General features: G+C 41.6%; 4 protein-coding genes across 7 annotated transcripts; all 4 read right to left on the reverse strand.

Moving 5' to 3' along the window:
* Positions 1 to 12,192: 12,192 nt before the first annotated feature.
* Positions 12,193 to 20,257, reverse strand: LOC106602760 (CD209 antigen-like protein C). Its single transcript, XM_014195601.3, has 6 exons — positions 19,866 to 20,257; positions 19,027 to 19,128; positions 18,832 to 18,903; positions 16,294 to 16,418; positions 16,097 to 16,197; positions 12,193 to 15,764 (listed from the first exon to the last, which is right to left on the reverse strand). The coding sequence occupies exons 1-6, from the start codon at positions 19,966 to 19,968 to the stop codon at positions 15,602 to 15,604; spliced, it is 666 nt and encodes a 221-aa protein (XP_014051076.3). The 5' UTR covers positions 19,969 to 20,257; the 3' UTR covers positions 12,193 to 15,601.
* A 3,374-nt stretch (positions 20,258 to 23,631) lies between these two features.
* LOC106602759 (uncharacterized) lies at positions 23,632 to 27,382 on the reverse strand. Of its 2 annotated transcripts, none has more exons than XM_014195599.3 (6): positions 27,057 to 27,382; positions 26,338 to 26,439; positions 26,077 to 26,193; positions 24,450 to 24,574; positions 24,254 to 24,354; positions 23,632 to 23,935 (listed from the first exon to the last, which is right to left on the reverse strand). In XM_014195599.3, exons 1-6 carry the CDS (start codon positions 27,157 to 27,159, stop codon positions 23,764 to 23,766), a joined length of 720 nt encoding a protein of 239 aa, XP_014051074.3. In that variant the 5' UTR covers positions 27,160 to 27,382; the 3' UTR covers positions 23,632 to 23,763. The 2 variants fall into 2 exon arrangements, with proteins under 2 accessions (XP_014051074.3, XP_014051075.3); XM_014195600.3 differs by having other exon boundaries at positions 26,077 to 26,190; positions 27,057 to 27,325.
* A 9,080-nt stretch (positions 27,383 to 36,462) lies between these two features.
* LOC123742436 (C-type lectin domain family 4 member E) lies at positions 36,463 to 40,522 on the reverse strand. 2 transcript variants are annotated; one of them, XM_045716770.2, is made up of 6 exons: positions 40,140 to 40,522; positions 39,422 to 39,523; positions 39,161 to 39,274; positions 37,972 to 38,096; positions 37,776 to 37,876; positions 36,463 to 37,455 (listed from the first exon to the last, which is right to left on the reverse strand). In XM_045716770.2, exons 1-6 carry the CDS (start codon positions 40,240 to 40,242, stop codon positions 37,284 to 37,286), a joined length of 717 nt encoding a protein of 238 aa, XP_045572726.1. In that variant the 5' UTR covers positions 40,243 to 40,522; the 3' UTR covers positions 36,463 to 37,283. The 2 variants fall into 2 exon arrangements, with proteins under 2 accessions (XP_045572726.1, XP_045572725.1); XM_045716769.2 differs by having other exon boundaries at positions 39,161 to 39,277.
* A 6,673-nt stretch (positions 40,523 to 47,195) lies between these two features.
* On the reverse strand, positions 47,196 to 51,473 carry LOC106602711 (C-type lectin domain family 4 member E). 2 transcript variants are annotated; one of them, XM_014195511.3, is made up of 6 exons: positions 51,128 to 51,473; positions 50,899 to 51,000; positions 50,728 to 50,817; positions 48,716 to 48,840; positions 48,518 to 48,618; positions 47,196 to 48,197 (listed from the first exon to the last, which is right to left on the reverse strand). In XM_014195511.3, exons 1-6 carry the CDS (start codon positions 51,309 to 51,311, stop codon positions 48,026 to 48,028), a joined length of 774 nt encoding a protein of 257 aa, XP_014050986.2. In that variant the 5' UTR covers positions 51,312 to 51,473; the 3' UTR covers positions 47,196 to 48,025. The 2 variants fall into 2 exon arrangements, with proteins under 2 accessions (XP_014050986.2, XP_045572727.1); XM_045716771.2 differs by lacking the exon at positions 50,899 to 51,000.
* Between the last annotated feature and the right edge of the window lie 20,275 nt (positions 51,474 to 71,748).

Consider the following 71,748-nt stretch of genomic DNA (forward strand, 5'->3'; position numbering starts at 1 on the left):
CACGCGCACACACACACATAATCACACACACACATATTCTCTCTTTCTCTCTTTTTCGCACACGTGGACACACACATAATCTCTCTCTCTCTCTCTCTCAGAAACACACACTCAGGACCACCTCAGACCCTCTCAGAACCGCTCAGCAATGACCTAGCGATGAAGTTAATAATTGAGGACTTAAGTGGATTTTATGTCATAATGCATAGTATACACACTGGTTGTTTCTCTAATGGCACCCTATTCCCTATTTACAGCACTACCTTTGACCAGGGCTCATAGGGTCTTGGTCAAAAGTATTACACTACACGATATAGGGTATACAGTACCATTTGGGATGCACTCAGTCTCTGTCAGGTTTAGGAGGCTAGTGTGTGAGTGAACCAGCAGACCAATTAGCAGGTTTTGGAGGGGACATTTACTTTTTAAGTATATGTTGAGAAAGTTGTAATATGGAAATGTTTTCATATTTGTTGAGAATTTTTTTTTTTTCTGGTCTTAAAACCTGTTGGGGATAGGGGGCAGTATTGAGAATTTTGAAAAAAATATGTGGCCATTTTTAACTGCCTCCTACACCAACTCAGAAGCTAGGATATGCATATTATTAACAGATTTGGATAGAAAACACTCTCAATTTTCTAAAACTGTTTGAATGGTGTCTGTAAGTATAACAGAACTCATATGGCAGTCAAAACCCTGAGACAAATTCTGACAGGAAGTGGATACCTGATGTGTTGAATTACTTTTAAGCCTATGCCATTGAAACACACAGGGACGTATTAATCATTGAGGACTTCCTACGCCATCCACTAGATGTCACCAGTCTTTACAAAGTGGTTTGAGTCTTCTACTGTGAAAACTGACCGAACAAGAGACTTGGAACGTTGGTCATAAGCGGATGGCCGATACGACTCTGGTGCGCGAGTGCATGTTTGGGTACTCTCATTCCAATACGTTTTAAAAGAGAATGCAATCGTCTGCCTTTAATATTATTGAAGTTCTGATTGAAAAAGCCCCTAATGATTTATGCTATACAACGTTTGACATGTTTGAATGAACGTAAATATTTTTTTTCCCTCTTTGATGAAGACAAGTCCGGCGGGCGTCGTTCATGTTTTTGAGTAGCCTACAGGATGCGCTAACAACAAGGAGCTTTTTGGACATAAATTATGAGCTTTTTCGAACAAAACTACATTTGTTATGGACCTGGGATTCCTGGAAGTGTCTTCTAATGAAGATAATCAAAGGTAAGGGATTATTTACATAGTATTTTTGATTTTAGATCTCTCCAACATGGCGCTTAGTCTGTATCGCAAAGCCTATTTTTCTGGGCGCAGTACTCAGATTATTGCAAAGTGTGATTTCTCAGTAAAGTTATTTTTAAATCTGGCAATGCGGTTAAGTTCAAGAGATGTTAATCTACAATTCTTTGAATGACAATATAATATTTTACCAATGTTTTCGAATAGTAATTATTTAATTTGTTGTGCTGATTGACTGGTTACATTGGAGGGAAAATATTTCCTCAACATCAACGCCATAGTAAAACGTTGTTTTTGGATATAAATATGAACTTGATAGAACAAAAAATGCATGTATTGTCTAACATAATGTCCTAGGAGTGTCATCTGATGAAGATTGTCAAAGGTTAGTGCATAATTTTAGCTGGTTTTCTGCTTTTGGTGATGCCTGTCTTTGCATTGACAAAACATTACACACAGCTATTTTCAATGTACTGTCCTAACATAATCTAACTTTATGCTTTCGCCGTAAAGCCTTTTTGAAATCGGACAACGTGGTTAGATTAAGGAGATGTTTATCTTTCAAAGGGTTTAAGATAGTTGTATGTTTGAGAAATTTGAATTATGACATTTAATTGTTTTCAAATTTGGCGCCCTTGATATTTCACCTGCTGTTGATAGGGTGTACCAGGGGTGGGACGCTCCCAGACAGGTTAACTCGTACTTTTACCTGGGGCCATATGTACAGTTCAGGTGTCTCAGACTAGTGTTGATCTAGGATCAGTTTGGTCTTTTTGATCACAATGAATAAGATTACACAGACAGAGAGGAACTTATTCTGGATCAGCACACACTCTGAGACGAGTGACACAGACAGCACCTGATCTATTGTGCTTCACCGTATGTGGACGCCATGTGGCTTTTTGACAACCCAAGATTTATTCACCTTTCCCAACTTAGTCAAGTGTGTTGTTTACATCGACTTCCATAATGAGAAGCATCTTTAACAATAAAGGCTTGACAGTGTTGGCTAATAACTTACTCCATATGTCTGCTCTGCTGTCACACACACACACACACCGTGTCACGGTAATGAGATGCAGACAGAGGCTTGTTGGAATTCTAATTGGAATTCATATAGGAAGAGGCAGGACTAAAGTGTACCGTAGCATATGGTGCACAGGACACACAGAACTCACAGTGGGGACAATGTAAAGCAACCAGCAGGTAGCCGCCACAGGGAGGAGGGACACAGCGGGATGGAGAAAGAAAGGGTGGGGTGTGTGTGTGTGTGTGTGTGTGTGTGTGTGTGTGTGTGTGTGTGTGTGTGTGTGTGTGTGTGTGTGTGTGTGTGTGTGTGTGTGTGTGTGTGCATGCTGCATTTAGCAATGCCGCAACAAACTTTGTGTTTGGATCCAACTCCAGACTTGGTACATAGTACTATTTCTTCATTTACTCTGGGCACTTCCCGGTCTGTCTGCCTCCTTGGTTAGATTTGTATCGACACCATATTTCGTTATTAATTGAGATAACATCCTTATTGTGGGTCCAGGCCAGGCCAGGCAACCTTCCCAGACTGCACCTTCAGTTTCTTTGAGTGTGTTCCAAATTGAATCCTATTACCTATGTAGTGCACCGCTTTTGACCAGTACCTTACATATGAAATATGGTGACTTTTGTGAAACACACTTTGTCTTACTCCATATTCATTCTCCAGCCACATTCTCCTGCTACACTGACTCAACTTAAGTTCCTTTTCTAGTGGAGTGGGACACACACACACACACACACACACACACACTCTCTTACCTCTCCCTGTCCTCCCCATCATCCCACTAAATCATAACCAGGCCGCGTTGTTTCCACTGTCCTCTGTTTCAGTAGGCCTTAATAGAGTGTCGCGCGGCTGATTTACGGTGCTTTCGTGCCAGCGGTAATAGACCGCAGCCTTCACTGGGAGTTAATGGATGCTAGTGTTTTACTGGCACTGGACCACACAACTCAGACCCACTGGGAGATCCAAAATGGCATCTAAGGGAGGAAGTGGTGTCACTCACTGTATTATCAGGCCTACTTGGAGATCCAAAATAGTGATGAAAAGAGGAAGTGGGGCCACCTAAAACTATACTGAACAAATATATAAACGCAACATGCAACAATTTCTATTATTTTCATTGAGTTACAGTTGATATAAAGAAATCAGTCAATTTAAAAAAATAAATTAGGCCCTAATTTATGGATTTCACATGACTGGGGAGCCAGGCCCAGCCAATCAGAATGAGTCTCTCCCCACAAAAAGGCTTTATTACAGACTCGTCAGTTTCATCAGCTGTCCAGGTGGCTGGTCTCAGACGATCCTGCAGGTAAAGAAGCCGGATGTTGAGGTCCTGGGCTGGCGTGGTAACATGTGGTCTGCGTTTGTGAGGCTGTTTGGACGTACTGCCAAATTCTCTAAAACAACGTTCAATTCACTGACAACAGCTCTGATGGACATTCCTGCAGTCAGCATGCCAATTTGCACGCTCCCTAAAAATTTTAGACATCTGTGGCATTGTGTTGTCTGACAAAACTGCACATTTTAGAGTGGCCTTTAATTGTCCCCAGCACAAGATGTACCTGTGTAATGATCATGCTGTTTAAGCAGCTTCTTGGTATGCCACACCTGTCAGGTGGATGGATTATCTTGGCAAAGGAGAAATGCTTACTAACATTGACGTAAACAAATTTGAGCACAACATTTAAGAGAAATAGGCTTTTTGCGCGTCTGAAAAATGTCTGGGTTCTTTAATTTCAGCTCATGAAACACGGGACCAACGCTTTACATATTGCGTTTATATTTTTATTCAGTATATATGCCCAGTATCCCTATCATCAGTCCTTTTATCCCAAGTGCGGACTGTTGATGGACATTATTGTTTACACCTATCCAATGCTTTTAAATGAGTGAGGACAAGTGTCTGTTCTGTACAAAGGGTCCTGACACACTGGGCTATTTGCATCACAACCGATGATACGTAAGTACAACGCAGGACTTAGCTTATTATCACAACCTGTCATCGACCGAATGTTGAACCACACCGTCAGATGAATTAAATAAGCAATCTGGGATTCCAAAAACAACGTCATTTATAAATTCTGTTCTTCCTGAATGGATGTACCAATCCAAGGTTGCCCCTTTTTAACGACCTCTTGATGGATCAGTGCAGTAAAGCAGGGCCAACATCCGCCATCATCACCATGGGGAAAACCAGAATCCTAACACCTATTAGTGCCTGCACTGTGGATGAAGATATCACATTCACACTGTGTGTGCTGGAGCGAGATGAAAACATTCTGTACGGATCTCCACGCACACACACACGCGCGCACACACACGCAGACAGGCGCACACGCGCGCACGCATGTACGCACGTGCGCACACACACACACACACACACACACACACACACACACACACACACACACACACCACACACACACACACACACACACACACACACACACACACACACACACACACACACACACAGGAGCACACACGGAGACAGACACACTCACACCAAAGACTGCCTCCTCTCATCCCTGACAACCTTTAGTGGAAACATGCTGGGTAGGGAGAGAGCAAAGGAGAGGAGGGAGGGAGGAAATTAGAGAGAAGGGGAAAGAGAATAGGAGGTTTGTGGAGGGGAGATGGGTTAGAGACAGAGACAGAGAAATGCAGAGAGAGAGAAAGAGAGAGAACTAACTGTAATGGAATGCCAGCTGCCTCTCAGCCTGCTGGTTTCATAAATTTGTCATGCATATATACATGTATGCGCTGTATCACCATCGGAGATGAGATGAGTGTGTGTGTGGACCGTGTGTGTGTGGTCAATCAGGGTCAGACAGGTCGTTTCCTCCCACTGATTCGGCCCATAGTAGGCAGCGAGCCACACACTCCATCTCCCTCAGAGATTGTCTTGTCATGTCCAGCATGTGTATGTGTGTGTCCAGCTATGCCCCTGAGTCTAACCCACAGTCAGCCAGTACCAATGTCAGTGAAGTCAAATACGAAGACGACTTATCATATTCACAGTACACTGTGGGCAGCCGCGGCTCACGTGGGAGAAAATACACATGTTTATTCTGTCCATTGTTATCTAGGTATTATCTGAGGTCAAAAAGTTTTGTCCAGCATGAGTAACAGTGACCTTTGCTCCATATCTGTGTTTTACACTATGTAAAACAATCTTATGAAGTTGTAGAATGATATTAGCATGTATTGTCATGGGTAAATATCCTACCAATCCAATGACCGACCTTCCGCTATTATTATTATGTGCACCGGCAAACATTTCCCATCATTTTCTTTCCAAAGTAGACAATAAAGCTTCTAGGATTTCTTTCTAAAGTAGACAATAAAACTTCTAGGATTGTAGCTGCAACACCTTTTGGGGGTTGCCTCAAGGAGAGGCAACTGAACTATGGGACAGTGTATTTATCTTAGACTCCAAAATGGCACCCTATTCCCTATAATGCACTACTTTTGACCAGGGCCCATAGTGAATAGTGTCACTGCATCCTGGGAGTGCATTTATAGCAGTTTTTAGCATTGCAACCTCTTCCCCAGACGTTTTCTATCTTCCTATAGAGATCCATCCTCGTTTGTTTAAGTCCGTTTTGTTGGTTGGAGAAAAGAATAGAGAGCCTAGCAAATCTGTCTTTATGAGTAATGTCATTCATCCCCCTCACATTTATGCTGATCAACTTAAGATAAATCAAAACGCTTTATACAATGCGTCCCCGTTGGTTTGATCATGGAAAAACACTGTTTATCATTCATTTGTTTTATGCAACTCCCAAATGGCATCCTATTCCCTATGTAGTGCACTGCTTTTGACCAGCCCCCCCCCCCCCCCCTCTCTCTTTTACGCTGCTGCTACTCTCTGTTTATTATCTATGCATAGTCACTTTAACTCTACCTACATGTAAATATTACCTCAATTACCTCGTCTAACCAGTGCCCCCGCACATTGACTCTGTACCGGTACCCCCTGTATATAGCCTCTCTATTGTTATTTTACTGCTACTCTTTAATTATTTGTTACTTTAATTATATTTTTTTACTTATCTATTAATTACTTAACACTTATTTTTCTTAAGACTGCACTATTGGTTAAGGGCTTGTAAGTAAGCTTTTCACTGTAAGGTCTACCTACACCTGTTGTATTCGGCACATGTGACAAATACAATGAGATTTGATTTGATTTGATATACACTTCCTTGTGTTAAAGATAATATGAGGTGTTATTGCATAACATTGAAAGTGTTAATTTCCTAATATTGACAAAGTGTAACAGTGTCACCAATAAGCACACCCAAAAGTGTGGGCCCTTATAGACACTGTCCCAGTGTTAAATGTAATGTTTTGATTTAACACTAGAGAATTTGCTTTGTGGGAATATATAGGGAAGACCTCCGAAAATCTATTTATTTAAAGGTTTTGTGGGATTCGTAGAAGGAAACCTCACCACTCTTTGTATAGTACACAGTGACAGTACCCATATAATGCATGAGTCTGTGAGAGACTCAAGGCTGTGAGTGCAGGATCTTAGAAGGCTAGCTGTCAGCTAGCATAGCATCGTAGTCTGTCCTTCAGCTTTTATAAGGCTGGGCTCTTTTAGATATACTGCAGCAACAACATAAACAACCAGAGGCAATAGGAACAGGTCTAAGTCCCAATTGTCACCCTGTTCACTTTTTATCGCACTACTTTTGACCAGGGCCCCTTTTCTTTGGGACAAAGACCATTGAAATGGCTGACCTAGCCATTACCAAGCAAAGGGGTTGTCTTCACAGACAGTTCTTGTTGTACAAGTCGTTTTTTCAATGGAATATTTAAGTATAGCATATGGCATTTTTTTTTATATGAATGGATGACATTGTTATTCATAAGTTCAACACCACAGAAGGAGGAGGACAATGTGTTGTTGATGGGACTACTGCCGTTACATAAAAACAGTAGTGACGAATGAAAATCAACAGACAAAGGTGGCTGAAGCAAGAGAAGCTCACAAATGCTATTTTGTGTGTGTGTGTGTGTGTGTGTTTGTGTCTGTATGGGAGGGGAGGGGGGGTTTGAATGAATCAGGGGGGGGGGGGGTAGAACGACAAAAGACATCCTCTCAGTGTCACGTCCGTCATAAGAATGAGACCAAGGTGCAGCGTGGTAAGCGTACATCTTACTTTTAATAGATGAACACCAAACAAAACAAAGAAAAATACAAAACGAACGTAAAGTTCTGCAGGCTTCACAGTAGCTATACAAAAACAAGATCCCACAAAAACCCAGTGGGAAAAGGCTGCCTAAATATGATCCCCAATCAGAGAAAATGAAAGACAGCTGCCTCTGATTGGGAACCATATCAGGCCAACATAGAAAAATATAATCTAGAATGCCCACCCAAATCACACCCTGACCTAACCAAATAGAGAAATAAAAAGTCTCTACAGTCAGGGCGTGACACTCAGTGACAGATGATAGGGGATGCAGTGTCATCAATTGAAGTTAGCTGTCTCCCTTGGGCACACATCGCTAACTTAAAAAAATGGTGGGTTAAGGATGCCAGCAATTTATTGATAGGTAAATACCCTTCGGGAACGCATAGTCTGAGTCTGAGTCCCAAACTACACCCTATTCCCTATATACTGCACTACTTTTGACCAGACCCTTATGGGCCTTGGTCAAAAGTAGCGCACTACATAGGGAAACAGGGTGGCATTTGGGACGAACTAAGAGTTGAAACAGTTTCATGGAAGGGGTTCAGCAGGGGACCCAGCCAATTGTGCATTGTCAGAATTCCTTTGTTTAGGATCCATCGCACCAAACAATAGTGTCGCGTGTGTGCATGGGTGTGTGTGTTTGTGTGAAAGAGTTTGCCTCTGAAAACTGTAGTTTGTGCCACACAAAGCCCAACTGAACAACAACAATTTCTTACAAAGAACATTTTTGAAACTTTTCCCTGACAAACCTCAATGAAAAGTCTGTCTTGTGTGGTAGGACTGTGTAATGTTGTACGCTCCAAAGTTATTTTCCTTCACAATGATTCTCCTCACTTCAACCTAAAACGTTTCGCATAACACTTTGTATTCTCTGATCGGAGCAAGATAAAGAAAGTGGTTATGGTCCAATTGTAATCAGACAACATTATGAGACGGGATTAGAAAGCTTCTTAACTTTGAGCCATATCGAAATATAATTCCCATTAAAGCTTTTAATCATGTCTTCCTCTACAACAGCAGGGAGCATCACAGAGCCAGGTGAGTATTAGAAACAAGTGTTTTATGGGCGTGTGTGTGTGTGTGTGTGTGTGTGTGTATGTGTGTGTGTGTGTGTGTGTGTGTGTGTGTGTGTGTGTGTGTGTGTGTGTGTGTGTGTGTGTGTGTGTGTGTGTGTGTGTGTGTGTGTGTGTGTGTGCGCTTTTGTTTAAGAACCACATTCCATTCTGCTGAGATGTTCATTTTTCCAGAGGCGTAGTGGGCTATGAATGAATAAACATCTGGAAGCTAATTAATATACAGTGGTTGTACATGACCAGATTCCTTGTTCGCAGGTGATTATTTAACGTCTATCTAAATACTGACGTCTTAATACTATTTTGGATGAATAAAATTGATACATTTATATTACTGATGTGCATATTCTATTTGATTATGGATCATCAAAATGTAATAGAATCATTCATATTACTTCATATTTTTTAATGAGTCCACTGATAGATAATAACCAATGCATCAGATTTAACTAACAATGACAGCTATTTGATTATGGATTAATTTGATTTCTTCTCACTAATTGTGGATCATCAAAATGGAATCACTCCTATTACGTACTATATGCTGAGAGAGAGAGAGAGAGGGAGTGTAACGGCTCTCGTTGGTGGTAGGAAGAGTAGACGAAAGCGCAGCGTGGAAAGTGTTCATGATTCATTTATTCAAGAAACACTAAAACAAAATAACTACAGCAACAAAACGAAAGTGAACAGTTCTGTCAGGCACAGACACTAAACAGAAAACAAGATCCCATTAAACCCGAAAGGAAAATGACAACTTGTATATGATCCCCAATCAGAGACAACGATAGACAGCTGCCTCTGATTGGGAACCACACTCGGCCAAAAACAAAGAAATAGAAAACATAGACTTTCCCACCCGAGTCACACCCTGACCTAACCAAACATAGAGAATAATAAGGATCTCTAAGGTCAGGGCGTGACAGGGAAAGACAGAAAAGGCCATGTGTGTGTTTACTATTAATTATATGCACGGTAACTGTGTTGATAGCTCGTTATTGGTTTAATTTCTTCAGAAAGTGGGAAAGTATGTAAATGAGAATTTGCAGGGAATGTTCTTTGTCAGTGCACAACCCACATAATATATTGTATGCAAAAGCTAATATTTGCTAATGGTACAGTATGTATTTTTACATATAGTATTGTCAGTTGATGGCGGTAACCTCAAGGTTAGAGAGGCGGCCTGGTAGCTGGAGGGTTGTGGGTGTCAATATGTGCTAATGTGTGCTACTTACCTCAATTTTTGCTTCCAGAATGTGTTGTATGTTTTGCTGCATGTCAAGTTGGGTACTGTACCAGCAAAATAGAGAAAATGTCTGTGCAAATAGACCAATAAATGTTGTATGTATTTTTAGTTACTGTACTGTCTGAACAAGGCAGTTAACCCACTGTTCCCTGCGTGCCGTGGATGTTGATTATGACAGCCCCCACGCACCTCTCTGATTCAGAGGGGTTGGGTTAAATGCAGAAGACACATTTCAGTTGAATGCTTTTCGTTGTAGAACTGACTAGGTATCCCCGCTTTCCTTATACATCATACACAGTATTTGTTTTTATGTTTATGGGAGACATTCGATTGATGTATAAGTGTGTTCCGTTTAATGTACAAGTCCAAAGAAATGTATTCAAAGCTTGTTTGGCTTGTTTAACTTTGGGAATCATATCTGCATCCCAAATGGCCCCCTATTCGCTATATAGTGCACAACTTTAGAACAGAGCCCTATGTGCCCTGGTCAAAAGTAGTGCACTATATATGGAATAGGGGGGCATTTGGGAAACAGCCAGGTAGTGATGATGAAACAGACAGAAACAATTAAGTTGTTCCTCATGTTTTTAGTGCTGCCATGTGGAAAATTAGCCACGGTCTCTGAGTAAAAGCCAGAGCTGTAGTAATGGCGGTTTGGCGGTGTAACGATGTGAGCTGAGAGTCAGGAAGCAAGTTCAGGGAGTGAGTGTTTTAATAAATAAACACACCATAATACAAAATAAGAAACACGAACAACATACAGACATGACACAGCCAGGCTCCAGGAAAGACAGAAACTCAGTGTTATCAGCAGTGTAAGAGAGGCTAAACCCGAGGGATTCAAAAGAGTCCTTGTGGGCGTTTTCCTTGTTTGTGGCTGTTTCCTGACACGTAGTAGTTGAAGGTAATCAGGGAAGTGATGGAGTCCAGGTGAGTCTGATGACGCGCAGGTTTGCGCGTAACGATGGTGACAGGTGCGCGCCATAACGAGCAGCCTGGTGACCTAGTGGGAGCACACGTGACAGGCCGTTTCCCTCGGCTCTGTGGGAATGATTCTATTGTTTTCTCAATAAAAAATGTCTTTGTTGCTACGAAGAAGTTTCATAAACAAATGAAGCTTCAATGTGCAAAAGGAAAAACATTGAAAACTCTGAGACTTTTCTTTAAATGACAGATAGATTGATAGTTTGAGTGCTTTTATTTAACTGTGTTTTAGAGATGAGAATCTCCCAATGGAGGACTTGAGATGTATAAATCATTAATGACCCTCCATCTTCATTTTGCTCCCTCCCTTTCTGTCTTTTTCTTTCCCTTTTCTCCATCCCACCCTGTGTTCTCTCATTCTTAACAGCTCTGGGAAAATGCCTCTGCCTGTGTCTGTCTGTTGGCCTCTCTCTTAGGGGGTGAGTGGATGCTGGCTCTATTGCTCCTTGTGTCATGCTTGCTGTATCAATAGATATTCACCCTCAATCCTCATTTCTGTTCAGTAGGGAGAAAGCGCTGAACAAAGATGTATGTTTTCCCAAAGATGTTGCCTCATGGAATACAACCATTCATTTTGGTTCAACTACTACGTGTCAGGAAACAGCCACAAACAAGGAAAACGCCCACAAGGACTCTTTTGAATCCCTCGGGTTTAGCCTCTCTTACTCTGCTGATAACACTGAGTTTCTCTCTTTCCTGGAGCCTGGCTGACAGGTATCAGTGCAGGGTCGGCCATTGCGCCTACTTTATGCAGATTGGCAGTGTTCTAGCACAATGGCATGTATCATTCATGCTGCAAAAGCTGACACAGCGAGGTTGTGTGTGTGTGTGTGTGTGTCTGTGTCTGTGTCTGTGTGTGTGCATCTGAGTGCGACTGTGGGCATTTGTATGTGCTGGTCTCATGGTCCCTCAGGGTGTCTGCACTGACGTAGATGTCCACAATCCTCTCCTCAGCTTCACTTCTGTCAAACTTGACCTTCTTGGTCACATCTGGCTTGTTATGAATGGCCTCAGACATCTTCAACAATGTATTGTGTTTTCTGACTATACAGCAATTTCTACTCAGGTTCTGAACCTATCACCACCCCGGCTGTGTCTGCTTTGTGTCCATTTCTGAGACTAAGTGTTTTTGATATGTTGTCCCCAGAAGAAAGGGAAATGTAAAAAGAGGAAGAAAAACTAAAAGTAACATGGTGGTTGAGGTTGGGACATGTTCTTTTCCTTTGAACATATTCATCTGATTCCTGAGTCGATACCAGAACAGGGATGAAATACTGTATGAAATTATGAGAATGCCTTGCCAAGGAAAACTTCCAAAAGGACTAATTTGAGGTAAAAGGAGTTGGTAGCAGTCAACAAAAAAATGCTGAGATTGATTTCGTATTGCTCACTTTAATACATTGTACATGATGCGAACAGGTGACTGACATTTCAACATCAAGCTGACATCTTCCTCAGAGTGACCTGACCATTGCACATAGATCCTATTTATAGCTAACGGCCCGTTGAGACACAACAACGTACAACAATTATAATGATAATATGTTCCAAGGTAAATTGCAAGTTATAGCACAAAATTATAAGATAAACAGTGTGTCTCATTAATCAATAGGCCATGTCAAAATACACATAGGGGATATTTGGGTGTCTGTGAATCTGGAGACACCGAGACCCAAAAAATGAAGGCAACAACATTATAGAGGGGAAAAAAAATCTAGATCACCTGTACTCCACACACAGAGACGCGTACGAAGCTCTCCCTTGCCCTCCATTTGGTAAATCCGACCACAACTCTATCCTCCTAATTTCTGCTTACAAGCAAAAATTAAACAGGAAGCACCAGTGGCTCAGTCTATTAAAAATTGGTCAGATGTAGCAGATGCTAAACTACAGGACTCTTTTGCTATCACAGACTGGAACATGTTCTGAGATTCTTCCGATGGCATTGAGGAGTACACCACATCAGTCACTGGCTTTATCAATAAGTGCATCGATGACATCGTCACCACAGTGACTGTACGTACATACCCCAACCAGAAGCCATGGATTACAGGCAACATTCGCACTGAGCTAAAGGGTAGAGCTGCCGCTTTCAAGGTGCTGGACTCTAACTCGGAAGCTTACAAGAAATACTGCTATGCCCTGGGATAAACCATCAAACAGGCAAAGCGCCAATACAGGACTAAGATTGAATCATACTGCACCGGCTCCGGTGCTCGTCTTATGTGGCAGGGCTTGCAAACTATTACAGACTACAAAGGGAAGCACAGCTGCGAGCTGCACAGTGACTCGAGCCTACAAGACGAGCTAAATCACTTCTATGCTCGCTTCGAGGCAAGCAACACTGAGGCATGCATGAGAGCATCAGCTGTTCCGGACGACTGTGTGATCACGCTCTCCGTAGCTGACGTGAGTAAGGCCTTTAAACAGGTCAACATACACAAGGCTGCGGGGCCAGACGGATTACCAGGACGTGTGCTCCGGGCATGTGCTGACCAACTGGCAGGTGTCTTCACTGACATTTTCAACATGTCCCTGACTGAGTCTGTAATACCAACATGTTTCAAGCAGACCACCATAGTCCTTGTGCCCAAGAACACAAAGGCAACCTGCCTAAATGACTACAGACCCGTAGCACTCACATCCATAGCCATGAAGTGCTTTGAAAGGTTGGTAATGCCTCACATCAACACCATTATTCCAGAAACCCTAGACCCACTGCAATTTGGATCCACAGATGATGCAATCTCTATTGCACTCCACACTGCCCTTTCCCACCTGGACAAAAGGAACACTTATGTGAGAATGCTATTCATTGACTGCAGCTCAGTTTTCAACACCATAAAACCCTCAAAGCTTATCACTAAGCTAAGGATCCTGGGACTAAACACCTCCCTCTGCAAGTGGATCCTGGACTTCCTGACGGGCCGCCCCAAGGTGGTGAGGGCAGGTAGCAACACATCTGTCACGCTGATCCTCAGCACTGGAGCTCCACAGGGGTGTAAGCTCAGTCCCCTCCTGTACTCCCTGTTCACCCACGACTGCACGGCCAGGCACAACTCCAACACCATCATTAAGTTTGCAGACGACACAACAGTGGTAGGCCTGATCACAGACAACGACGAGGTAGCCTATAGGGAAGAGATCACATACCTGGCCGTGTGGTGCCAGAATAACAACCATCCCTCAACGTAGCCAAGACTAAGGAGATGATTGTGGACTACAGGAAAAGGAGGACCGAGCACGCCCCCATTCTCATCGACGGGGCTGTAGTGGAGCAGGTTGAGAGCTTCAAGTTTCTCGGTGTCCACATCAACAACAAACTAGAATGGTCCAAACACACCAAGACAGTCATGAAGAGGGCACGACAAAGCCTATTCCCCCTCAGGAAACTAAAAAGATTTGGCATGGGTCCTGAGATCCTCAAAAGGTTCTACAGCTGCAACATCAAGAGCATCCTGACTGGTTGCATCATTGCCTGGTACAGCAATTGTTCAGCCTCTGATCGCAAGGCACTACAGAGGGTATTGCGTACGGCCCAGTACATCACTGGGGCTAAGCTGCCTGCCATCCAGGACCTCTACACCAGGCGGTTTCAGAGGAAGGCCCTAAAAATTGTCAAAGACCCCAGCCACCCCAGTCATAGACTGTTCTCTCTACTATCGCATGGCAAGCGGTACCGGAGTGCCAAGTCAAGGACAAAAATACTTCTCAACAGTTTTTACCCCAAGCCATAAGACTCCTGAACAGGTAATCAAATGGCTACCCGGACTATTTGCATTGTGTGCCCCCCCCAACCCCCCCAAACCCTCGTTTTACGCAGCTGCTTCTCTCTGTTTATCATATATGCATAGTCACTTTAACTACACATTCATATACATACTACCTCAATTGGGCCGACCAATCAGTGTTCCCGCACATTGGCTAACCGGGCTATCTGCATTGTGTCCCACCACCCACCACCCACCAACCCCTCTTTTACGCTGCTGCTACTCATCATATATGCATAGTCACTTTAACCATATCTACATGTACATACTACCTCAATCAGCCTGACTAACCAGTGTCTGTATGTAGCCTCGCTACTTTTATAGCCTCGCTACTGTATATAGCCTGTCTTTTTACAGTTGTTTCATTTCTTTACTTACGAATTGTTCACCTAACACCTTTTTTGCACTATTGGTTAAAAACTGTAAGTAAGCATTTCATTCAGCATGTGACAAATACACTTTGATTTGATTTGATAGAAACGAGCACAGTGAAAAATCATGAATTCGCCACTCTGGATCCAGTGTCTAATGAGTACTGCCAGAATGCCTCTCTATATGAAATAATTTAAAATACTTCTGTTGCAACAGAAAAGCCCCAGTACCCACCTGACACTGAAGACAGGCTAAAGCAAACGCTCAAAGTGTTTGAAAGATTTCAAGTTGTATTTGAACCCAGGTCTCGCACTTATCTGACGTGCACTCATCAGGAGTCGACTGTACTGACTTAACAACCTCATACTGTTCCCTTCTACCTGTTCTAATGCAGCTGTTTACTTTTAGTGTTGTTGTGTCTCAATCATTGTCTGTGTCTGATGAGGTGTCCATCATTTAACTACTGAAGACAAGAAGCTACTAATGTATCCCAGGAAGTAAATGGGAATTTGATTCATATGTTCAGAATGAAACAAACATAAATGAGTAGGGATGGAGACAGAATGAGAGAGGGAGAGTCAGAGAGAGCGAGAGTCATAGAGATGAAGAGAGAGGGGGGGGGGGGGGGGGTGGGGGAGGGGTAGTTGTTACAGTAGGTTATTTATTACACAGCTCACAAATCCACTCCAGTTTATTATCACAATTTGAATAATTCCATGTCTTTTCAGGCTGATGTTGTCCATCATCTAGTTCAACACAGTCCTTCTCCTGATAGGTTGATTGACCACCACCACTACTAGGCTGGTTGCGCCCCCAGTACCTATGTTAACAACATAGAGAACCAGATAATCACACTGTCAGTTAAACATCATTCTAAATCAAATAAATAATGTCTGTGTTTTTCAGCTTTGAAGCCACACGCTGTCAGATGTGGGCCACCAACAAAAAGTAAAAAAAACTTACGTAGTGTAAAAAAAAGTACTTTCTATTTCCTTTTCTTTAAGAAAATAATGCTTGGTTTCTATGATTCATCTATAGAGCTCATTGAATGACATCTACTAAGGGAAACATTTGTATTTATGAAGATGATCTGAAGCAATATCATTTGTTTTCAAAGTCTCCATATCACAACTGGATGGTCAAATCTCTCACCTTGTGTTCAGTGGTGTGCCGTCTACCCATTTCCAGGACCCCTCAGTCTCTCTGTCAGTCAGACCGATCCAGACTCTCTTTTTGAGGGCAAAGAGAAACCTCTGTTGTTGAGAAAGATAAATTAATACTGATCAAAATACTTTTATCATGTCTCTCTCTCTCTCTATGTATTTATCTATCTCCCCCCACTCTCTCACCTGTTCCTTTCCGCTGTTTATGATCACCAGGTCTGCTCCTCTCTCCAGACAGTCCTTTCTGCTCTCACTCCAGGTTTTTCTCTCAGTAGAGAGGAAGTACCAACAGGATTCAAACTTGTTCCAGCCTTCAGAAGAGGTTAGTTTAAACATTCAATGCCATCTCATTATTCTGCACTACACAAACAAAATTTTTGTCCGCGTTCAGGGCCGTAACCAGGGTTTGAGTTTTAGTGAGGTCGTAAGACAGCGAGATTAATTGTATAGAAACTTTCCAAAAAGTACTGCATTTCCATATAATAAAAAAACATTATGGTGCTATTTGGAGAACAACATAAACAAGCAAAAATGTCCACAGCCTTCATTACTTTGGCTGCTGTAGGTTCATTCACCTCAGTTGATCTACAAACACAAGCCTAGTAGCTATACAATTTTCCCCCCCAGAAAGGGGGGAAAATGTGAGAAATTAGTTACACTGACAAGTAGCATCAGTGACTGTTCAGTCAGTTGTATTGTTGATGTCACAAATACAGCCGTCGTGCTGAAGGGAGGACCAATACGCAGGCGGAATGTGGATGCTCATCTTTTAATTAATTAGGATAACGCATACACAAAAACAACGACGAATGACAGTGTCACAGGCTAAATGAATACTAGCAGTGCGAAATACAACTACCCACAAAACCCAAACCAAACACACACCTAATTATAGGACTCTCAATCAGAGCCAACTAGAAACACCTGCCTCCAATTGAGAGTCCAACACCCAAACCTAAACATAGAAAAACTAAACTAGACAGAACGTAGAAATACATACAAAAACACAAATCCTCTGCCACGTTCTGACCAAAACTGATACAATTACTCCCTCTGCTGGTCAGGACGTGACAGTTGAACTGCGTAATTCATCATCTCTTTACATAGATATGGATTTTCTCAACTGACATTGCGTTCACATTTGTATTCCTAGGCATTACTAATCAAGCTCCGCACAAACAGACATCAATGGAGCACACAGACGATCATATTGTCACATTACGTTAATGATTTGAATATCACTAAGGATTCTGTATTAATATCAATGATGTTGTGGTTAAAAATGATGGGTAATAGGTGAACTATAAACTCCAGTGGTGATCGAGATAAGACGAACAACCAGTGATATAAAGGAAATGTAGGACTATTTTAGACCTGCATTGTTTGCATTTTGAGTGCATTTAAATGTAGGCCTATAGGGAAGACAGGCCATGGGAATATGTTCATATTTAAACACATATTTTCTAACTTCTTTGATACAGATTTAGTCAGGCGACCCAACATGGGGCCCCAACCCTAAGTTTGGGAACCACTGTATTAACCGCTCCCCGCCTTGCTTCCTCTCTCTCTCTGGTTCCTCTACTTCCTCCTGCATGCATTGCAGCCTGCCTCAGCCTCACCACGGAGCGCCACATCACTGTCTGTCTTAGTAGCCTAATCTTTGTAAAGCAAAGTTATTATGAGAGCTTAGTAGTCTATTTTGTTGCTCCTGCTGAGGTAGGCTCCTTTTAACGTTACCGTCTTACTTCATCCTTCTAGCTGGGTCAGTAATACTACCCAGAGCCCTTCAACATTACTGCAATATAAGTCTCTGATTCATAATCCTACAGACATGATGACGGATTATTACTAATGTATTGCTTATTTATTTCAAATTAATGGAAATTCTGCTATTCTTTCACATGGTGTTATAGCAATGAGTTTGTGACGTATTGACTGTAAGACTACTGCATTGATTTTATGGATACCTGTGTGATTGTGACTCTGTCTGTTAATGTGTTTATGGGGGGGTAATTAGAAAAACATGACTGACTGAAGTATCTAATAGCGACTATTTAATAGTTTTGTACTCATTCTCCGAGATTCAACTTGTATTCGTATGGGGATGTCTGTAGACACGGCAGGCGATGCTGGTGGGTTTTAAAATGTACAGTCAGCAGCATCACTAGTGTCTACTTGAGCGGACTACGAGCTGGGGAAGTTTGTTTCACGTCTCAGGCCCTTGGCCTGTGCTGTGAGAGGGAGGAGTTAGCAGTTTGAGACATTTTATTGGCCTCCTTGTGGCTCAGTTGGTAGAGCATGGTGTTTGCAACGCCAGGGTTGTGGGTTTGATTCCCACGGGGGGCAAGTATGAGAAAGAAAAAAAAAATGTATGAAATGAATTGAAATGTATGCATTCACTACTGTAAGTCGCTCTGGATAAGAGTGTCTGCTAAATGACTAAAATGTAAATGTAATAGTGGTGAAAGTGCTGCTTAAAAGGCAAACCCAGGATGCAAATCTGTTTTGATGTTGGCAAACTAAACAAACAAACCACTGTTCTTGATTTCACTCGTTTGCAAAGAGGTGCAATTAGAACTGAGTTTGACCAAGAATCTATTTTATTCATTTTTCTCATTAGAAACAGTTACTGAGGTCAGTACCTCAATGTCCTCATGTAGCTACGGCCCTGTCCATATTGAACATGTACAATTAATGTTATGATCGTGTATTAGGTAAACTCACATGGATTAGAGAACTTTTCCATAAAATCTTTCTCCTTCTGTTGCTGGTCTCTCCCTTTACTCAGACAGTCTGCTAAAAGAGGTCAGAATATATTGGATGTGGATTGCCAGTCATTTAAACATGTCTAACATAGGAAGCACTTAGCTTGATGTCAAAGTCTGATATAACGTGATGATTTAACAACAATCCACTCACATTCTAGTCGCAGGGAGATGTTGAGAGCGACTTGTAGAACACACAGCATCCCAAAGCTTACAGCAACCATCCCGTAGAGTCTTCTCTCTGAACCGTCAGGTCCTGGGGAGATACACACCGGTGTGAAAACACACGGACGCACACAGCAGAGTGCAGTTTCATTTAAAATAAGTTACAAGAGTATCGTTTCTCACAGCTGTCTGTTGATATTTTTTGTATTTTATTAGGATCCCCTTTAGCTGTTGCGATTGCAGCAGCTACTCTTCCCTGGGGCCCACAGGAATTGACTGTATCAGTATGACATGTTGGAACCTCTGAATACACAGAAAATATACATCAATTTGCATAATTAAATGTGGGGTAAAATACTTGTAAAAAAAACTTTTCCACTGAGACTTTTTTGTTTTTGCATCATGTGTTTGTAGGTCTTTGTCGTTGTGTGTGTGTGTGTGTGTGTGTGTGTGAGTGTGCGTGGGTCAGTGGTGTAGAGCAGGTCTGAGCAAGGCCCCCCACACCCAAGCTGGGAGGGGTGTCTTTCTTTTGCTATGGGGAAGAGAGAAAATGTTTCTGTTTTAGAGGACATTTCCTGCTATTCTACACATTTTGCCACGAGGCTGAGAGAAATGTAACAGTTTTAACACTAATTTCCTGTAATAAAAAAACATAATTATCAAGGCTTATGACATGTTCATTTACTATCTGTGGGGTGATGGGGGGGGGGGGGTCCCAATGCGCGCGTGTGTGTGTGTGTGTGTGTGTGTGTGTGTGTGTGTGTGTGTGTGTGTGTGTGTGTGTGTGTGTGTGTGTGTGTGTGTGTGACAGAGTTTCTGTGTTCTTACCTGAGTGATGTGTCTCAGTCGTCACTCTCCTCATTGCTCCATTCTTGTTTTCTTCAATAACCTTGTCAATTTCAACAACCTCTTTGTTGATGTAGTCATCCATCTTAACTAACTGTATGATTACCTTTCTAACTGACTTGTAATGGTAATATCTACTGTATGATTCTAACTGTACTGACAAGTAGTTGAGTAGTAGCTCTGATGTGTGACTTCACCTGGTACCTCTCTGAGCTCTGTCTCTGGTCCACTGCAGTTGATATAATGTTTAGAGTATCCAACCACCTTCAAGCAGGAACATAGACCTGACAGGATCATCTAACAGAGTGATAGAACATGACAGCTGCAGGACAACAAATAGTGATAATTGCAGCCTTTCAGCCTATCACTTTGCGAGGAATGTTGGTTGTTTCCGCAGCCTTCAAACGGAGGGCACGTTATGGCTCAAACTCGTTATGCCACTGATGACCATTTAGGGGCATTTTTTTTGTATCAACGCTGTCTGTGTGTTATTCTGAAGGGTTTGTGGGAAATGTCTTCATCAGAGGTTTTAAAGGCAACTTCACTTGTGTGTTGTGTCTGTGTGTGCGTGTGACTGGCAGAACGGGTGTTGTATGTGGAGGATGAGGGCTGCAGTAGATATCTCAGATAGGGGGAGTGAGGCCAAAGAGGGTTTTATAAATAAGCATCAACCAGTGGGTCTTGCGATGGGTATACAGGGATGAACAGTTTACAGAGGAGTATAGAGTGCAGTGATGTGTCCTATAAGGAGCATTGGTGGCAAATCTGATAGCTAAATGGTTCGAACGGGCTGTGACTACGCACTGGCGACACAGTGCGTATTACTGCATAACACGGTGCTTGCTCGGTCACTCGCTCCCAACGGTAAGCACGGGGAGTTGGCTCAGGTCTTAGACCCGCCTTAGCCAATCTACCCGTGTGCCCCCCCAAAAAATGTTTTTGCCACTGCCTCTCGGGCCTCCGTTGTTGCTTTCTTGCCTGTTCCTCCCAGTATCGCCGTTCCGCTTTCGCTGCCTCGATCTCCCATTGCGGACGGCTATACTCCCCAGGCCTTGTCCAGGGTCCTGCCCCATCCAGGATATCCTCCCAGTTCCAGTCATCCTGCCCACGCTGCTTGGTCTTCTTGTGGTGGGTAGTTCTGTCACAGGCGTCAAAATGAGTAGACCAAGGAGCAGCGTGGAATATGTTCATCTTGTCATTTAATGCAAAAATGAACACTTTAGAAAATTAAACAAAAATGACAGCCGACAGTTCTGTCAGGTACTTACAACTAAACAGAAAGCAACTACCCACAAAACCCAAAGGAAAAACAGGCTGCCTAAGTATGGTTCCTAATCAGAGACAACGATAGACAGCTGCCTCTGGTTAGGAACCATACTCGGCCCAACACAAAGAAATACAAAACATAGAATGCCCACCCCACACCCTGGCCTAAGCACATAGAGAAACAAACCCTCTCTCTCAGGTCAGGGCGTGACAGTAGCTTTTACTTCTCCTCAGTCAGGGTGTTGTAACTAGTGACTGATCTGTTCTGCCTGCGGCTATGGAACCCTGACCTGTTCACCGGACGTGCTACCTGTCCCAGACCTGCTGTTTTCAACTCTCTAGAGACAGCAGGAGCGGTAGAGATACTCTCAATGATCGGCTATGAAAAGCCAACTCACATTTACTTTTGAGGTACTGACTTGTTGCACCCTCAACAACTGTGATTATTATTATTTGACCATGCTGGTCATTTATGAACATTTGAACATCTTGGCCATGTTCTGTTATAATCTCCACTCGGCACAGCCAGAAGAGGACAGGCCACCCCTCATAGCCTGGTTCCTCTCTAGGTTTCTTCCTAGGTTTTGGCCTTTCTAGGGAGTTTTTCCTAGCCAACGTGCTTCTACACCTGCATTGCTTGCTGTTTGGGGTTTTAGGCTGGGTTTCTGCACAGCACTTTGAGATATCAGCTGATGTAAGAAGGGCTATATAAATAATTTAGCTTTGATTTGATTTGCTCTGTAGCTGGTCTCTCTCTTGATTCAGAGTGTTGTAGCTGGTCTCTCTCTTTCTAAAACTGGTCTCTGTCTTCAGTCAGGGTTTTGTAACTGGTCTGTATTTGGCCTCTTTCTGCAGGTGAGTTGGTCTTATAAACTAAGAACCTCTGAGAGACCTGTTATCTGCAATAACAACTAAAACAGAAAACCACAGAACTACCGGTAAATTGTAGGAATTATAACATTTACCAACAGTTGACAGACAGGCCTATGATCCCAGTCAGTAGGACAACACATCAAGACCTATGAAGGGTCTCTCCCTGTGTTATAAAATATGTGTTTATAGTTTTTCTTTGCATTGTGTGTGTGTGTGTGTGTGTGTGTGTGTGTGTGTGTGTGTGTGTGTGTGTGTGTGTGTGTGTGTGTGTGTGTGTGTGTGTGTGTGTGTGTGTGTGTGTGTGTGTGTGTGTGTGCGTGCGCGTGTTCGTGTTCGTGTGTGTGCGTGTGCGTGTGTGTGTGTGAGAGAAAGATTGTGTGTGTATTAGGTTGACCTCCCGGTCCGTTCTTTAGAGAAATGTCTTCTACCTCTTTGTCTTGGTGCTGGTCTCATGGTCCCTCTGGGTGTCTGCACTGACGTAGATGTCCACAATCCTCTCCTCAGCTTTACTTCTGTCAAACTTGACCTTCTTGGTCACATCTGGCTTGTTATGAATGGCCTCAGACATCTCCAACAATGTATTGTGTTTTCTGACTATACAGCAATGTCTACTCAGGTTCTGAACCTATCACCACCCCTGTGTCTGCTTTGTGTCCATTTCTGAGACTAAGTGTTTTTGATATGTTGTCCCCAGAAGAAAGGGAAATGTAAAAAGAGTAAGATAAACTAAAAGTAACATGGTGGTTGAGGTTGGGACATGTTCTTTAAACATATTCATCTGATTCCTGAGTCGATAGTGTAGACTTACCAGACCTGGGATGAAATACTGTATGAAAATATGAGAATGCCTTGCCAAGGAAAACTTCCAAATGGACAAATTTGAGGTAAAAAGGAGTTGGAGCAGTCAACAAAAAAATGCAGAGATTGATTTCTTATTGCTCACTTTAATACATTGTACAGGATGCGAACAGGTGACTGACATTTCAACATCAAGCTGACATCTTCCTCAGAGTGACCTGACCATTGCACATAGATCCTATTTTATAGCTAACGGCCCGTTGACACACAACAATGTAAAATAATTATAATGATAATATTTTCCAAGGTAAACTGCAAATTATAGCAGAAAAATAATAAGATAAATAGTGTGTCTCGTTAATCAATAGGCCAAATTTACATTTGGGTGTCTGTGAATCTGGAGACGAAACCCAAAAAATCAAGGCAACAACATTATTGAAACAAGGAGTGAAAAATCATGAATTCGCCCCTCTGGATTCAGTGTCTGATGAGTACTGCCAGAATGACTCTCTAAATGAAATCATTTAAAATACTTCTGTTGCAACAGAAAAGCCCCAGTACCCACCTGGCACTGAAGACAGGCTAAAGCAAACGCTCAAAGTGTTTGAAAGATTTCAAGTTGTATTTGAACCCAGGTCTCGCACTCATCAGGAGTCGTCTGTACTGACTTAACAACCTCATACTGTTCCCTTCTACCTGTTCTAATGCAGCTGTTTACTTTTAGTGTTGTTGTGTCTCAATCATTGTCTGTGTCTGATGAGGTGTCCATCATTTAACTACTGAAGACAGGAAGCTACTAATGTATCCCAGGAAGTAAATGGGAATTTGATTCATATGTTCAGAATGAAACAAACATAAATGAGTAGGGATGGAGACAGAATGAGAGAGGGAGAGTCAGAGAGAGAGAGTCATAGAGATGAAGAGGGGGGGGGGGGGGTAGTTGTTACAGAAGGTTATTGTTACACAACTCACAAATCCACTCCAGTTTATTATCACAATTTGAATCATTCCATGTCTTCTCAGGCTGATGTTGTCCATCATCTAGTTCAACACAGTCCTTCTCCTGATGGGTTGAATGACCACCACCACTACTAGGCTGGTTGCTCCCCCAGAACCTATGTTGTCAACACAGAGAACCACTGTCAGTAAAACATCATCCTAAATGAAATAAATTGTGCCTGTGTTTTTCTGATTTAAAGCCACAAGCTGTCAGATGTGGGCCACCAACAAAAAGTAAAAAACATACGTAGTGTTAAAAAATAACTTTTTTTCCCTTTTCTTTAAGAAAATTATGCTTGGTTTCTATGATTCATCTATAGAGCTCATTGAATGACATCTACGACGGGAAACATTTGTCTTTATGAAGATGATCTGAAGCAATATCATTTGTTTTCAAAGTCTCCATATCACAACTGGATGGCCAAATCTCTCACCTTGTGTTCAGTGGTGTGCCGTCTATCCATTTCCAGGACCCCTCAGTCTCTCTGTCAGTCAGACCGATCCAGACTCTCTTTTTGAGGCCATAGAGAAACCTCTGTTGTTGAGAAAGATAAATTAATACTGATCAAAATATGTTTATTATGTCTCTCTCTCTCTCTATGTATTTATCTATCTCCCCCACTCTCTCACCATTTCCTTCTTGCTGTTTATGATCACCAGGTCTGCTCCTCTCTCCAGACAGTCCTTTCTGCTCTCACTCCAGGTTTTTTTCTCAGTAGAGACGAAGTACCAACAGGATTCAAACCTTTTCCGGCCTTCAGAACAGGTCAGTTTAAACATTCATTACCATATCATTATTCCGCACTAATTAATGAAGGTATACAAACAACATTTTTGTCCGCGTTCAGGGCCGTAACCAGGGTTTGAGTTTTAGTGAGGTCGTAAGACAGCGGGATTAATTGTATAGAAACTTTCCAAAAAGTACTGCATTTCTATATAATAAAAAAAACATTATGGTGCTATTTGGAGAACAGCATAAACATGCAAAAATGACCCCAGCCATTGGGAACCACTGTATTAACCTCTCCCCGCCTTGCTTCCTCTCTCTCTCTGTTTCCTCTGCTTCCTCCTGCATGCATTGCAGCCTGCCTCAGCCTCACCACGGAGCGCCACATCACTGTCTGTCTTAGTAGCCTAATCTTTGTAAAGTTATTATGAGAGCTTAGTAGCCTATTTGTTGCTCCTGCTGAGGTAGGCTCCTTTTAACGTTACCGTCTTACTTCATCCTTCTAGCTGGGTCAGTAATACTACCCAGAGCCCTTCAACATTACTGCAATAGAAGTCTCTGCTTCATAATCCTACAGACATGATGATGGATTATTACTAATGTATTGAGTCAATCACGGAGTCAATCACCACCTTCCGGAGACACCTGAAACCCCATCTCTTTAAGGAATACCTAGGATAGGATAAAGTAATCCTTCTAACCCCCCCCCCCCTTAAAAGATTTAGATGCACTATTGTAAGTGGTAGTTCCACTGGATATCATAAGGTGAATCCACCAATTTGTAAGTCGCTCTGGATAAGAGCGTCTGCTAAATGACTTAAATGTAATGTAAATGTATTTCTTATTTACTTCAAATTAATGGAAATTCTGCTATTCTTTCACATGGTGTTATAGCAATGAGTTTGTGACGTATTGACTGTAAGACTAATGCATTGATTTTATGGATACCTGTGTGATTGTGACTCTGTCTGTTACTGTGTTTGTGGGGGGTAATTAGAAAAACATGACTGACTGAAGTATCTACTAGCGACTATTTAATAGTTTTGTACTCATTCTCCGAGACTCATTGTATTTGTTTGGGGATGGCTGTAGACACAGCAGGAGATGCTGGTGGGTTTTAAAATGTACTTTTGTCTGGCATCTCGCAAACACAGTCAGCAGCATCGCTAGTGTCAACTTGAGCAGACTACGAGTTGGGGTAGTTCGTTTCACGTCTCAGGCCCCTCGGCCTGTGCCATGAGAGGGAGGAGTTAGCCGTTTGAGATAGTGGTGAAAGTGCTGCTTAAAAGGCAAATCCAGGATGCAAATCCGGGTTGACGTTGGCAAACAACAAACAAACCACTTTTCTTGATTCCACTCGTTTGCAAAGAGGCTCTATTAGAACTGAGTCAGACCAAGAATCTATTTTATTCATTTTTCTCATTAGAAACAGTTACTGAGGTCAGCACCTCAATGTCCTCATGTAGCTACGGCCTTGTGCATATTGAACATGTACAATTAATGTTATGATCGTGTATTAGGTAAACTCACTCAGATTAGAGAACTTTTCCATGAAATCATCTTTCTCCCTCTGTAGCTGGTCTCTCTCTTCAGTCAGGTTGTTGTAACTGGTTGGTAGCTGGTCTCTCTCTTCAGTCAGACTGTCTGCTAAAAGAGGACAGAATATATTGGATGTAGTTTGCCAGTCATTTAAACATGTCTAACATTGGAGGAACTTAGTTAAACAAATAACAAAATTCATCAGTTGTCAAAGTCTGATATAATGTAATGATTAAGTAACAATACACTCACAGACTAGTCGCAGGGAGATATTGAGAGTGACTTGTAGAACACACAGCATCCCAAAGCTTACAGCAACCATCCTGTAGAGTCTTCTCTCTGAACCGTCAGGTCCTGGGGAGATACACACTGGTGTGAAAACACACGGACGCAAACAGCAGAGTGCAGTTTCAACATAATAAGCTACAAGAGGATCGTTTCTCACAGCTGTCTTTTTTGTATTTTATTAGGATCCCTTTTAGCTGTTGCGATTGCAGCAGCTACTCTTCCCTGGGGTCCACAGGATTTGACTGTATCAGTTTGACATGTTGGAAACTCTGAATACACTGACAACATACATTCATTTGCATAATTAAATGTGTGGTAAAATAATTGTTAAAAAAAACTTTTCCACTGGGACTTTGTTGTTTTTGCGTCATGTGTTTGTAGGTCTTTGTCGTTGTGTGAGTGTGCGTGGGTCAGTGGTGTAGAGCATGTCTGAGCAAGGCCCCCCACACCCAACCTGGGAGGGGTGTCTTTCTTTTGCCATTGGGAAGAGAGAAAATGTTGCTGTTTTAGAGCACATTTCCTGCGATTCTACACATTTTGCCATGAGGCTGAGTTTTAAAGCTAATTTCCTGTAGTAAAAAATAATAATAATCAAGCCTTATGACATGTTCATTTACTATCTGTGGGGTGAGGGGGGCCCAATGCGTGTGTGTGTTTGTGTGACAGAGTTTCTGTGTTCTTACCTGAGTGATGTGTCTCAGTCGTCACTCTCCTCATTGCTCCATTCTTGTTTTCTTCAATAACCTTTTCAATTTCAACAACCTCTTTGTTGACGTAGTCATCCATCTTAACTAACTGTATGATTACCTTTCTAACTGACTTGTAATGATAATATCTACTGTATGATTCTAAATGTACTGACAAGTAGTTGAGTAGTAGCTCTGATGTGTGATTTGACCTGTTACCTCTCTGAGCTCTGTCTCTGGTCCACTGCAGTTAATATAATGTTTTGAGTATCCAACCACTTTCAAGCAGGAACATAGACCTGACAGGATCATCTAACAGAGTGATAGAACATGACAGCTGCAGGACAACAAATAGTGACAATTGCAGCCTTTCAGCCTATCACTTTGCGAGGAATGTTGGTTGTTTCCGCAGCCTTCAAACGGAGGGCACGTTATGGCTCAAACTTGTTATGCCACTGATGACCATTTAGGGGCATTTTTTTTTTGTATCAACGCTGTCTGTGTGTTATTCTGAAGGGTTTGTGGTAAATGTCTTCATCAGAGGATTTAAAGGCAACTTCACTTGTGTGTTGTGTGTGCGTGTGTCTGCGTGTGTCTACATGCGTCTTGTACAGTATATGTGTGTCCTCTCACTACAGTTCTGCCCATCTGACGTGTCAACCTGGAGGAGACTCTGTTTTAACTATCTAATCACATTCAATCAGAAAGCTGGTAGATCTTGTTAAATTACATTGTACCTTTATTTATCAGTCTGTGCCATTGTAATTATTGTTATTAAAGTGATAAGTGTATGCTAATAACTGGACATGAAAAAATCTACAAACCTTTTACTAAACATAGCCCTATGCTGGATATGTACGTGTTTCTAATAAACACAATTCTGACATGTATTTTAAAGAGTACAGTATGCTTTCCTCTAAATCTTAGCATCACAATGTTTTTGTTCTCTCTCTCTCTCGACATGTCTCTCGACATGTCTCTCGACATGTCTTCTTCCTCTACAGCTCCCGTGAGAAACAAGAGATGTGGTTTTCAGACACAAGGTTCACATGTATTTTTCACATATTTTATTCCCACTTAACAAAAGCATAATGGAGATTTCAGTAGGGATCATTTTGCTCCCATCCGTCACCAGCTCTTACTTCAGAATTGGCAGTTGTTATGTTCTCATATCTGATCTCATGACCATGTATTAGGTAAACAGATTCGAGAACTTTTATGTAAGATCACTTCTTTATTTATTTGTATTTTTTTTGTTTAATATTTATTTAGGTAAGCAAGTCAGTTAAGAACAAATTCTTATTTACAATGACCGCCTACCAAAAGGCAAAATGCCGCTTGCGGAAATGGGGGTCTGGATCTAAAATAAATAAAATATAAATATTGGACAAAACACACATCACAACAATAGAGACAACACAACACTACATAAAGAGAGACCTAAGACAACAACATAGCAAGGCAGCAACACATGATAACATAGCATGGTAGCAACACAACATAACAACAACATGGTAGCAACACGACATGGTAGCAGCACAAAACATGGTACAAACATTATTGGGCACAGTCAACAGCACAAAGGTCAAAAAGGTAGAGACAACAAAACATCACACAAAGCAGTCACAACTGTCAGTAAGAGTGTCCATGGTTGAGTCTTTGAATGAAGAGGTGGAGATAAAACTGTCCAGTTTGAGTGTTTGTTGCAGCTCGTTCCAGTTGCTAGCTGTAGCGAAGTGAAAAGAGGGGCGACCCAGGGATGTGTGTGCTTTGGGGACCTTTAACAGAATGTGACTGACAGAAAAGGTGTTGTATGTGGAGGATGAGGGCTGCAGTAGATATCTCAGATAGGGGGGAGTGAGGCCTAAGTTGATTTTATAAATAAGCATCAACCAGTGGGTCTTGCGATGGGTATACAGGGATGACCAGTTTATAGAGGAGTATAGAGTGTAGTGATGTGTCCTATAAAGAGCATTGGTGGCAAATCTGATGGCTGAATGGTAAAGAACGTCTAGCCGCTCGAGAGCACCCTTACCTGCCGATCTATAAATTATATCTCCGTAATCTGGCATGGGTAGGAGGGTCATCTGAATCAGGGTTAGTTTGGCAGCTGGGGTGAAAGAGGAGTGATTACAATGGAGGAAATCAAGTCTAGATTTAACTTTAGACTGCAGCTTTGATATGTGCTGAGAGAAGGACAGTGCACCATCTAGCCATACTCCCAAGTACTTGTATCAAGCTCTAAACCCTCAGAGGTAGTTATAACACCTGTGGGAAGAGCGGCATTCTTCTTACCAAGCCACATGACCTTTGTTTTGGAGGTGTTCAGAACAAGGTTAAGGGTAGAAAAAGCTTGTTGGACACTAAGAAAGCTTTGTTGCACAAAATCCGGGGAGGGGCCAGTTGAGTATAAGAATGTATCGTCTGCATATAAATGAATGAGAGAGCTTCCTACTGCCTGAACTATGTTGTTGATGTAAATTGAGAAGAACGAGGGGCCTAGGATTGAGCCTTGGGGTACTCCCTTGGTGACAGGTAGTGGCTGAGACAGCACATTTTCGGACTTTAAACACTGCAGTCTTTGAGAGGGATAGTTAGCAAACCAGGCCAAAGACCACACAGAGACGCCGATACTCCTTAGCTGGTCCACAAGAATGTGATGTTCTACCGTACCAAAAGCTTTGGCCAAGTCAATAAAAATAGCAGCACAATATTGCTTAGAATCAAGGGCAATGGTGAAATCATTGAAGACAGTTAGGATCAGCTTGATCTCCCCTTTAACCTCTATGGGCTAGGTGGGACGCTAGCGTGCCACCCATGGTGCACTCCATCAACAGCAGGTGCATTTCAAGAGCGGCAAATTTGAATCCAAATAAATGTCAAAATTCTAATTTTTCAAACATACAACTATTTTACACCCTTTGAAAGATAAACATCTCCTTAATCTAACCACGTTTTACGATTTCAAAAAGGTTTTACGGCGAAAGCATAAATTTATAGTATGTTAGGACAGTACATTTACAAGAGTTGTGTGTAATGTTTTGTCAATTCAAAGACAGGGTCACCAAAACCATAAAACCAGCTAAAATTATGCACTAACCTTTTACAATCTCCATCAGATGACACTCCTAGGACATTATGTTAGACAATGCATGCATTTTTAGTTCTATCAAGTTCATATTTATATCCAAAAACAGCGTTTTACTATGGCATTGATGTTGAGGAAATCGTTTCCCTCCAATAACCGGCAGTCAAGTCAGCGTCACAAATTAAATAATTAAAATTAGAAAACATCGGTAAAATATTATATTGTCATTTAAAGAATTATAGATGTACATCTCTTGAACGCAATCAACTTGCCAGATTTAAAAATAACCTTACTGGGAAATCACACTTTGCAATAATCTGAGCACTGCGCCCAGAAAAATACGCGTTGCGATACAGACTAGACGTCATGTTGGGGAGATCTAAAATCGAAAATACTATGTAAATAATCCATTACCTTTGATTCTCTTCATCAGATGTCACTTCCAGGTATCACAGGTCCATAACGAATGTAGTTTTGTTCAAAAAAGCTCATCATTTATGTCCAAAAATCTCCGTCTTGTTAGCACATGATCTAAGCCAGCCGGACTTCTCGTCATGAACGAGGGGAAAAAATATATTTACGTTCGTTCAAACATGTCAAATGTTGTATAGCATAAATCATTAGGGCCTTTTTTAACCAGAACATGAATAATATTCAAGGTGGACGAATGCATACTCTTTTATAACGTATTGGAACGAGGGTACCCAACATGAACTCGCGCGCCAGGTGTCTAATGGGACATCATCGTTCCATGGCTCTTGTTCGGTCAGATCTCCCTCCAGAAGACTCAAAACACTTTGTAAAGGCTGGTGACATGTAGTGGAAGCAATAGGAAGTGCCAAAATATTCCTCAGCCCCTGTGTTTTTCAATGGGATAGGTTTGAAGGCAATACAACACATCAGGTATCCACTTCCTGTCAGAAAATGTCTCAGGGTTTTGCCTGCCAAATGAGTTCTGTTATACTCACAGACACCATTCAAACAGTTTTAGAAAATTTAGGGTGTTTTCTATCCATATGTAATAAGTATATGCATATTCTAGTTACTGGGTAGGAGTGGTAACCAGATTAAATCGGGTATGTTTTTTTATCCAGCCGTGTCAATACTGCCCCCTAGCCCTAACAGGTTAAATAAAGGACGTACCGTGGCTGCCTTCCAAGCAATGGGAACCTCCCCAGAAAGGAGAGACAGGTTAAAAAGGTTGAATATAGGCTTGGCGACTATAGGGGCAGCAACCTTAAAGAAGAAAGGGTCTAAACCATCTGACTTAGATGTTTTTTTGGGGTCAAGTTTGAGGAGCGCCTTTAGCACCTCGGACTCAGTGACATCCTGCAGGGAGAAACTTTGTAGCGGGGCAGGGGAAGAATAGGGAGAAGCATCGGGGATTGTCGCATTAGAACGGGTGGGAGATGAGGAAATGTTGGACGGACAAGGAGGCATGGCTGAGTCAAATAGGAATCCTGACTTAATGAAGTGATGATTAAAGAGCTCAGCCTTGTGCTTCCTGTCAGTAACAACCGCATCATCAACATTAACCTGTCTGGGAACGTGGGACGCTTGCGTCCCACCCTAGTCAACAGCCAGTGGAATCGCGTCGTGCGAAATACAAATACCTCTATATGCTATAACTTCAATTTCTCAAACATATGACTATTTTACAACATTTTATAGATGCACCTCTCCTGAATCGAACCACGTTGTCCGATTTCAAAAAGGCTTTACAGCAAAAGCAAAACATTAGATTATGTTAGGAGAGTACCATGCCTAAAAAAATCACACTGCCATTTTCAAAGCAACTAGCATGCATCACAAATACCCAAAACACAGCTAAATGCAACACTAACCTTTGACAATCTTCATCAGATGACACTCCTAGGACATCATGTTACACAATACATGCATTTTCTGTTCGATAAAGTTCATATTTATATATAAAAACAGCATTTTACATCGGCGCGTGACGTTCAGAAAATATTTTCCCTCAAATGCTTCCGGTGATCAGCGCTACAATTTACAAAAATACTATTTGAAAACATTGTTAAAATGTAATATTGTCATTCAAAGAATTATAGATTAACATCTTGTGAATGCAACCGCATTGCCAGATTTAAAAATAACTTTACTGGGAAATCACACTTTGCAATAAACGACGTGGTATGCTCAGAAAAATAGGCTAGGCGATACATGTTAGCGCCATCTTGGAACCATCTAAAATCAAATATACTATTGTAAATATTCCCTTACCTTTGATTATCTTCATCAGAAGGCACTTCCAGGAATCCCAGGTCCACAACAAATGTAGTTTTTTTCGAAAAAGTTAATAATTTATGTCCCAATAGTTCCTTCTTGTTAGCGCGTTCCCGAAGGCTACTCATAATGTACTGAAGCGTGTGGGACTTGTCGTCACGAATGTGCAAAAAATATATATTTACGTTCGTTCAAACATGTCAAACGTTGTATAACAAACTCTTAGGGCCTTTTTCAACCAGAGCTTCAATAATATTCAAGGCGGACGATTGCATTGTCTTACTAAACGTTTCGGAACAAAAGGGTTCCCATGGGCGCCCGCGTCATAGTAGTAATGGCCCTTCCCTTGTGACCAACTTCCCAAGCCTCTCTTTGGGTCAGTTTCTACCATAGAAGACTCAAACCACTTTGTAAAGACTGTTGACATCTAGTGGAAGCCTTAGGAAGTGCTAAATGATTAATAAGTCCCTGTGTGTTTCAATGGCAAAGCTTGAAAGTGATTCCACACATCAGATTTCCACTTCCTGTTAGGATTTGTCTCAGGGTTTTGACTGCCATATGAGTTCTGTTATACTCACAGACACCATTCAAACGGTTTTAGAAACTTTAGACTGTTTTCTATCCAAATATACTAATTATATGCATATTCTAGTTACTGGGCAGGAGTAGTAACCAGATTAAATCGGGTACGTTTTTTTATCCGGCCGAGCAAATACTGCCCCCTATCCCCAACAGGTTAACCTGTCTAGGCTAGGCGGGACGAATTCGTCCCACCTACGTAACAGCCACTTGCAGCCTGTGGCGCGATTTTCAAAATCTTAAAAATCCTATTACTTCAATTTCTCAAACATATGACTATTTTACAGCCATTTAAAGATAAGACTCTCGTTAATCTAACCACACTGTCCGATTTCAAAAAGGCTTTACAACGAAAGCAAAACATTAGATTATGTCAGCAGAGTACCAAGCCAGAAATAATCAGACACCCATTTTTCAAGCCAGCATATAATGTCACCAAAACCCAGAAGACAGCTAAATGCAGCACTCACCTTTGATGATCTTCATCAGATGACAACCCTAGGACATTATGTTATACAATACATGCATGTTTTGTTCAATCAAGTTCATATTTATATCAAAAACCAGCTTTTTACATTAGCATGTGACGTTCAGAACTAGCATACCCCCCGCAAACTTCCGGGGAATTCACTACAACAGGTTAACCTCTCTAGGGGAGGTGGGACGAAATCGTCCCACACTATTCAACAGCCAGTGACAAATCAGAGCGCCAAATTTAAAACAACAAAATGTCATAATTCAAAGTTCTCAAACATAGGACTATTTTACACCATTTTATAGATACACTTCTCCTGAATCGAACCATGTTGTCCGATTTCCAAAAGGCTTTACAGCAAAAACAAAACATTAGATTATGTTAGGAGAGTACATAGACGCAAAAAAAACACACAGCCATTTCCAAGCAACTAGCATGCATCACAAATACCCAAAACACAGCTAAATGCAGCACTAACCTTTGATGATCTTCATCAGATGACACTCCTAGGACATTATGTTATACAATACATGGATGTTTTGTTCAATCAAGTTCATATTTATATCAAAAAACAGCTTTTTACATTAGCATGTGATGTTCAGAACTAGCATACCCACCGAAAACTTCCGGTGAATTTACTAAATTACTCATGATAAACGTTGACAAAATACATAACAATTATTTTAAGAATTATAGATACAGAACTCCTTTATGCAATCGCTATGTCCGATTTTAAAATAGCTTTTCGGCGAAAGCACATTTTGCAATATTCTGAGTACATAGCTCGGCCATCACGGCTAGCTATTTTGACATCCGCCAACTTCGGGGTCACCAAAACTCTGAATTACTATTAGAAAAATTGGATTACCTTTGCTGTTCTTTGTCAGAATGCGCTCCCAGGACTTCTACTTCAACAACAAATGTTGTTTTGGTTCCAAATAATACATAGTTATATCCAAATACCGCCGTTTTGTTCGTGCGCTCAGGTCACTATCCGAAGGGTAACGCGCGAGCGCATTTCGTGACAAAAAATGTCAAAATATTCCATTACCGTACTTAGAAGCATGTCAAACGCTGTTTAAAATAAATTTTTATGCTACTTTTCTCGTAAAATAGCGATAATATTCCAACCGGGCAACGTTGTATTCATTCAAAGACTGAAAGAAAAAATGGAGAAGTCTCGTTAACGCGCATCTCCAGTCTCACTGTCCCCAGGCAGACCACTTACAAACTATGCTCCTATACTTTGCCCAGAGACAGCAGACACCCCATTCCACTTTCTGGCGCCTTTAGAGAGCCAATGGAAGCCTTTCGAACGTGTCACGTTACAGCACAGATGCTGTAATTTTGATAGAGATGCAACAGAAGGACAACAAATTGTCAGACAGGGCACTCCTAATCTACTAATTATATGCATAGTCTAGTTTCTGGGCAGGAGTAGTAACCAGATTAAATCAGGTATGTTTTTTATCCGGCCGTGAAAATACTGCCCTCTATACCACAACAGGTTAAGGGACATGGGCAGCAGTGAGGAGGAGGGTCTATTCTCCAGGTCTTTAACTGTTTCCCAGAACGTCTTGGGGTTAGACCCACAGAGAGAGAACTGCTCCTTAAAGTAACTAACTTTGGCCTTCCGGATATCCTGAGTGCACTTATTTCTCATTTGCTTGAACGAGAGCCAGTCAGCTTGAGTATGTGTGTGCCGAGTCTTTCGTGAAATGCAATTCTTGAGGTGAAGTAACTCTGCAAGATCACGGTCGAACCAGGGGCTGAACCTGTTTTTAAATCTCATTTTCTTTATGGGGGCGTGTTTGTTAACAATACCACAGAAAATATCAATAAAGATGGTCTAAGGTCCACTTCTCTCCCACTGTAGCGTTTCCTTCTCCTCAGTCAGGGTGTTGTAAATAGTGACTGATCTGTAGCTGGTCTCTCTCTTCATTCAATGTTGTAGCTGGTCTCTCTCTTTCTAAAACTGGTCTCTGTCTTCAGTCAGGGTTTTGTAACTGGTCTGAATTTTGCCTCTTTCTGCAGATGAGTTGGTCTTATAAACTAAGAAGACTCTTTCTGCAAATGAGTTGGTCTTATAAACTAAGAAGACTCTTTCTGCAAATGAGTTGGTCTTATAAACTAAGAAGACTATATCTGCAGATGAGTTGGATTTATAAGCTAAGAAGCTCTGAGAGTCCCGTTATCTGCAATAACAACTAAAACAGAAAACCACAGAACTGCCGGTAAATTGTAGGAATTATAACATTTACCAACAGTTGACAGTCAGTAGGACAACACATCAAGACCTATGAAGGGTCTCTTCACTGTTTTATAAAATATGTGTTTATAGTTTTTCTTTGCATTGTGTGTGTGTGTATTTGCACATGTTAGTGTGTGGTTGCACTTGAGTGTGTGTGTGCACCTTTGTGTGTGTGTGTGTGAGAGAGAGAGAAAGATTGTGTGTGTATTAGGTTGACCTCCCGGTCCGTTCTTTGGAGAAATGTCTTCTACCTCTTTGTCTTGGTGCTGGTCTCATGGTCCCTCAGGGTGTCTGCACTGACGTAGATGTCCACAATCCTCTCCTCAGCTTCACTTCTGTCAAACTTGACCTTCTTGGTCACATCTGGCTTGTCATGCATGGCCTCAGACATCTCCAACAATGTATTGTGTTTTCTGACTATACAGCAATGTCTACTCAGGTTCTGAACCTATCACCACCCCTGTGTCTGCTTTGTGTCCATTTCTGAGACTAAGTGTTTTTGATATGTTGTCCCCAGAAGAAAGTGAAATGTAAAAAGAGGAAGATAAACTAAAAGTAACATGGTGGTTGAGGTTGGGACATGTTCTTTTCCTTTAAACATATTCATCTGATTCCTGAGTCGATAGTGTAGACTTACCAGACCTGGGATGAAATACTGTATGAAAATATGAGAATGCCTTGCCAAGGAAAACTTCCAAATGGACAAATTCGAGGTAAAAAGGAGTTGGAGCAGTCAACAAATAAAGACAGAGATTGGTTTCTTATTGCTCACTTTAATACATTGTACAGGATGCGAACAGGTGACTGACATTTCAACATCAAGCTGACATCTTCCTCAGAGTGACCTGACCATTGCACATAGATCCTATTTTATCGCTAACGGCCCGTTGAGACACAACAATGTAAAATAATTATAATGATAATATTTTCCAAGATAAACTGCAAATTATAGCACAAAATAATAAGATAAATAGTGTGTCTCGTTAATCAATAGGCCAAATTTACATTTGGGTGTCTGTGAATCTGGAGATGAAACCCAAAAAATCAAGGCAACAACATTATAGAAACGAGGACAGTGAAAAATCATGATTTCGCCCCTCTGGTTCCAGTGTCTAATGAGTACTGCCAGAATGCCTCTCTATATGAAATCATTTAAAATACTTCTGTTGCAACAGAAAAGCCCCAGTACCCACCTGGCACTGAAGACAGGCTAAAGCAAAAGCTCAAAGCGTTTGAAAGATTTCAAGTTGTATTTGAACCCAGGTCTCGCACTTAACTGACGTGCACTCATCTGGAGTCGACTGTACTGACTTAACAACCTCATACTGTTCCCTTCTACCTGTTCTAATGCAGCTGCTTACTTTTAGTGTTGTTGTGTCTCAATCATTGTCTGTGTCTGATGAGGTGTCCATCATTTAACTACTGAAGACAGGAAGCTACTAATGTATCCCAGGAAGTAAATGGGAATTTGATTCATATGTTCAGAATGAAACAAACATAAATGAGAAGGGATGGAGACAGAATGAGAGAGGGAGAGTCAGAGAGAGAGAGTCATAGAGATGAAGAGAGAGGGGGGGGTAGTTGTTACAGAAGGTTTTTGTTACACAACTCACAAATCCACTCCAGTTTATTATCACAATTTGAATCATTCCATGTCTTCTCAGGCTGATGTTGTCCATCATCTAGTTCAACACAGTCCTTCTCCTGATGGGTTGAATGACCACCACCACTACTAGGCTGGTTGCTCCCCCAGAACCTATGTTGTCAACACAGAGAACCACTGTCAGTAAAACATCATCCTAAATGAAATAAATTGTGCCTGTGTTTTTCTGATTTAAAGCCACAAGCTGTCAGATGTGGGCCACCAACAAAAAGTAAAAAACATACGTAGTGTTAAAAAAATAACTTTTTTTTCCCTTTTCTTTAAGAAAATTATGCTTGGTTTCTATGATTCATCTATAGAGCTCATTGAATGACATCTACGACGGGAAACATTTGTCTTTATGAAGATGATCTGAAGCAATATCATTTGTTTTCAAAGTCTCCATATCACAACTGGATGGTCAAATCTCTCACCCTGTCTTCAGTGGTGTGCCGTCTACCCATTTCCAGGACCCCTCAGTCTCTCTGTCAGTCAGACCGATCCAGACTCTCTTTTTGAGGCCATAGAGAAACCTCTGTTGTTGAGAAAGATAAATTAATACTGATCAAAATATGTTTATTATGTCTCTCTCTCTCTCTATGTATTTATCTATCTCCCCCACTCTCTCACCATTTTCTTCTTGCTGTTTATGATCACCAGGTCTGCTCCTCTCTCCAGACAGTCCTTTCTGCTCTCACTCCAGGTTTTTTTCTCAGTAGAGACGAAGTACCAACAGGATTCAAACCTTTTCCGGCCTTCAGAACAGGTTAGTTTAAACATTCATTACCATATCATTATTCCGCACTAATTAATGAAGGTATACAAACAACATTTTTGTCCGCGTTCAGGGCCGTAACCAGGGTTTGAGTTTTAGTGAGGTCGTAAGACAGCGGGATTAATTGTATAGAAACTTTCCAAAAAGTACTGCATTTCTATATAATAAAAAAAACATTATGGTGCTATTTGGAGAACAGCATAAACATGCAAAAATGACCCCAGCCATTGGGAACCACTGTATTAACCTCTCCCCGCCTTGCTTCCTCTCTCTCTCTGTTTCCTCTGCTTCCTCCTGCATGCATTGCAGCCTGCCTCAGCCTCACCACGGAGCGCCACATCACTGTCTGTCTTAGTAGCCTAATCTTTGTAAAGTTATTATGAGAGCTTAGTAGCCTATTTGTTGCTCCTGCTGAGGTAGGCTCCTTTTAACGTTACCGTCTTACTTCATCCTTCTAGCTGGGTCAGTAATACTACCCAGAGCCCTTCAACATTACTGCAATAGAAGTCTCTGCTTCATAATCCTACAGACATGATGATGGATTATTACTAATGTATTGAGTCAATCACAGAGTCAATCACCACCTTCCGGAGACACCTGAAACCCCATCTCTTTAAGGAATACCTAGGATAGGATAAAGTAATCCTTCTAACCCCCGCAAACACAGTCAGCAGCATCGCTAGTGTCAACTTGAGCAGACTACGAGTTGGGGTAGTTCGTTTCACGTCTCAGGCACCCTCGGCCTGTGCCATGAGAGGGAGGAGTTAGCCGTTTGAGATAGTGGTGAAAGTGCTGCTTAAAAGGCAAATCCAGGATGCAAATCCGGGTTGACGTTGGCAAACAACAAACAAACCACTTTTCTTGATTCCACTCGTTTGCAAAGAGGCTCTATTAGAACTGAGTCAGACCAAGAATCTATTTTATTCATTTTTCTCATTAGAAACAGTTACTGAGGTCAGCACCTCAATGTCCTCATGTAGCTACGGCCTTGTGCATATTGAACATGTACAATTAATGTTATGATCGTGTATTAGGTAAACTCACTCAGATTAGAGAACTTTTCCATGAAATCATCTTTCTCCCTCTGTAGCTGGTCTCTCTCTTCAGTCAGGTTGTTGTAACTGGTTGGTAGCTGGTCTCTCTCTTCAGTCAGACTGTCTGCTAAAAGAGGACAGAATATATTGGATGTAGTTTGCCAGTCATTTAAACATGTCTAACATTGGAGGAACTTAGTTAAACAAATAACAAAATTCATCAGTTGTCAAAGTCTGATATAATGTAATGATTAAGTAACAATACACTCACAGACTAGTCGCAGGGAGATATTGAGAGTGACTTGTAGAACACACAGCATCCCAAAGCTTACAGCAACCATCCTGTAGAGTCTTCTCTCTGAACCGTCAGGTCCTGGGGAGATACACACTGGTGTGAAAACACACGGACGCAAACAGCAGAGTGCAGTTTCAACATAATAAGCTACAAGAGGATCGTTTCTCACAGCTGTCTTTTTTGTATTTTATTAGGATCCCTTTTAGCTGTTGCGATTGCAGCAGCTACTCTTCCCTGGGGTCCACAGGATTTGACTGTATCAGTTTGACATGTTGGAAACTCTGAATACACTGACAACATACATTCATTTGCATAATTAAATGTGTGGTAAAATAATTGTAAAAAAAACTTTTCCACTGGGACTTTTTTGTTTTTGCGTCATGTGTTTGTAGGTCTTTGTCGTTGTGTGAGTGTGCGTGGGTCAGTGGTGTAGAGCATGTCTGAGCAAGGCCCCCCACACCCAACCTGGGAGGGGTGTCTTTCTTTTGCCATTGGGAAGAGAGAAAATGTTGCTGTTTTAGAGCACATTTCCTGCGATTCTACACATTTTGCCATGAGGCTGAGTTTTAAAGCTAATTTCCTGTAGTAAAAAATAATAATAATCAAGCCTTATGACATGTTCATTTACTATCTGTGGGGTGAGGGGGGCCCAATGCGTGTGTGTGTTTGTGTGACAGAGTTTCTGTGTTCTTACCTGAGTGATGTGTCTCAGTCGTCACTCTCCTCATTGCTCCATTCTTGTTTTCTTCAATAACCTTTTCAATTTCAACAACCTCTTTGTTGACGTAGTCATCCATCTTAACTAACTGTATGATTACCTTTCTAACTGACTTGTAATGATAATATCTACTGTATGATTCTAAATGTACTGACAAGTAGTTGAGTAGTAGCTCTGATGTGTGATTTGACCTGTTACCTCTCTGAGCTCTGTCTCTGGTCCACTGCAGTTAATATAATGTTTTGAGTATCCAACCACCTTCAAGCAGGAACATAGACCTGACAGGATCATCTAACAGAGTGATAGAACATGACAGCTGCAGGACAACAAATAGTGACAATTGCAGCCTTTCAGCCTATCACTTTGCGAGGAATGTTGGTTGTTTCCGCAGCCTTCAAACGGAGGGCACGTTATGGCTCAAACTTGTTATGCCACTGATGACCATTTAGGGGCATTTTTTTTTTGTATCAACGCTGTCTGTGTGTTATTCTGAAGGGTTTGTGGTAAATGTCTTCATCAGAGGATTTAAAGGCAACTTCACTTGTGTGTTGTGTGTGCGTGTGTCTGCGTGTGTCTACATGCGTCTTGTACAGTATATGTGTGTCCTCTCACTACAGTTCTGCCCATCTGACGTGTCAACCTGGAGGAGACTCTGTTTTAACTATCTAATCACATTCAATCAGAAAGCTGGTAGATCTTGTTAAATTACATTGTACCTTTATTTATCAGTCTGTGCCATTGTAATTATTGTTATTAAAGTGATAAGTGTATGCTAATAACTGGACATGAAAAAATCTACAAACCTTTTACTAAACATAGCCCTATGCTGGATATGTACGTGTTTCTAATAAACACAATTCTGACATGTATTTTAAAGAGTACAGTATGCTTTCCTCTAAATCTTAGCATCACAATGTTTTTGTTCTCTCTCTCTCTCGACATGTCTCTCGACATGTCTCTCGACATGTCTTCTTCCTCTACAGCTCCCGTGAGAAACAAGAGATGTGGTTTTCAGACACAAGGTTCACATGTATTTTTCACATATTTTATTCCCACTTAACAAAAGCATAATGGAGATTTCAGTAGGGATCATTTTGCTCCCATCCGTCACCAGCTCTTACTTCAGAATTGGCAGTTGTTATGTTCTCATATCTGATCTCATGACCATGTATTAGGTAAACAGATTCGAGAACTTTTATGTAAGATCACTTCTTTATTTATTTGTATTTTTTTTGTTTAATATTTATTTAGGTAAGCAAGTCAGTTAAGAACAAATTCTTATTTACAATGACCGCCTACCAAAAGGCAAAATGCCGCTTGCGGAAATGGGGGTCTGGATCTAAAATAAATAAAATATAAATATTGGACAAAACACACATCACAACAATAGAGACAACACAACACTACATAAAGAGAGACCTAAGACAACAACATAGCAAGGCAGCAACACATGATAACATAGCATGGTAGCAACACAACATAACAACAACATGGTAGCAACACGACATGGTAGCAGCACAAAGCATGGTACAAACATTATTGGGCACAGTCAACAGCACAAAGGTCAAAAAGGTAGAGACAACAAAACATCACACAAAGCAGTCACAACTGTCAGTAAGAGTGTCCATGGTTGAGTCTTTGAATGAAGAGGTGGAGATAAAACTGTCCAGTTTGAGTGTTTGTTGCAGCTCGTTCCAGTTGCTAGCTGTAGCGAAGTGAAAAGAGGGGCGACCCAGGGATGTGTGTGCTTTGGGGACCTTTAACAGAATGTGACTGACAGAAAAGGTGTTGTATGTGGAGGATGAGGGCTGCAGTAGATATCTCAGATAGGGGGGAGTGAGGCCTAAGTTGATTTTATAAATAAGCATCAACCAGTGGGTCTTGCGATGGGTATACAGGGATGACCAGTTTATAGAGGAGTATAGAGTGTAGTGATGTGTCCTATAAAGAGCATTGGTGGCAAATCTGATGGCTGAATGGTAAAGAACGTCTAGCCGCTCGAGAGCACCCTTACCTGCCGATCTATAAATTATATCTCCGTAATCTGGCATGGGTAGGAGGGTCATCTGAATCAGGGTTAGTTTGGCAGCTGGGGTGAAAGAGGAGTGATTACAATGGAGGAAATCAAGTCTAGATTTAACTTTAGACTGCAGCTTTGATATGTGCTGAGAGAAGGACAGTGCACCATCTAGCCATACTCCCAAGTACTTGTATCAAGCTCTAAACCCTCAGAGGTAGTTATAACACCTGTGGGAAGAGCGGCATTCTTCTTACCAAGCCACATGACCTTTGTTTTGGAGGTGTTCAGAACAAGGTTAAGGGTAGAAAAAGCTTGTTGGACACTAAGAAAGCTTTGTTGCACAAAATCCGGGGAGGGGCCAGTTGAGTATAAGAATGTATCGTCTGCATATAAATGAATGAGAGAGCTTCCTACTGCCTGAACTATGTTGTTGATGTAAATTGAGAAGAACGAGGGGCCTAGGATTGAGCCTTGGGGTACTCCCTTGGTGACAGGTAGTGGCTGAGACAGCACATTTTCGGACTTTAAACACTGCAGTCTTTGAGAGGGATAGTTAGCAAACCAGGCCAAAGACCACACAGAGACGCCGATACTCCTTAGCTGGTCCACAAGAATGTGATGTTCTACCGTACCAAAAGCTTTGGCCAAGTCAATAAAAATAGCAGCACAATATTGCTTAGAATCAAGGGCAATGGTGAAATCATTGAAGACAGTTAGGATCAGCTTGATCTCCCCTTTAACCTCTATGGGCTAGGTGGGACGCTAGCGTGCCACCCATGGTGCACTCCATCAACAGCAGGTGCATTTCAAGAGCGGCAAATTTGAATCCAAATAAATGTCAAAATTCAAATTTTTCAAACATACAACTATTTTACACCCTTTGAAAGATAAACATCTCCTTAATCTAACCACGTTTTACGATTTCAAAAAGGTTTTACGGCGAAAGCATAAATTTATAGTATGTTAGGACAGTACATTTACAAGAGTTGTGTGTAATGTTTTGTCAATTCAAAGACAGGGTCACCAAAACCATAAAACCAGCTAAAATGATGCACTAACCTTTTACAATCTCCATCAGATGACACTCCTAGGACATTATGTTAGACAATGCATGCATTTTTAGTTCTATCAAGTTCATATTTATATCCAAAAACAGCGTTTTACTATGGCATTGATGTTGAGGAAATCGTTTCCCTCCAATAACCGGCAGTCAAGTCAGCGTCACAAATTAAATAATTAAAATTAGAAAACATCGGTAAAATATTATATTGTCATTTAAAGAATTATAGATGTACATCTCTTGAACGCAATCAACTTGCCAGATTTAAAAATAACCTTACTGGGAAATCACACTTTGCAATAATCTGAGCACTGCGCCCAGAAAAATACGCGTTGCGATACAGACTAGACGTCATGTTGGGGAGATCTAAAATCGAAAATACTATGTAAATAATCCATTACCTTTGATTCTCTTCATCAGATGTCACTTCCAGGTATCACAGGTCCATAACGAATGTAGTTTTGTTCAAAAAAGCTCATCATTTATGTCCAAAAATCTCCGTCTTGTTAGCACATGATCTAAGCCAGCCGGACTTCTCGTCATGAACGAGGGGAAAAAATATATTTACGTTCGTTCAAACATGTCAAATGTTGTATAGCATAAATCATTAGGGCCTTTTTTAACCAGAACATGAATAATATTCAAGGTGGACGAATGCATACTCTTTTATAACGTATTGGAACGAGGGTACCCAACATGAACTCGCGCGCCAGGTGTCTAATGGGACATCATCGTTCCATGGCTCTTGTTCGGTCAGATCTCCCTCCAGAAGACTCAAAACACTTTGTAAAGGCTGGTGACATGTAGTGGAAGCAATAGGAAGTGCCAAAATATTCCTCAGCCCCTGTGTTTTTCAATGGGATAGGTTTGAAGGCAATACAACACATCAGATTTCCACTTCCTGTTAGGATTTGTCTCAGGGTTTTGACTGCCATATGAGTTCTGTTATACTCACAGACACCATTCAAACGGTTTTAGAAACTTTAGACTGTTTTCTATCCAAATATACTAATTATATGCATATTCTAGTTACTGGGTAGGAGTGGTAACCAGATTAAATCGGGTACGTTTTTTTATCCGGCCGAGCAAATACTGCCCCCTATCCCCAACAGGTTAACCTCTCTAGGGGAGGTGGGACGAAATCGTCCCACACTATTCAACAGCCAGTGACAAATCAGAGCGCCAAATTTAAAACAACAAAATGTCATAATTCAAAGTTCTCAAACATAGGACTATTTTACACCATTTTATAGATACACTTCTCCTGAATCGAACCATGTTGTCCGATTTCCAAAAGGCTTTACAGCAAAAGCAAAACATTAGATTATGTTAGGAGAGTACATAGACGCAAAAAAAACACACAGCCATTTCCAAGCAACTAGCATGCATCACAAATACCCAAAACACAGCTAAATGCAGCACTAACCTTTGATGATCTTCATCAGATGACACTCCTAGGACATTATGTTATACAATACATGGATGTTTTGTTCAATCAAGTTCATATTTATATCAAAAAACAGCTTTTTACATTAGCATGTGATGTTCAGAACTAGCATACCCACCGAAAACTTCCGGTGAATTTACTAAATTACTCATGATAAACGTTGACAAAATACATAACAATTATTTTAAGAATTATAGATACAGAACTCCTTTATGCAATCGCTATGTCCGATTTTAAAATAGCTTTTCGGCGAAAGCACATTTTGCAATATTCTGAGTACATAGCTCGGCCATCACGGCTAGCTATTTTGACATCCGCCAACTTCGGGGTCACCAAAACTCTGAATTACTATTAGAAAAATTGGATTACCTTTGCTGTTCTTTGTCAGAATGCGCTCCCAGGACTTCTACTTCAACAACAAATGTTGTTTTGGTTCCAAATAATACATAGTTATATCCAAATACCGCCGTTTTGTTCGTGCGTTCAGGTCACTATCCGAAGGGTAACGCGCGAGCGCATTTCGTGACAAAAAATGTCAAAATATTCCATTACCGTACTTAGAAGCATGTCAAACGCTGTTTAAAATAAATTTTTATGCTACTTTTCTCGTAAAATAGCGATAATATTCCAACCGGGCAACGTTGTATTCATTCAAAGACTGAAAGAAAAAATGGAGAAGTCTCGTTAACGCGCATCTCCAGTCTCACTGTCCCCAGGCAGACCACTTACAAACTATGCTCCTATACTTTGCCCAGAGACAGCAGACACCCCATTCCACTTTCTGGCGCCTTTAGAGAGCCAATGGAAGCCTTTCGAACGTGTCACGTTACAGCACAGATGCTGTAATTTTGATAGAGATGCAACAGAAGGACAACAAATTGTCAGACAGGGCACTCCTAATCTACTAATTATATGCATAGTCTAGTTTCTGGGCAGGAGTAGTAACCAGATTAAATCAGGTATGTTTTTTATCCGGCCGTGAAAATACTGCCCTCTATACCACAACAGGTTAAGGGACATGGGCAGCAGTGAGGAGGAGGGTCTATTCTCCAGGTCTTTAACTGTTTCCCAGAACGTCTTGGGGTTAGACCCACAGAGAGAGAACTGCTCCTTAAAGTAACTAACTTTGGCCTTCCGGATATCCTGAGTGCACTTATTTCTCATTTGCTTGAACGAGAGCCAGTCAGCTTGAGTATGTGTGTGCCGAGTCTTTCGTGAAATGCAATTCTTGAGGTGAAGTAACGCTGCAAGATCACGGTCGAACCAGGGGCTGAACCTGTTTTTAAATCTCATTTTCTTTATGGGGGCGTGTTTGTTAACAATACCACAGAAAATATCAATAAAGATGGTCTAAGGTCCACTTCTCTCCCACTGTAGCGTTTCCTTCTCCTCAGTCAGGGTGTTGTAAATAGTGACTGATCTGTAGCTGGTCTCTCTCTTCATTCAATGTTGTAGCTGGTCTCTCTCTTTCTAAAACTGGTCTCTGTCTTCAGTCAGGGTTTTGTAACTGGTCTGAATTTTGCCTCTTTCTGCAGATGAGTTGGTCTTATAAACTAAGAAGACTCTTTCTGCAAATGAGTTGGTCTTATAAACTAAGAAGACTCTTTCTGCAAATGAGTTGGTCTTATAAACTAAGAAGACTATATCTGCAGATGAGTTGGATTTATAAGCTAAGAAGCTCTGAGAGTCCCGTTATCTGCAATAACAACTAAAACAGAAAACCACAGAACTGCCGGTAAATTGTAGGAATTATAACATTTACCAACAGTTGACAGTCAGTAGGACAACACATCAAGACCTATGAAGGGTCTCTTCACTGTTTTATAAAATATGTGTTTATAGTTTTTCTTTGCATTGTGTGTGTGTGTATTTGCACATGTTAGTGTGTGGTTGCACTTGAGTGTGTGTGTGCACCTTTGTGTGTGTGTGTGTGAGAGAGAGAGAAAGATTGTGTGTGTATTAGGTTGACCTCCCGGTCCGTTCTTTGGAGAAATGTCTTCTACCTCTTTGTCTTGGTGCTGGTCTCATGGTCCCTCAGGGTGTCTGCACTGACGTAGATGTCCACAATCCTCTCCTCAGCTTCACTTCTGTCAAACTTGACCTTCTTGGTCACATCTGGCTTGTCATGCATGGCCTCAGACATCTCCAACAATGTATTGTGTTTTCTGACTATACAGCAATGTCTACTCAGGTTCTGAACCTATCACCACCCCTGTGTCTGCTTTGTGTCCATTTCTGAGACTAAGTGTTTTTGATATGTTGTCCCCAGAAGAAAGTGAAATGTAAAAAGAGGAAGATAAACTAAAAGTAACATGGTGGTTGAGGTTGGGACATGTTCTTTTCCTTTAAACATATTCATCTGATTCCTGAGTCGATAGTGTAGACTTACCAGACCTGGGATGAAATACTGTATGAAAATATGAGAATGCCTTGCCAAGGAAAACTTCCAAATGGACAAATTCGAGGTAAAAAGGAGTTGGAGCAGTCAACAAAAAAATGCAGAGATTGATTTCTTATTGCTCACTTTAATACATTGTACAGGATGCGAACAGGTGACTGACATTTCAACATCAAGCTGACATCTTCCTCAGAGTGACCTGACCATTGCACATAGATCCTATTTTATCGCTAACGGCCCGTTGAGACACAACAATGTAAAATAATTATAATGATAATATTTTCCAAGATAAACTGCAAATTATAGCACAAAATAATAAGATAAATAGTGTGTCTCGTTAATCAATAGGCCAAATTTACATTTGGGTGTCTGTGAATCTGGAGATGAAACCCAAAAAATCAAGGCAACAACATTATAGAAACGAGGACAGTGAAAAATCATGATTTCGCCCCTCTGGTTCCAGTGTCTAATGAGTACTGCCAGAATGCCTCTCTATATGAAATCATTTAAAATACTTCTGTTGCAACAGAAAAGCCCCAGTACCCACCTGGCACTGAAGACAGGCTAAAGCAAAAGCTCAAAGCGTTTGAAAGATTTCAAGTTGTATTTGAACCCAGGTCTCGCACTTAACTGACGTGCACTCATCTGGAGTCGACTGTACTGACTTAACAACCTCATACTGTTCCCTTCTACCTGTTCTAATGCAGCTGCTTACTTTTAGTGTTGTTGTGTCTCAATCATTGTCTGTGTCTGATGAGGTGTCCATCATTTAACTACTGAAGACAGGAAGCTACTAATGTATCCCAGGAAGTAAATGGGAATTTGATTCATATGTTCAGAATGAAACAAACATAAATGAGAAGGGATGGAGACAGAATGAGAGAGGGAGAGTCAGAGAGAGAGAGTCATAGAGATGAAGAGAGAGGGGGGGTAGTTGTTACAGAAGGTTTTTGTTACACAACTCACAAATCCACTCCAGTTTATTATCACAATTTGAATCATTCCATGTCTTCTCAGGCTGATGTTGTCCATCATCTAGTTCAACACAGTCCTTCTCCTGATGGGTTGAATGACCACCACCACTACTAGGCTGTTTGCTCCCCCAGAACCTATGTTGTCAACACAGAGAACCACTGTCAGTAAAACATCATTATAAATGAAATAAATTGTGCCTGTGTTTTTCTGATTTAAAGCCACAAGCTGTCAGATGTGGGCCACCAACAAAAAGTAAAAAACATACGTAGTGTTAAAAAAATAACTTTTTTTTCCCTTTTCTTTAAGAAAATTATGCTTGGTTTCTATGATTCATCTATAGAGCTCATTGAATGACATCTACGACGGGAAACATTTGTCTTTATGAAGATGATCTGAAGCAATATCATTTGTTTTCAAAGTCTCCATATCACAACTGGATGGTCAAATCTCTCACCCTGTCTTCAGTGGTGTGCCGTCTACCCATTTCCAGGACCCCTCAGTCTCTCTGTCAGTCAGACCAATCCAGACTCTCTTTTTGAGGCCATAGAGAAACCTCTGTTGTTGAGAAAGATAAATTAATACTGATCAAAATATGTTTATTATGTCTCTCTCTCTCTCTCTATGTATTTATCTATCTCCCCCACTCTCTCACCATTTCCTTCTTGCTGTTTATGATCACCAGGTCTGCTCCTCTCTCCAGACAGTCCTTTCTGCTCTCACTCCAGGTTTTTTTCTCAGTAGAGACGAAGTACCAACAGGATTCAAACCTTTTCCGGCCTTCAGAACAGGTTAGTTTAAACATTCATTACCATATCATTATTCCGCACTAATTAATGAAGGTATACAAACAACATTTTTGTCCGCGTTCAGGGCCGTAACCAGGGTTTGAGTTTTAGTGAGGTCGTAAGACAGCGGGATTAATTGTATAGAAACTTTCCAAAAAGTACTGCATTTCTATATAATAAAAAAAACATTATGGTGCTATTTGGAGAAGAGCAAAAACAAGCAAAAATGACCCCAGCCATTATTACCTTGGCTGCTGTAGGTTCATTCACCTCAGTTGATCTACAAACACAAAGCCTACTAGCTACACAATAGTAATGTTATACGCCAGAAAGGGAAGAAATATGAGAAATGAGTTACAATGACAAGTAGCATCAGTGACTGTTCAGTCAGTTGTATTGATGAATTGTGTAATTCATCATCTCTTTACATAGATATGGCTTTTCTCAACTGACATTGCGTTCACATTTGTATTCCTAGGCATTCCTAATCAATCTCCGCACAAACAGACAGCAATGGAGCACACAGATGATCATATTGTCACATTACATTAATGATTTGAATATCACTAAGGATTCTGTATTAATATCAGTGATGTTGTGGTTAAAAACGATTGGTAATAGGTGAACTATAAACTCCATTGGTGATCGAGATAAGAGGAACAACCAGTGATGTAAAGGAAATGTAGGACTATTTTAGACCTGCATTGTTTGCATTTTGAGAGCATTTAAATGTAGGCCCATAGGGAAGACAGGCCATGTGAATATGTTCATATTTAAACACGTCTTTTTTTCTTTTAATTCCTGTCTTCTTTGATACAGATTTAGTCAGGGGACCCCACATGGGGCCCCAACCCTAAGTTTGGGAACCACTGTATTAACCTCTCCCTGCCTTGCTTCCTCTCTCTCTGGTTCCTCTACTTCCTCCTGCATGCATTGCAGCCTGCCTCAGCCTCACCACGGAGCGCCACATCACTGTCTGTCTTAGTAGCCTAATCTTTGTAAAGCAAAGTTATTATGAGAGCTTAGTAGTCTATTTTGTTGCTCCTGCTGAGGTAGGCTCCTTTTAACGTTACCGTCTTACTTCATCCTTCTAGCTGGCTCAGTAATACCCCCCAGAGCCCTTCAACATTACTGCAATAGAAGTCTCTGTTTCATAATCCTACAGACATGATGACGGATTATTACTAATGTATTGCTTATTTATTTCAAATTAATGGAAATTCTGCTATTCTTTCACATGGTGTTATAGCAATGAGTTTGTGACGTATTGACTGTAAGACTACTGCATTGATTTTATGGATACCTGTGTGATTGTGACTCTGTCTGTTACTGTGTTTGTGGGGGGTAATTAGAAAAACATGACTGACTGACGTATCTATTAGCGACTATTTAATAGTTTTGTACTCATTCTCCGAGATTCAACTTGTATTCGTATGGGGATGTCTGTAGACACGGCAGGCGATGCTGGTGGGTTTTAAAATGTACTTTTGTCTGGCATCTGGCAAACACAGTCAGCAGCGTCGCTAGTGTCTACCTGAGAGCTGGGGTAGTTCGTTTCACGTCTCAGGCCCTCGGCCTGTGGCGTGAGAGGGAGCAGTTAGCCGTTTGAGATAGTGGTGAAAGTGCTGCTTAAAAGGCAAATCTAGGATGCAAATCCGGGTTGACGTTGGCAAACTTAACAAACAAACCACTGTTCTTGATTCCACTCGTTTGCGAAGAGGCGCGATTAGAACTCAGTCAGATCAAGAATCTATTTCATTCATTTTTCTCATTAGAAACAGTTACTGAGGTCAGCACCTCAATGTCCTCATGTAGCTACGGCCCTGTGCATATTGAACATGTACAATTAATGATATGATCGTGTATTAGGTAAACTCACTCAGATTAGAGAACTTTTCCATAAGGTCATCTTTCTCCCTCTGTAGCTGGTCTCTCTCTTTAGACAGGTTGTATCTGGTCTGTTGTCGGCCTAGAAAAGTTACTCACCAAATCAGATTACACCCATGGGACTGCCAGTGAATTATAGTAATTACAATTTAGCTATACTTACAGTGGACAGACTGGCCTATGATCCCAGCCAGTAGGAGAACACACAGCAGCCCCAGACACACCGCAACAGCTAGGAAGGGTCTCTTCCCTGTGCTATCGGGCTCTATGTACACGTAAAAAGATGTGTGTGTGTGTATAGTATTTGTGTGTATATTGTGTGTGTGTGTGTGTGTGTGTGTGTGTGTGTGTGTGTGTGTGTGTGTGTGTGTGTGTGTGTGTGTGTGTGTTACCTGTGTGCTGGTCTCCCGGTCCATTAGTTGAAGTATGTTCTACATCTTCTGTCTTGGTGCTGGTCTCATGGTCCCTCAGGGTGTCTGCACTGACGTAGATGTCCACAATCCTCTCCTCAGCTTCACTTCTGTCAAACTTGACCTTCTTGGTCATGTCTGGCATGGCATAGATGGCCTCAGACATCTTCAGCAATGCCTGATGCTTCTTGTACTCTGTGCTGTAATTGTACTTCACATTAAGTCTCAGGTTATAGTGATACCATTGCCTCTGCCTTGTGTCTGTCTCTGTGTCTGTCTCTGTGTCGTCTGTGTGTCTGTCTTTATCTGTGTGAAGGTGTAACCCCTAGTGAGGTATAAAGAAATGACACGGGTAGTTGTGGCTACAGCTTCTCCTTTGCATATTTGTATTGGTCTCCTGAGTAGTGAGTTTACACTTATTAGTCTACTGTACTGACTTCATGTTGTGTCTGACGATGTGTGAAACATAACTACTGGTGCACAGGAAGATAAGAAGTAGAGATTTTATTAATATGCTAATACAAAAAATGAAATGTGCAAAATAATGAACTTCTATTGTAAAACTATTCTGTTGTTGAGTCTACTGGGCTGACTTCACGTTGTGAAACATAACCACTGGTACACAGGAAGCCACATTATCAGGAAATGGGTAGGAATGTATTACAGTTTTTATCGATTGCTAAGACACTTTTAATGAACCTGGGGTCCACTTGAGTGCCATCATAACTTAATGAGCACAACAATATACTGTTTTGCAAAACAGTAAGTCATTACTCATTGCTTTCACAAAGTATGCAAATGCTAAGCACATTTTTGCAAAACAGTAAACACAACTCTCTACAAAAAACGCAGAAGTCAGTTGAGTAAATCATGTCAAACAAAATTCAAGCATTTGGTCACAGCTGATACAAATGACTCCCATGATTGTAAACTACTTTTGCAAGCGTGCAAATCTTCTTTGGACAATTGTTCAATCAGTCCTTATTCATGCGTAAAAGAGGTCACCTCTGACTTGCTGTTTGTAAGAATGGACCAAGTAAGAGGCAGAGGGCAAATGAGAGGTAGAGGGGCCCATAGAAGATAGTTCAGCTCTCAGTTAAAATGGAAAAAGGTCAAATAAAGCCTTTTGTTTCTGGATATTCATGCGCTTGAGTGACATTCTTTCTGCGTTGGTCATCTTTGGTAAAATAATTTTAGGAAAAAAGAATGCAGCCCATGTTGTGATAATATGTTTAGTTGTCATTATGGTGCGTACTATAATTATTTGGTTTGAGTTGTAGTATCAACAGATGGCACAGACTTATAAAAGAGGGTTAACCTTGTTAGGGTATATTGATAGATGTAGGAAAAAATCATTACATAACAAGTTGTACAGTATGTTTTGATGGAGGTAGTTGATTGTGTGTCATGTATTTTATGTTTTGAGAGTCTTAATGCATTCTGCAAACGAAATGTGTCAGTTTGGCCACCTTTTTTCAGTTTAGGGCTGAGTGTTATTCTCCTGTCTTATCTGGTGTAATTCTCCTGTCTTCTCTGGTGTCCTGTGTGATCTTAAGTATGCTCCCTCTAATTCTCCCATCTCTCTCTCGCTCTCTCCCCTCCCGGAGGACCTGAGCCCTAGGACCATGCCTCAGGACTACCTGGCCTGATGACTCCTGGCTGTCTCTGTCCCCAGTCCACCTGGTCATGCTACTGATCCAATTTCTGCTGTTTTGCCTGTGTTGATGGAACACTGATCTGTTCATCAGACGTGCTACCTTGTCCCGGACCTGCTGTTTTCAACTATCTCTATCCCTCTCCCTCTCTACCGCACCTGCTGTCTAGTACTCTGAATGCTCGACTATGAAAAGCCAACTGACATTTACTCCTGAGGTGCTCACTTGTTGCATTGCGATTATTATTTGACCCTGTTGGTCATCTATAACCGTCTTGAAGAACAATCTGGTCTTAGTGGCCATGTATAATCTCCACCCGGCACAGCCAGAAGAGGACTGGCCACCCCTCAGAGCCTGGTTCCTCTCTAGGTTTCTTCCTAGGTTCTAGGGAGTTTTTCCTAGCCACCGTGCTTCTACATCCCTAACTATATCATTTTGCGATAAGACAGAACTGCCAAAGGGGGCGGAGTTAGCCTGCAGAGTTCTGTCATACTATCCAGGTCTGTGCCCAAACAATTCGAGCTTCTGCTTTTAAAAATCCACCATTTTAGAAACAAGTCTCTCACCGTTGCCGCTTCTTAAAGACCCCTTCAGCCCCCAGCTGTGCCCTGGACCCCATATGTGAAATGATCGCCCCTCTCATCTATCTTCAGAGTTCGTACCGTTAGGTGACCTAACCTGGGACATGCTAAACACCCCGGCCATCCTACAATCTAACCTAGATGCCCTCAATCTCACACAAATTATCAAGGAACCTACCAGGTACAACCCTAAATCCGCAACCATGGGCACCCTCTTAGATATTATCCTGACCAACTTGCCCTCTACATACACCTCTGCTATCTTCAACCAGGATCTCAGCGATCACTGCCTCATTGCCTGCGTGTGTAATGTGTCCGTGGTCAAACGACCACCCCTCATTACTGTCAAACGCTCCCTAAAACACTTCAGTGAGCAGGCCTTTCTAATTGACCTGGCCTGGGTAGAGGATGCCTGGTTGCTCTTCAAAAGTGCTTTCCTCTCCATCTTAAATAAGCATGCCCATTCAAACAATTTAGAACAAAGAACAGACATAGCCCTTGGTTCACCCCAGACTTGACTGCCCTTGACCAGCACAAAAACATCCTGTGGTGTTCTGCATTAGCATCGAATAGCCCCCGCGAAATGCAACTTTTCAGGGAAGTCAGGAACCGATATACATACTCAGTCAGTTAGGAAAGCTAAGGCTAGCTTTTTCAAACAGAAATTTGCTTCCTGTAGTACTAATTGTACACTGTAAAGTCCATGGAGAATAAGAGCACCTCCCCCCAGCTGCCCACTGCACTGAGGATAGGAAACACTGTCATCACTTCATTTCATTTCAATAAGAATTTTTCCACAGCTGGCCATGCCTTCCACCTGGCTACCCCTACACCGGCCAACATCTCAGCACCCCCTACAGCAACTCTGTCTGTGTGACTATCTGCTGTAGATGGCACTCCTATGGAAGTGTCAACAGAGGAAGATGACAAAAAATTGACATGAGTAGTTGTGGCTATGGCAATTTCTTCACCATTGCATATTTGCATTTGGTTCCTGAGTAGTGAGTGTGAACGTATCAAGAGTCTGCTGTAATGGAAGAAGTTGTGTGCACTGTGGTCTGCTGTATGTGTTGTCATGGTGTTGGTGAACCATTTTCTCACAAACCCAATGACCATTGTCCTCACATGACAAGTCATTCCCAGCCTCAGAGGATGCAATGTTTCTGCATTCACCTCAGCACTTATCCTCATTCTCAGAAGGGTCAGCATTATCAGGGTTAGGCCAATACCCGTACTTAGAGGTTTAGAAACAGTAAGACATTATGGTTAATATGTCATAATTAAGCAATAATGCTCGAGGTGGTATGGTATATGGCCAATATACCACGGCTACGGGCTGTTCTTTTCACGCGACGCAATGCGGATTGCCTGGACACAGCCCTTAGCAGTGGTATATTGGCTATATTTTACAAACCCCCAAGGTGCCTTATTGCTATTATAAACTGGTTACCAACGTAATTAGAGCAGTAAAAATAAATGTTTTGTCATACCCGTGGTATACGGTCTGATGTACCACGGCTGACAGTCAATCAGCATTCAGGGCTTGAACCACCCAGTTTATAATCCTCAATAATATCCAGACATTTTTCATCTTAAAAACATAAATGAGAAGAACCTGTATAGATAAAAGTTGAATGAAATAAAAATTGAAGCCTTATTGTTGAAGTAGTTACTCTCTCTTTCTCTGTGGTCAGCGGTGTGCCATCCACACATTAGAAAGTTCCCTCAGTAACAGATTCAGTCAGACCAATCTAGACTCTTGTGTTGAGGCCAGGTTGAGAGTTTCAAGTTCCTTGGTGTCCACATCACCAACAAACGATCATGGTCCAAACACATCAAGACAGTCATGAAGAGGGCACGACAACACCTTTTCCCCCTCAGGAGACTGAAAAGATTTGGCATTGGATCCCCAGATCCTCAAAAATGTCTACAAGGGCCAAACTTCCTGCCTCAGGCCAAGCTTCCTGCCATCCAGGACCTATATACTAGGCGGTGTCAGAGGAAGGCCCAAAAAATTGTCAAAGACTCCAGTCACCCATGTCATAGACTGTTCTCTCTGCTACCGCACGGCAAGCGGTATCGGAGCGCCAAGTCTCGGTCCAAAAGGCTCCTTAACAGCTTCTACCCCCAAGCTATAAGACTGCTGAACAATTAATCAAATGGCCACCCATACTATTTACATTGACCCCCCCACTTTGTTTTTACACTGCTGCTACTCGCTGTTTATTAACAACGCATAGTCACTTTACCCCTACCTACATGTACAAATTACCTCGACTAACCTGTAAATATTTTCTTAACTCTATTTCTTAAACTGCATTGTTGGTTAAGGGCTTGTAAGTACGCATTTCACAGTAAGATCTACACCTGTTGTATTTGGCACATGTAACAAATACATTTTGATTTGTAGAGAAATTCATATTGTTGAAAAAGATAAATAGTCAGGTCCAAAATTATTGGCATCCTTGATAAAGATGAGCAAAAAAGACTGTATAAAATAATTAAAATACAGAGCTCCACATATTTTTTATTATGATATTTTATACTAATACAATTGCTCATAGAAATATATTTGGTTTAATATGTAATGAACAAAAATCCAATAAAGATAGGGGTCAAAATTATTGGCACCCCTGTTTTTAACACTGCAAAACTCCCCTTGTGAGGATAACAGCACTGAGCCTTTTTCTAAAAGGTTTTAATAAGTTGGGAGGGATATTAGACCATTCCTCCATACAGAATCTTTACAGATGCTTGATGTCCTTCATATGCACGTATGGTCTGCCCTCTTCAATTCAAACCACAGGTTTTCAATGGGGTTCAAGTCCGGAGACTGAGATGGCCATTGCAAAATGTTGATTTTGTTGTCAATAAAGCATATCTTTGTGGATTTGTTGTATTCTAATTGCCTCTGCCTTGTGTCTGTCTCTCTGTGTGTCTGTTTCTTTGTGTGTCTGTCTCTGTGTGTGTGTGTGTGTGTGTGTGTGTGTGTGTGTGTGTGTGTGTGTGTGTGTGTGTGTGTGTGTGTGTGTGTGTGTGTGTGTGTGTGTGTGGTGTGTGTGTGTGTGTGTGTGTGTGTGTGTGTTACCTGTGTGTTTGTCTCTGTGTTTGTCTGTGTGACTATCTGCTGAAGATGTCACTCCCAGGGAAGTGTCAATAGAGGAAGATGACAAAAAAACGGCATGGGTAGTTGTGTGCTAGGGCATTTTCTTCAACTTTGCATATTTGCATTTGGTTCCCGAGTAGTGAGTGTGAACTTATCAAGAGTCTACTGTAATGGCTTCATGTTGTATCTGTTGAAGTGTGAAACATAACTGCTAATACACATGAAGCTAATAAGTAAGGATTTTATTCATATGCTAAAACAAAAAAACTAAATGAGCTATTTCTGTTGTAAAATCTGTTCTGTTGAGTCTACTGTACTGACTTCATGTTGTGTCTGATGATGTGTGAAACATAACTACTGATCCACAGGAAGCTACACTATCAGGAAATAAGCAGGAAGGTAGTTGAGCTGACAGACATTTAGCCCCCCCCCCATAAAGCTATGACCTTTGGCGCTCACCTGGAATGATTTATGTCTGATAAAACAAACAAAAAAATCAACCCATATGATCTAATACACAATAAAAGTACACTAAAACATATACAAATGTTATGATATGATAAGCCTTTTCATATTTTGTAATATGTCATATTTCACCTTCTTTATTACTTTACCAAACATATCATGACATTAGTGATAGTCAAAATCTGTTAAATTTGTGAACGTCTAAATCAACATTTGGGACTTTTAAACAGCATACGTCCGTCCTATAGACAAGGGGAGAAGGGATAGGTAAAGGGAAAAATGTGTCTACTTCTGACGTAAAACAAATGTTTGACTTCCTCACAAAATTACTTTACTTATTTTAGGTTTAAGGAAGGGGGTAGTTCACATTCTTTATCGTTGAGCCATGAAGTTATGTATTTAGATCTGCCTGCTTGAGACACATTCAGTGATTTCCTTGCCATATCTGTGCCCTGAATCAGTTGAATAAATGTTTTTCTAAGGACCACGCCTTTGCCATAACGTTGCAGTGAAGTGATATAAATTAATGTAATGATGCAGCCGACCACCAGAGGGACGCAAATACCAGTTTATTCCACAGAGGACCTTTACATGGTCTTAGGAAGGTCGGGATTGCTGTCTTCTGAATTATAAAATGGTGGGAAATCAATAAAATAAGCCGTGTAAACATATACATATCTTTTAAAGTAATTCCAGTGCCCAATTTTGGGGACTGTCAGCTTAAGAGGTTTTAATATACAAATACAAAAAATATAATAAGTTTGCATACTTGGATGCGTGTGTGTACGTGCATGTGTGTGTGTGTATGTGTGTCTTTGAGACAGATAGAGAGAGAGAATGAAGGAGGAAGTTGTGTGCACTGGGGTCTGCTGTATGTGTTACAGTATGTTATCATTGTCACTCCCTGATCTGTTTCACCTGTCTTTGTACTTATCTCCACCCCCTTCCAGGTGTCGCCCATCTAGCCCATTATCCCCAGTGTATTTATACCTGTGTTCTCTGTTTGTCTGTTGCCAGTTCGTCTTGTCAAGCCTACCAGCATTTTTGCCTTGCTCATGTCTTTTTCTATAGCTCTTGTTTTCTAGTTTTCCAGATGTTGACCATAGTGCCTGCCCTGACCCTGAGACTGCCTGCCGTTCTGTACCTTTTGATTCTGATCTGGATTACTGACCTCTGCCTGCCCTTGACCTGTCGTTTTGTTCTTTTTAAATTTTGTATTATTTTTTATTATTGAATGTTTAAAACATACAATATACTTGCAGTGAAGCCGCTCAACAACTACATCACATTAGTCATCTAACAGACTCCCATCCAGAGCGACACACAGAAGCAACCAGGGTCACACCCTGCTCAAGGGCACGTCGAACTAGCGATCCATCAGCCACCGGCCCAAGCTCCCAACCGCCAGGCCAGCAGCCCTCCAATATCACCCCTCCCCCACACACACAGTTCCCCAAGAGCTGCCCCTTAACCATCCGAGAAAGTTTTATTTGTACTTATTTATACTTTTATCTTTGACCGTCATTCTATGCCCCCGCCCAGCAACTCCACTCCCACTTGTCTCCAATTCCACATCCCAACCCTCAGCAGCCCTCAGCCCATCCCACCTATCTCCGCTGGCCACCCTCTTCGGATTTCTACGCACCATATATCTTTCAACTATGCTGTGATATTTAACACACAATTTCAATCTATCTAATCGAATATAATCCACAGATTGCGAGTTGTAGATACATACTTTTACTAAGAGTATTAGTATATTAGTAATAGCCTGCTCCTGCTCTAGTAATAAACTTTTGTTACTTCGACACCGTATGCATCTGGGTCTTCCCTAAAACTTGATTATCATGGTAAACCATTTTACCATGTTGGTAAACCATTTTCTCACAAATCCAGTGATGATTATCCTCACATTACAAGTCATTCTGCATTACCAGGGTTTAAAAATAGTCAGACATTATGGCTAAAACATCATAATCCTCAATAATAACCAAACATTTTTCAGCTTAAAATCAACTTTGTTGACTTCTGCCATCAATGAGAATAACCTGTATAGATAAGTAGTCAAAGTAAGTAGTTATCCTTCCTTTCTCTGTGGTCAGTGGTGTGCCATCCACCCATTTCCATGTCCCAAGTGTTCCAAGTGTAGGGCAGGGCAATGCCGCAACTAGACTCCCCTAGCCTCTGGAGACAGGGCACTCTGGAGATGCAGAGTGGTTGCTTTACTTCTGGATGGATACATGCATTATCTAGGCTACGTTCCAATGTTCACACCAGCTTACCACTTCGTTTTACCTTCTTTATAGTCTATTTGGAAGGGTTAGGTGGTGAAAAAAAAACATGTCAAATTTTAACTTTTCAATACACAGTATGCCGGTGTGGATATCTTGACAAAGCCTTGCTCTCATCTCTTATCTTATGAGGGAAATGCTCCCTACCTCGTGTGCCTTGAAGCTCAGATTTTTCCCTCCTTCTGTATTCCCTTTTTCCCCTCCCTCTATCATTTCATCAGAAGTCATCTGAATACTCAATCTTCAGACGCAGCAGACAATCTGCTTTAAAAAACTGACAAACGACATAACTATTTTCTCTTTTGAGCTGGGGTTTGATGGAGCAGCGGAGAGGGGGAGGGCTAAAGACAGACAGACAACACTGTTTCCCATTCACAGGTTGTGTCTCAAATGGCACCCTATTCCCTATAAAGTGCATTACTTTTGACCAGTGCCATCGTGCACTATATAGGGAATAGGGTGCCATTTGGGACACAGACATACACTGAGCTGGTCCATTGTATTCCTCTCCCGTCCCTGGGTGATGTACGCCGCCTGCTAGCCAAGCTTATCTACGGGAACACACACGGTCCTGACATCTTGCGAGGCAAACAAACAAACTTCCAGTAAAGGCAGAGAGGGAAAAACATGATTGGGAAATATGTAGTGGCCTCCCTGAGTGAGCGATGATGAACAATGCATTTCAAAATGCACCTCGGTGCATTTTCTGAGAACAAAAGCAACCAAGCCAAGTCAATGGACACTTTCCAGAAGTAACACATTTACGACAGATTAGTCCTCTTTTCTTATATGCTTGGCCTTATTAGGGAATCCATTTGCCATGGCTATTTTATCATGAGCGGGGGCATGTGGTACAAGCTTTCTAATGTGGGGTCTTGGCAGACTGCACCACTGTATGTGGATGCATCCAAAATGGCACTCTATTCCCTATAGAGTGCACTACTTTTGACCAAAGCTATCACTATGTAGGGAAAAGGGTGCCATTTGGGAGGAGGGATGGGACTTCACAGTTCATGGTCCACACTGCATGCCACACGGCCATATATCAAACTGACGCTGATCTAAATGATTAATTTCCTGCTTCATGTATTAAATAATGAACTATCTTTAATTCATGATTCAGGTACTGCACTGTACATAGCGAGACCCCGAGTTAGAATTCGAGGGAGTGGGATGGGGTTATATTTAACACCAGGGATCACTCCTATTACCAGGACGGATGATGGATGGACCAACAACGTAAACGTCCCAAATGGCACCCTGTTCCTTATGTAGTAATTAAGGGTGCCATTTTGGATGCAGCCTCAGCCTGCTCGTGGAACAGACGTGGTTTGGACAGCCATGCACACGTGATGAGTTAACGTGCCTGACACTTGTGTTAGCCTTAGCCAGGTTAGCACATCATATCAGAATTTTATTTTGAACAAAAATATAATTATTTTATCTTTTCTCACCTGACACCTCTCTAGGCGGCACCGCAGACCTTTATGTGGCATGTCTTATTACATCAGGCAGAAGAAAGGAAGAGTCGTCCTACAAAACCTCATTTATAGGGCGAATCGTTTCCAATCATATCCCAGACTGTCTGAGCACCGACGGGTAGGGGGAGGAACAATATGGGTGTTCGGGGTTGTGAATGAAATGAGATGGTGATTACTACATTAATAGCACCATTACTACAGGTCCATTGGATGAGCTGCTGGGCTAGGAGAAGTCTGCGATAATGAGGTCATGGTAAAGTGTTGATGTGATGATAATAGCAGGGGTTAATACAGTATGTGTGTTCCACAGGCTGGCAAGGCAAGGGCAATGGATGCAGGATTCTTAGAGGCAAATCAACTACTAAAATAACAAAGCATTCAGGTTGACATTAGCGGAGCAATTAATATGTTGTAAATGAACACAGTTTGAACCCAGAGCAAATAGCGTTCTGTACTTTCCATGGCCTATGTTCCTCTGTGCCTACCTATGGTCATATCCGACGCAGCCGGACATGCTATCTGTTCTTCTGGATTCATTTGTGGATTAACAGATTGAATCCATACATGCAGCCATTGGCTAGAGATAAATCCATACCACAATTGTAGTGGATGCGTTAGGTCATGTTTGACTTAAAAGATAATTTAACCAGTGTTTGTTTGGTAACATTGCTGCTGTGCACTTATTCTTGTTACTATATACAGCAAAAACTCAAACCTTTAACCTGGCCCCGAGTGCACTGCTGCAATGTGTAATTCCAGTATACACAATACTTCAAAACATAGTCACACTGTAGGGAAAGTGTTCATTTTGAGAATTAGAGAAACACTTGCCAAGCCTAATGCAGGCCAGAGCTATTGGCCTTGCTTGTCATTGACCTACAGTAGGTCACCCACATAGATGGGTTTAATAAGATTCCCATAACCTCTATGCATGACAGGAATTACATTAGAGTGTTACAGCGTAACTAGGAGTGTTACAACCAGCGTCTTATCACAGCCGTCCGTCTAGAGACATACAATACATTCAATGTATAGTAGATACAACCAGTCCAAAAAAGGTAGCAAATAAACAAATAAAGTAGATTTGATTCACCGTCTCCCCAGAGTCTCAACCTGTGAAGTCCCAGCCTGCAACGCATGGTCTAAACTGTCATTAGCAGCTCTGATGTCAATCTGTCCTTCCATTCATCGAGTCTGTTTCAGAGAAAGAGCACAACGTAGAGAGTGCTCGCTCCTACTGACTGCAATGTGGTGCTTGATCCTACTGACTGCAATGTGGTGCTTGATTTAGGCACTTCAGTTAAAAACATGGTGGTGATTATTTAAGCTATAGGGCCAGAGGGGGTGTGGTATATGGCCAATATACCACTGCTAAGGTGCTGTTCTTATGCATGAGTGCCTGGATACAGCCCTTAGACGTGGTATATTGGCCATATACCACCAACCCCTGAGGATAAACTGGTTACCAATGTAATTATACAAATTTAAATAAATATTTTGTCATACCCGTGGTATACGGTCTGATATACCACAGCTGTCAGCCAATCAGCAATCAGGGCTCGAACCAGACAGTTTATAAATAATGATATAGTATACTGTATGTATGTATATATAATAATATAAATAATATATATGCCATTTTTAGTTTAAGTATTTAGCCCCTTGTTTAAGTGTTTTGCTTAAATTACTAATTGTCTGATTAAGCTTTGTGACTGAGGTGATTAAACTTAAAATCATTAGTAGCATGCAGTCGTCTGGGATAGCCTCGTTAATCGAATTAGCGACCTCCTACTGCCTTTGTGAATTTGCCGCCACGTGGGTCAGGAGACTGGCTACACTTGTGATGGTTAGGGTTAGTCGATGACTCGTTAAATGCTGTAAGAAGAGCTCGATGACTTTGCTGTCTTAGGCGACGGCCATCTATGCTGTTTCATGATCAGCGGAATGGATTAAAACAGTGTCTGAAAATGTTGTGATCCATAGTGGACATATGTACTGTATGGAGAGGAATGTTTTTGAATGTTGTCTTACGTATGTATCATTGACTCTCCTCCGTTTATTTTGGGATCTGAGATGGATGTTGCCTCCTGTTATCGCTGAGTGGTGACTGACGCTTTGCTGCTCTGACACTGTTAATGGCTCATTTTACAGTTGATCACATTGCACCTTGCTCTGTCTGAGGGAGAGAACTATGAGTTACAACAGAATAGCAGAGAGAGGGGCCTTCCCTGTTTCACACCACGCGGCTGATTGGGAAAGTCTCGTATCCGAGCTGAAGCATCGGACAAAGCAATCTATCCGTCTGTAAACAGAAACCAAGGTGGAAGGTGTAGAAGCAATGAAAAAGCATAAAGTGTACCCTACACAAGCAGTGGTGAAAAAAAGCCATCAATACTTATTCTTGTTTGTTTTCTATACAGACACAAATTAAATGGGTTTTTATGAAAAGAAATGAAATCATTCTCCTGATTGGACAATAATAGACCAGTTGATAACGACACACTTTTGTATTTGAAATCAATCAAATAAACAACAAAAGTTTGGGCTGAGTTAATTCTGTTAGCATTTCTTTCTAACACCAACATCCATCTTATCCGGAACGGTTGATTGTGCTTCCCTCTCTCCTCTTCCTCCTCCATTAACTTTGTTTATCCTCCAGCGAAGAATTTTACAGCTGGATATTGTTCCTCCGCGGAGCCGCGTACACCACAGCAAGAGGAGCCAGAATTGAATTAGCCCTGCTAATTCCAATCCTGCTTCGCTCTGCCTTTTTCCTGGATGAAATAGACCAGAGCTAATGAGAAACTTGAATCTTCCCCTAGCATTAGCTCAGTTCCCATATGCCTATCCGTTAGTGGCCAAAAAATTGCTAGGCCTACACCTCCAAACCCATTGCTCCAAACCCAATCACCCATCCAGCAGGCTTACTTCTACAATCAAACAGAGAAAGGAGGCTATTGAATGGAGAGAGGAGAGTAGTGTCGTGTTCACTAGACACGAAATGGAATCGTGCCCGAAATGGTTGCCTGACGACTCATACTGGATTGGATTCCGCTGCTCTATCTATCGCTCCATACGTTCAGTCTGAGACAGCCATCATAGATATCCTTTATGCTGACATCAAAATGCGGAGCGTTGTACAAAACAAGCCATCAGCAGCGTTTGGATTGTCTCTAACCAATCAGAGTATCAAAGCCAATGACTATTTCCGAAGCGTCGCTTTACCCACGTGTGTTCCGTCTCTGGCCCAACCCATCGGTTTCTGGGACCAATCAAAACAGTTTGAATATGTTCACATTCGAAATGTCGTCGTGGAGGAGATCAAATCCAGACTCATTAGTGGGCGTGGCTTTAGGCAGGAGCGATGTGGATGGGTAGCCAGGCAACCGAAACGGGGAGGTACTACAGTATATGAAGTTGCGCAATAAGAAACTTTCATATTAGTTGTCTGTTGCTAAATGTTTTGCTCTAATGAATAGGACCTATTTCAATTGTTTTTTAAAAGAGTCCTGAGTTCTCCCATCCTTTTTTAACATTGCTGTCACGCCCTGACCTTAGAGACGTTTATTTTCCTCTAGTTTGGTTAGGTCAGGGTGTGATGTGGGGTGGGCAATCTAGTTTTTCTATTTCTTTGTTTTGGCTGAGTGTGGTTTCCAATCAGAGGCAGCTGTCCTTCGTTGTCTCTGATTGGGAACCATACTTAGGCAGCCCTTTTCCCTCCTTGAATTGTGGGATCTTGTTTTTGTGTAGCTGCCTTGGAGCAGCCCCAGAACGTCACGTTTCTGTTTATCCTGTTTATTGTTTTGTTCCGTTTCACTTCAAAATAAAGGATGTGGAATTACCGGCACGCTGCGCCTTGGCTTATTTATGACAGGGAGTTCGAAGATAGCGAACGTGACAATTGCTGGATACATCACCAGATGTGACTGGGTGCTTATGTAACATAGAGGGGTACATTAACAGTTCAACAGCCCTGCAGTTATGTAATGCTGCTTCTCAGAACCGGAGTGAGATCGACAGAAATGTCTCGAAACAGGGACATTTCCTCTTCAAGAGAGATTGGGGACCTGGATGTAGTTGACCCTAGACGCTGATCCGGGGTCAGTTTAGCATTTTCCCCACAATGGTAAAGGATTGGGGGAGGGGAAGCTGATCCTAGATCTGTACCTAGAGGAATTGTCAACCTGGAGCAGAAATTGGCTTCTTGGGTTCAAGGTTCAAGCCAAGGGTCAGCTGCTTCTCCACTTCAGTTTTGTTATTTACTTCTAATCTACTGCTGGTGTTTACGGTTCTTTTTTCTGAGCGGCCTAGATGTGCGAGTCAAGATGATGTGACACTGTTATTTCCCCTGCTTCGCTCGTAAAACTGGTGTTTGGTGAAAGCGATGACATCATTACACCTAAATTAAGAATGAGTCCAGAAATGAGTCCAGGACTGCATTCCAAATGGAACCCTATTCCCTATTTAGTGAACTACTTTTGACCATGGGCCTATGGGCACTGGTCAAAAGTAGTGTGCTATAAAGGTAGTGTGCTATACACCCTCTCCAGTGTTGATGACAGTGTCTGCCTAAATCTCAGGGTGGGGGATCAGGGCTCCAGCCAGACACTGGGCGTTGGAACATGTGGCCCCAGCAGATGGGAGTTTTATGAGAGTCTCGCCTGCTGTGGACAAGCCTGGTCACACACACACATTGGTTTTACTATCCAAGTGGGGACGAAAAAATCAAAATCATATTTTCCCTAAACCGTAACCCTAACCCTTAACTTAGTCCTTCACCCTAACCTTGACACCAAACCCCTATCCCTAAAACTAAACCTAACCCTAACTCCTAATCCTTAACCCTAATTCTACCCATAATCCTAATTCTAACCCTAACCCTAAACCTAACCCCTAAACCTAAAATAGCCTTTTTCCTTTTGGGGACCATTTACATTTACATTTAAGTCATTTAGCAGATGCTCTTATCCAGAGCGACTTACAAATTGGTGCATTCACCTTATGATATCCAGTGGAACAACCACTTTACAATAGTGCATCTAAATCTTTTAGGGGGGGGGGGGGGTTAGAAGGATTACTTTATCCTATCCTAGGTATTCCTTAAAGAGGTGGGGTTTCAGGTGTCTCAGGAAGGTGGTGATTGACTCCGCTGTCCTGGCGTCGTGAGGGAGCTTGTTCCACCATAGGGGTGCCAGTGAGACATTCTTCTCTAACAAGGATGGTGGTGGAGCTACAAGAGTTTGGTGGATTTAAATGTGGTCTTGTTTGTCTTAGCACTATTTGACAAATGACTTATTTTAAATGTTGTATACAAAATAATGATGTTAGTAGCTCATCATCAAGTAATGCCTCTTGCTTGGATCTGTGTGTAGCTAAAATGATGCACAAATACAGCATATAGTTATATCTATCCACAGATGGAAACAGCTCTATTCCCAGTGCAGAACAGCTTTGCTCCAGATGAAGCAGGGGCAGCAGATGGCTAAGGCTGGGAGAGGGGCTCTGGGACTGGGTGGGGACAGATGAGCTAGGCGGAGGGTGGAGACTGGAGCCCCAGTTACTCCACTCTGAGTGCCTCATAATCCCACAAAGCCCTGGCTTCTCCCCCCTGACAAATAAGAAATGGCCCCCACCACCAACAGCTTGTCCCAGCCCCGGCCACTGCCTGCCATTCACCGAGAGCCGCCATGCTGAGCTGGGAGACAATGAGTTGCTATTAACTGTTCCTCCTCTCTCCCTCGCCTCCTGATTTCTAAAGAGAGGGATGGAGAGGCGGGGAATACGACACACAGAGAGGGACGGGTACGGTGAAGACCGTATATTTCCCATCTGAAAATCTGAACGAGGTAATAGGTAATGCTACTCCTTTCACAGGACAGTTGCAAATAAGCAAGACTAGAGCATGACAACATTAATGACCAAACCCAATTATCTTGAATTCCATTCTTACGGAGACAAAAGTGTTACCTTAGCAACTATCTACTAAAGTTAAGCACAGCCGGATGGTTAATTTGAAATGTATAATTTTGAGAGAGAAAATAATAAACCAAAATAAACCTTTGTCTCCATTGTTTTCCTTGCCTCCTAAGGTTGTGGAAGTTGAACAGTTTGTCTCTGCTACATTTGTCTCTGCTACTTCGCTGTGTCTTGGCCCGATATCCCTTTTAACTAATTCACCAATGACTGACCTAATATGTTGGCTTGAACTCGCAGCGTAATCACATTTCTGTGCGAGGCATATCTTCTTTTCTGTGCAAGGCTTTTTTTGTAATTATCTGCTTATTCCAGGGCCCTGTAACTGTCTTCAAATTCAACAGACTGCACTTGAATGTAACTTGCCGCTCTTCCACCCCTCCGAGCGCAGCTAGGAGCTGACACGTGGTAAACGAAGATTCTGAGAGAGAGAGAGAGAGAGAGAGAGAGAGAGAGAACAACTGTGACCAAATCTCTTACAGCAGTGTGCAAATGAAGCCTCATCAAATACTTCAGACGACCATGGACGTGCCAAATGATTGCAAATAGCAGCCGAACAGAGCTTTTTTTAGATACGTTTTTCATGAATATCATAATAAACCGATAATAGTTATTGATTCACCAGGCTTTGGATTTTAAAGGATGTGTAAGACTAAAGTTGCTCTTGTATGATAGGATCACGTCAATGCTCTGTCATTATTGATAATAACAAAGAAATGGGTTCCCCATGGTGGACCAATCATGTTGTTAAAAACACACACACACACACACTCACACACTACCCCATCTGATGTATTAATATTTAGAACAGCGCATCACACATTCCGGAGTCTCAGGTTCATTATGGAAAGTGCCAATCGCCAGGCGGATCACCAAGGGAAATGGACGATTCAGCAAAAAGTTGTCGGCAGAGGAGAGATTCTGCCCCACTTTTTCTATTGTATGACAGGCAATTCATTAGGTGAGAAAGAAACACATTTTCACACTTTGAGATGATAAAAATTTCACACGTGAATCCATACTTTCACATGTATTCAATTTAGAGTTCACATGTTAACACCACCTTTTCACGTGAGGAGAATAACATGTTTTCATCTCACATGTGAATTGCAGTTTCACATGTTAAAAACTTCTATGAAAATCGGAAATGCAGTTTTACACGTTGCAATGTGGAATTGAATTTTCACGTGTGGAAAACGTTCACATGTAAAAATCACATTTCCTGTTTCACATGTAAAACGAATTCAAATGTTGGGAGGAAATCATGTTTTTCTCCTGTGAAAACATGGTGTTAACATGTTGCAGTAACAATGTTTCCACCAGTGGAATTAAGGTGAACACATTTAAGAAGCCTAAATGCGGGACAAGGTAATGATCTTGTGGGACATTCACAGAACAGTGGACAGAATAAAACATTTCAAATGACAACATAGTTCTGCTGTATCAAATCACATTTTATTGGTTACATACACATATTTAGCAGATGCTGCGGGTGAAGCGAAATGCTTGAATGAAAGTCACTGCTTGTTAAAGGGGCAAACCTTAGTTGATACATACATTTTTGGCCATATAAATTAATAATATGAACCCATTGACTCTTGAAGAATATAACATATAAATGCCTCATTACATACACCTCTTGGAGGAGGGAACGCAACACCCTGCTACACTCAACTCCCCTTGGAGTGAAAGAGGTATGTGATTGTAGGTGCGGGTAAGGATCACAGAGGCAGAGATGTGGGGAAAAGGGGCTGGACGGAACCAAAGCAAAGAAAGTAAAAGTTAAAGAGTCCCCTCTCCTACCTTACCTGCCTACTCACTACTTACCTATTCTTAACCCCACCTGGCGCGCTAACCAAAATACAGGGGATTGTCCACCAGGTCTTACCTAGTGTGCATAGACAGTAAATACTACAGGTTATGTATGCCCGCAAGGCCTTTTGCCTAAACACTCCCAAGGTGCCTTCCCCCCTGGGAACAAAAACTGAATAATTACTAACGTAAAGTGAACAATTTCAATAATCAAAAACACAGTCCTTTTGACATACACATACTTTTGCAGGACCGGCTACAAAATACTTTACAGCACATGTAATTGCAGACAGCTGTATCTCCTGACGAGAGGGCGGGGTCAGAGCTCCAATCTGCAATGGGGCCGACCAATCAGCTGCTTGGAATCCAGGAAGCCGTCCTGAAACACATACACATCCAAACACATCCAAACCCAAAACAACACAGAAACTGGGGAATGTAACACCTCATGACCTTAGATCAACTGTCATACCCCAAAATAGAGGCTTGTTTTACTCCAATGTTTGTAAACAAAATAAATGTAAACAACCACTACCTAAAAACATGGTTAAAACTATCATTTTTATATCATGGATGTTCAGTCCTTGCATCCATAGCATAGTCTATGGATTTGAGAGTGGTTGCATTTCTCCAGCCTCATCGCTCAGCTTTTTACTGAAATTGTGGTGGGGAGTAATAGTGTAATTGAGTGCTAGTGATATTATATGGTGCAATCCCCTAGTGAGTGAGTTACTTTTGTGCCATTAATATCAAGCACAACTTATGTCGGGAACAAAATTCTTAATTTTGCAAACAAAAATAGTGATATTGAAAGCAAACATAAACCCAAAAGTACTGATAGCAAAACTAAATATTACAAGGAAATAATTTTGAAAGGTGAGAATTTTTTTTAATGATAAGTTGATTAAGTAAAATGCCTCCGGTCAAAGATAAAAGTAAAAAATGAAGTAAAAATAAAAAAGTATGTTTGAATGACACTGAGGGACAACGCTGTTAAATCCAATGCCTGTATGCCTGAGGCTGAGGCCTCGCAGCTTCTTGTACACACGTACATACACACACTCACTCGCATTCAAACTCATACATGTGCACAGACACAGACATACACACACATGCACACATGTAAATACAGTGCCTTTGGAAAGTATTCAGACACCTTGACTTTTTCCACATTTTGTTACATTACAGCATATTTCTAAAATTGATTAAATAAAAAAAATCCTCATCAATCTATAAACAATACTTCATAATGACAAAGCGAAAAACAGGCACCTAAAGACTCTCAGACCATGAGAAACAAGATTCTCTGGTCTGATAAAACCAAGTTTCAACTCTTTGGCCTGAATGCCAAGCGGCACGTCTGGAGGAAACCTAGCACCATCCCTATGGGGAAGCATGGTGCTGTATCATTCTGCGGGGAAGTTTTTCAGCAGCAGGGACTGGGAGACTAGTCAGAATCGAGGGACAGATGAATGGAGCAACGTACAGAGAGATCCTTGATGAAAACCTGCTCCAGAGCGTTCTGGACCTCAGATTGGGGCAAAGGTTCACCATCCAACAGGACAACGACTCAAAGCACACAGCCAAGACAACACAGGAGTGGCTTCGGGACAAGTCTCTGAATGTCCTTGAGTGGCCCAGCCAGAGCACGGGCTTGAACCCAATCGAACATCTCTGAAGAGACCTCAAAGTAGCTGTGCAGCAACACTCCCCATCCAACCTTGGATCTTGGATGGTTGGTGGCCTGGCAGTTGGGAGCTTTGTGTCGGTGGCCAATAGGTCACTGGTTCGGGTCTCCGATTTGACATGTTGGGAGCTCTGTCAACGTGCCCTTGGTTGCTGGTTGCTCCTGTGGGTCGCTCTGGATGGGAGTCTGCTAGATGACTGAATGGAATGGAAATGTTGAGCGGCTTCACTGCAGGTAGATTGTATTTTTTAACATAAAAAACATACATAAAAAATATACATAAAAAAACACTCCCTCTTTCCTGCAATTTTCCGTGTCTTTGGTTATGTTACCCTGACCTTTGCTTTCGCTGCCTTTTTTCCATTTGCAAGTTTTGGCACATTCATTCCAGCAACATTGCACCATTCACCCCACTGCTGGTTTACCTATGAAGCTAAGCAGGGTCATATAAAATATATATATATATATTTCAAGGGTAGGCTATATATGTGACTGACCGGCTCAATTCAGTCTTATGTAGCAAAATTTGAAATTGTGTTTTTTACATTGGATAAAAGTAGAGACTGGTAAATCCTACAGTACAGTTGAAGAACAATGGGAATGTAATTATACTTTGAAAGTTGATCAACTTGTATCCTCACTTTTGAGAAAATGGCCTTTGAATGTTTTGGTACCTACTGGAGAGCTATTCTTTGTCAACACCCATTCAGCATCGTTCAAGCACCCAAGCTAACTGGCTAACATTGGCTAGCTTGCTAGCTACTTCCAGACACAAATGAGAGAACAGCTCACTGACCATTTTACTCACCCAAGCAGAGCTGGTTAGGCTGTTTTTATGTTATCCAGAGCGTTGGTGACTGCAACTGTGCTGCTGGCAACAATTTGTGGGTTTTTTTTACCAACGTTTACTGACACCGGCCATATTCAATGGGTGTTGAGCGTTCGTAAATTCGTCACTTATTCTGCGCTCTGGCACACTCAGACAAGAGTAGGAGATAGTCAGAGAAAATGTATCAGCTACATCTATCATCAGTTGAAGCAGTGACATCCTACTGAAATGGTTACTTGCATAGCGGAGTCTTTTTTTAAGACACATAGCTAGCTTGCTAGCTAAACAATTAACCATAATCCCAACTCATGTAGGAATATGCAGGTAGCTAACCAACCAGGTTCAATGTTAACATTAGGCTATAACTAGCAAAGTAAATGGCTCTGAAATACGAATAATATTACTACACAGATCATAGACGTAACGTTAGCGAACCAGCTAGCTAACATTAGCACTTGAACTCGAAATGAAAACGAATTTCTCTCAAAATTAGAAATGTGTAATATCTGAAAATGTAGCTAGCTAGACTATCTTACGCTTCTCCCTATCACGGATGTCATGGTTGCCCTTAATTAGCTTTAAGATGTAATCCGGAGGTGTTTTTTCCATCTCCTTAGCTATCATACTCTAATTCAACTGATTTCAAAACTCGGTCTTCCAGAAAGGGGAGAGCAGCACTTATGCAGTTCTACCACATTAGACAGGATTACCTACACATACTGA

Source organism: Salmo salar, chromosome 04 (assembly GCF_965601325.2).
Source record: "Salmo salar chromosome 04, fSalSal1, whole genome shotgun sequence".
In the NCBI taxonomy this organism is placed as follows: Eukaryota; Metazoa; Chordata; class Actinopteri; order Salmoniformes; family Salmonidae; genus Salmo; species Salmo salar.

Coding starts and splice junctions, on each gene's coding strand:
- LOC106602760 (XM_014195601.3), bottom strand. CDS start 19,968: ATGGATGACTACATCAACAAAGAGGTTGTTGAAATTGACAAGGTTATT. Junction 19,129..19,865: donor GACTGAGACACATCACTCAG/GTAAGAACACAG, acceptor GTATCTCCCCAG/GACCTGACGGTTCAGAGAGA. Junction 15,765..16,096: donor GGCACACCACTGAACACAAG/GTGAGAGATTTG, acceptor TTGTTAACATAG/GTACTGGGGGCGCAACCAGC.
- LOC106602759 (XM_014195599.3), bottom strand. CDS start 27,159: ATGGATGACTACGTCAACAAAGAGGTTGTTGAAATTGAAAAGGTTATT. Junction 26,194..26,337: donor TATCTCCCTGCGACTAGTCT/GTGAGTGTATTG, acceptor GTCCTCTTTTAG/CAGACAGTCTGACTGAAGAG. Junction 24,355..24,449: donor TAAACAGCAAGAAGGAAATG/GTGAGAGAGTGG, acceptor TCTCAACAACAG/AGGTTTCTCTATGGCCTCAA.
- LOC123742436 (XM_045716769.2), bottom strand. CDS start 40,242: ATGGATGACTACGTCAACAAAGAGGTTGTTGAAATTGAAAAGGTTATT. Junction 38,097..39,160: donor GGAAAAGTTCTCTAATCTGA/GTGAGTTTACCT, acceptor CCTGTTCTGAAG/GCCGGAAAAGGTTTGAATCC. Junction 37,877..37,971: donor TAAACAGCAAGAAGAAAATG/GTGAGAGAGTGG, acceptor TCTCAACAACAG/AGGTTTCTCTATGGCCTCAA.
- LOC106602711 (XM_014195511.3), bottom strand. CDS start 51,311: ATGTCTGAGGCCATCTATGCCATGCCAGACATGACCAAGAAGGTCAAG. Junction 48,619..48,715: donor TAAACAGCAAGAAGGAAATG/GTGAGAGAGTGG, acceptor TCTCAACAACAG/AGGTTTCTCTATGGCCTCAA. Junction 48,198..48,517: donor GGCACACCACTGAAGACAGG/GTGAGAGATTTG, acceptor TTGACAACATAG/GTTCTGGGGGAGCAAACAGC.